Source organism: Onychostoma macrolepis, chromosome 19 (assembly GCF_012432095.1).
Source record: "Onychostoma macrolepis isolate SWU-2019 chromosome 19, ASM1243209v1, whole genome shotgun sequence".
Taxonomy (NCBI): Eukaryota; Metazoa; Chordata; class Actinopteri; order Cypriniformes; family Cyprinidae; genus Onychostoma; species Onychostoma macrolepis.
Window position 1 is genome coordinate 3,945,218 of NC_081173.1, and position 72,089 is coordinate 4,017,306.

The window sequence follows — 72,089 nt, forward strand, 5'->3', positions numbered from 1 at the left end:
GGCTAAGGGAGTTGACCCTGGGACGGTTCGACGGCTGTCAGTGACATTATCCCCTTTGGCCAAAAAACCTGAGCTGCATACCCCAGAACTTACCTGTTAGGGGCCGAGCCTCCTGGACCCAGGGTAGAGCTCAAAGGCTTGGAATTAGAAGCAGAGATTCCTTTAAGGGGATACGACCAAGCGCCTAGGATAGTAACTAGGTCTTGGCCTGTCACCCAGGGGCTACTGCTTGCTCTGCATGAGTTCGCTGAAGGAATTGCCTCAACAGATCCTTGGTAGCAACACCCTGTTCAAGTCAGTATCACTGGGGATACATAGGTAGAGTGGGGCCCAAGTTGAAAACCGGGACCTGACCGACTCAAAGAAAGGGCACGAAGCCGCAGCACGTAATCCATACCATACAGGATTTTAGAAAGATCGCAAAACACTTGGTGTGCGATCTTACCACAACTCTCAGCATGAGAGGGACTCAGACGCTCAGAAGGGAGCGGCATGCTCATAGGTGACCCTCTATGGTGAGGGGAGCAATGCTAGCTCGACCAACAAACATAGCTCTGGAGAGCGGAGAACCCAACTCTCAGCATGAGAGGGAACTCAGACGCTCAGAAGGGAGCGGCATGCTCATAGGTGACCCTCATGGTGAGGGGAGCAACACCAGCTCGACCAACAAGGAGAGCATAGGGTCACAGAGCCCTGAGGGAGCGGAGAACCCAACTCTCAGCATGAGAGGGAACTCAGATGCTCAGAAGGGAGCTGCATGCTCATAGGTGACCCTCTATGATGAGGGGAGCAATGCTAACTCTACCAACAAGGAGAGCAACCCAACAGGGAGGCATAGAGAGGCCTAACAACCTGAGGTTGCTGATGGCAGAGCTCTGGAGAGCGGAGAACTCAACTCTCAGCATGTGAGGGATCTCAGATGCTCAGATGGGAGCGGCATGCTCAAAGGTGACCCTCAATGGTGAGGGGAGCGATGCTATCTCAACCAACAAACATAGCTCTGGAGAGCGGAGAACCCAACTCTCAGCATGAGAGGGAACTCAGACGCTCAGAAGGGAGCAGCATGCTCATAGATTACCCTCTATGACGAGGGGAGCAATGCTAGCTCGACCAACAAACATAGCTCTGGAGAGCGGAGAACCCAACTCTCAGTATGAGAGGGAACTCAGATGCTCGGAAGGGAGCAGCATGCTCATAGATTACCCTCTATGACGAGGGGAGCAATGCTAGCTCGACCAACAAACATAGCTCTGGAGAGCGGAGAACCCAACTCTCAGTATGAGAGGGAACTCAGATGCTCGGAAGGGAGCAGCATGCTCATAGGTGACCCTCTATGGTGAGTGGAGCAATGCTAGATCGACCACTGACTCACAGAACTCTGGGAAGCGGAGAGCTCAACTCTCAGAAAAAGAGGGAACTCAGACGCTCAGAAGGGAGCGGCATGCTCAAAGGTGACCCTCTAAGGTGAGGGGAGCAAAGCTAGCTCGACCACTGGCCTAAAAAAATCGGTAAGCCCTCCAGAGAAGCTGCCACAAACTTTTGGGCTATTTACTTAAACCCTAGCAGGGGAGACACACACTCTAGGCAAGGGCTCAGGGAGATTGCTACTTAAAAACCCTCGGAAGGGAAGCAGTCCCTAAGCTAGCACATAGATATCCTCAGATAGCCATGCACCTTCTCAAACCAAGAAACTGAAGTGTTGCAAGAGTGGAACACATAAATACCAGTGAACCGTAGAACTGGATCGTACTCACCCATCCATGGTTCCTGCGCATGACATCAGTCCCAGAGGCGAAATCCGAAGAGTCGGGTCCAGACCATCAGTAAGGTAGTTTCTATGAAACATAGAACTTAACCAAAACATAATGAGTCCAGCATAGAGACTGCAATGATTTTAAAGCACAGGTTTCTATCTTGGTCCCCACCCAACCTCGGTCAGGTGGAATAAAACGGTGGTTGCAGGGGAATTAGTTGCAGGGTGGTTGAGGAGAGATCCCCCCCCCACATGATTGTAAAGCGCTTTGGGTGTATTGCAATACACATGAAAGCGCTATATAAATGCCTCATTCATTCATTCATTCAATTAGAGAGGGGAAGATAAGGGCATATGACAGGCCCACCGAGGAAAGGGAGTAGATGTTCAATTCTTACTCTGGTCCGGACGAGAGCGTTGAGAATGCCTAGTCTGGATCACCTCCCTCAGATCTTGCCTACCTCTCTTTAACCCGCACCTCCCTCTAGCCCTACCCGCAGGGGAGGGGCACGAGTCGTGACACTAGCCTTCTGTGCCCATCTCTGATCCCCAGATGGAGATGGGCTAGGACCCCTGCGTTGTTCAGGCTCAGACCTGGACCTTCTTGGAATGAAGGTTTTGAAGGCCGCTGAGCGTGCCTTCGCCTCCCTAAATTTCTCGACCACCGTCTCGACGGAGGTACCGAAAAGCTCGGAAGGTGATACTGGAGCATCGAGAAGAAAGCCCTTCTCTTTCTTCCCAACATCTGCCAGATTCACCCACAAATGTCTCTCCGCGGCCGACGAGTGCGAGAAGGAAAGCTCCCTCTCTAACTCATGAGCCAGCTCCGCCTGCGAGCCCCACAAGCTCATTCTCCTCCGTGCCTCAGCAGCAGTGGGTCTTGAGCTGCGGGAAGCAGACGGCTGTCCCTCCTTCCTCGAAAAGAGAGACAGATGAGAGCGGAGATTTCTCATAGAAAAAAGCTCACAGTGCACGCAGATTGCCCCCTCGAGGACATCGCGTGCGTTCTCCTCGCCCAAACAAAAGACGCAAAGATCGTGTGTGTCATCAGGTGTCAAATAACGAGGACACGGATGCACACATCTCTTAAATGCCTTGTTAGTGCTCGCCATAGCAGAAAATCGTTTCTTACCAGTAGAATGCACGCTTCAAACAAAACATTCACTGAAGACGAAGAAGAGAATGACGTATTTTCCCGGCACCCCTTTATACTGTGGTCGTGCTGGTAGTGACGTCATAGGCTGTCGCCGGCCAACATGTGGTGTTTTTGTATACATGCTTCAGACACGGGTCACGCTGACGGCGTTCCCCATAGCGACCCCTAGAGGACGCAGTTCGGAGTTCCCTCGAAAGGGAATTTTTTTTTTTTTCAAGAGTTAATGATTGGATTTACATAAATCTGAACACAAATCTCATTTTACTGTTTGCATATAACACCTGATATTTAAGAAATATATAAGAACAATGTGTTTATACATTTACACAATGAATATTAAAAGTTTTAGATTTTTGGACAGTTTGATTTCTTGTTAAACTCATGCCTACATTGTGGGTGGAAAAGGAGATTTGGCATTTATACTGTAATGGCCTCTGGCTTGCTCAGTTGGGAACACTTAATTTCTAGCGATTATCGTCGATTTGGTTGCACAGATACTATTTAAACTAAACTGAGCTAGACAATGCCATCTCTGAATTCAATAATGAAATGCCTTTAACTGAAAATTGAGAAAATTGAGTGTTTAATCTTATCATTATACATTACTGACACTATCCTCCAATTTGATACTGTTAAGTGCTTTGACACAATCTGTATTGTTAAAAGCGCTATATAAATAAAGATGACTTGACTTGACTGTAACAGCTTTATGCACAACAGACATATATATAAATACAAATACATGGATATATATCACAATATACAGTATTTTTCTCATAATTGAGTACATATATTGTACATACATGTTCCCATATAAATATGAATATATATGGTACACACACAGTATTATATTTCATCACATGTACATCTATATATCATGAAGCATATTACTGAATATAAAATTACATGCATTACGATAAGTAAATTGTCACATATTTTTCAATATATGAAAAGCGGCAATTCCTTATGTATTATTCAATATATTGGAATATATTAGCTATATTTTTGGTATATTTTCAATATACAATAAATTCATATGTTTTTTGTATAAGGGTTCTGAAGTGAAGCAATGACTTTGCTTGATAAACAGAGCCAAATGTAAGTGCTTATTCCCTTTCAGCTCAAATCATTCAAATCAAATAAGGTAGCATTTCAGTTTCATCGAACGTGAGTGTGTGTGTGTCAGGTAACTTTATAAAATGTGCTGTGAGTTTCTGTTCCACTCAGTTGCACAGCATCCAGCTGCTTTCTAACATAGGAGCGTGTGCTGTGTGAATTACTCATCTCATTACTCATTCATTCTCTGCTGCAGTGTGGTTAGCGAGCTTTGGAGCTGTGTTGACTTTGAGCTCGCCAAAACATGAAAGGTGGCATTTCAAGCTTGAATTGCTCATAGGGAAATTCCTTGTTACAGAATTTACTTAATGATGTGTAGGCACGAATAACAGTGTTTTTATTTTATGAATTAATCTAAATAAATATACATTATGAATATGTATAAAATGTCTTATACTACAGTCTAGTGTACATGGGAAGGAGTTCTTCAGGGAATTTGACAGCACAAGCACATAAACATGACTATCCATCAGTTATAGCAGGTGCTCTCTGATGAGAACACTAATTTTTCATGAATATGAACCTGTCTTTCTCCTGAGAAATAAGTTCGCGTTGAGCCAAACTACCAGTTGGATGTCTTTGAGGATGCATACCTTCTTGCTGTCTTTCAAATTTGGTCTGATATGCATGTGTATGCGCCAGTTGTGGAGTGTGACATGTTTTGTTTTGGTCTCCTTATCACAGCTCAACATTTCTTGTCTTTCATTCTCTCTTTCTCCCTTGTGTCTTCTATAGCTACGTAACCCTCATGAATGATGCATCCTGCTGCCTTCTGATAATGGACCTGTTGTGAAATGCAGAAATGTTAATTCATGCGTTTATGACCTCAAGGTTAGACTATTGTAATGCTTTATTGGGTGGTTGTTCTGCACGCTTGATCAACAAACTACAGTTGGTCCAAAATGCAGCAGCTAGAGTCCTTACTAGAACCAGGAAATATGACCATATTAGCCCGGTTCTGTCAACACTGCACTGGCTCCCTATCAAATATCGGATAGATTTTAAAATCTTGTTAATTACTTATAAAGCCCTGAATGGTTTAGCTCCTCAGTACTTGAAAGAGCTCTTATCGCATTATAGTCCTCCACGTCCAATGCGTTCTCAAAACTCTGGCCGTTTGATAATACATAGAATATCAAAATCGACGGCGGGTGGCAGATCCTATTCCTATTTAGCACCCAAACTCTGGAACAATCTACCTAACACTGTTCGGGAGGCAGACACACTCTGTCAGTTTAAATCTAGATTAAAGACCCATCTCTTTAGCCTGGCTTACACATAACACACTAATACGCTTCTATTATTCAAATCCGTTAAAGGATTGTTAGGCTGCATTAATTAGATCAACCGGAACCGGGAACACTCCCCATAACACACGATGTACTCGTTACATCATAAGTAGAATGGCATCTACGCTAATATTTGTCTGTTTCTTTCCTATTCTGTTTCTCAGTCTGTATCCGGTCAGATGGTGGATCAGCACCAAGAGATGATGTCTACAGCCCTGATCGTCAGCGGAGACCAGGACACCCAGATGAGCCCCAGAGACATATCCCCAGTGAAGACCTCGATTGAATACAATAAAACTAAAAAAAATATATAACAAAATAACTAAAATATAATAAAATACCTAACTACATAATACTACTATTGTTAGAAATTGCAACAAAATTAAAATAGAAATATAAACTTTTGAACTGCGGGTTTCGTCTGGTCAGAGGAGAACTGGCCTCCCGACTGAGCCTGGTTTCTTCCAAGGTTTTTTTTTTTTTCTCTCCATTCTGTCACAGAGGGAGTTTTGGTTCCTTGCCTCTGTCGCCTCTGGCTTGCTCAGTTGGGCACACTTAATTTCTAGCGATTATCGCCGATTTGATTGCACAGATAATATTTAAACTAAACTGAGCTAGACAATGACATCTCTGAATTCCATAATGAAATGCCTTTAACTGAAAATTGAAAATTGAGTGTTTAATCTTATCATTATACATTACTGACACTCTATCCTCTAATTTGATACTGTTAAGTGCTTTGACACAATCTGTATTGTTAAAAGCACTATATAAATAAAGGTGACTTGACTTGACTTGTGGATCCAGCAGTGTGAACATGTTAAAGTTAAAGCACCTGGTCATCAGGAGGAACTGCTTTCATGTTTCTTGTTTCCATTTGGATCTATTAAATGTTTTCTCTTCAGTGTTGGGGGATGAAATATTAATGCACACGGTTATTAACTAGGCTTATAGTTATAGGCCTATACAAAATCAATGGCAGTGTATTTGGAAAGTTAATGATTGATTGCACGGTTGATTGGTATTGTTATGAAATACCCTTTAAACTAATAAAAAATATATTATGTTTGTAATCAATTTAAGGTAATATTTCTATAAAAAGGTACAATACCAATCAAAAGTTTTTGAACAATAAGATTTTAAATGTTTTTTTAAATAATTATCTTTTGCTCACCAAGCCTGAATTTATTTGATCCAAAATACAGCAAAAGCAGTAATATTGTGAAATATTTTTACTTTAAAATAACTGCTTTCTCTTTGTATATATTTTAAAATGTAATTTATTTCTGTGATGTAAAGATGAATATTCAGTCATCAGTGTCACATCATTACTCCAGTCATCAGTGTCACATGATCCTTCAGAAATAATTTTAATATTCTGATTTTCCTGTTCAAGAAACATTATTATTATTATTATTATTATTATCATCATCATTATTTAAAACAGTTGAGTGCATTTTTTCAGGATTCTTTGATGAATACACACCTGAACAAAATCTTAACAACGGGGGAACATTACAAGCAATCACATTTCATTGGTGGATCTTAACCAGGTTGTAAGTACTGCTTCAAAATGCCAACAGAAGAAACAAGAGCAAGAGACAAAAAATAGAGAGTAGACAATTTATTGAAAACTGCATTTAAACTCAAACAGGCTGTTCATCAGCTGATCAAAAGTTTAAGACCATATCCTTAAAAAGTTCAAATCTGTGCAAAAATAAGGCTTTCATGTCATTGTCCTTCAGGCAGTCACTCTGTCATGACCTCCTGATGGCAAAGGCAAAAAGGCTTGCTGCCTTTGAACGAGGCAGGATTGTTGAGCTGCACAAGTAAGGGCTCTCACAATGCACCATCACTGCCGAGGTTGGACGCAGTAAGACAGTCATTTAAAATTTCTTAAAAGATCCTGAGAGTTATTGGACAAAAAAGTCAAGTGGTAGACCCAAAAATATTTCCCCTATACTGAGCCAGAGGATACGACGGGCAGTCCGTGAAGACACAGGCCGATCCTTGACCCAAATTAAGGTCCTTACTGATGTTGACTGCAGCCCAATAACCATAAGACGGCATCTGAGAAAGAAGGGCTTAAAGAACAAAAAAATGTCTTCAAAGCCGACATCTCCTCCCCACTTGCCTGTTTGGAATTTGCAAGGGAGCACCAAACATGGGACACTGAAAGTTGGAAGAAAGTTTTATTCTCTGACAAAAAAAAAATTAACCTGGACAACTCTGATGGCTTCCAACATTACTGGCATGACAAGGAGATCCCACTGGAGATGTTTTCTACGTGGCACAGTGGAGGAGGCTCCGTCATGATCTGGGGTGCTTTTTCCTTCAATGGGAAAATGGAGCTTCAGGTTGTGCTGGGGCGTCTAATGGCAGCTGGCTATGTGGACATCCCTCTTGACTGAGGGCCCTCGTCTGTGGTGTAATGACTGGGTCTTTCAGCAGGACAACGCTGCAGTTCACAATGCCCGTCTGACTAAGGACTTCTTTCAGGAGAGTAACATTACTCTTTTGGACTATCCTGTGGATGGGGTGACGTAGCGACCAGGAAGCTATAAAAGCACATTCGGTGGAAACAGCGACAGCTTCTGGTAGAATGAGAAGCGCTTGCAGGTATGCCGGAAGTATGGCAGGAGACGCAACGTCTCATTCCCTCGGGGAACTAGGGTTACATACGTAACCTTGAGGCGCTCCACTTCAGGAACTCGAGCTGCGTCGTAACGCTTTGGGGATGAGAATGCCCACGCGGCCAGACTTTCAAGTACCTGCATAGTGTGTATGTACGTAGCACAACTACGACAAGAGAATGGAGGAACCAAGAGCAGTATGAACATTGAGGTCATAGAACCTGACAAAAGTGAGCGGCGTAGACCAACCCGCAGTGATACAAATATCCTGCATAGCCACACCCGACACACTTTGGGTGGAGTGAGCCTTGAGCCCCAAGTGCGAGGGGAGACCAGAGGACTCATAGGACATGGAGATGGCATCAACGATCCACCGACTGAGGGTCTGCTTAGTAGCAGGCAGACTCCTCTTGGAAGGACCATAGCAAACAAATAATTGGTCAGACTTTCTCGGACTGGACACATACAATCAAGCTTCTGCTGGTCTGGATCCCGGAAGGGAGGAGGAAAGAAGGCCTGTTGTACGACGGGCCATGGCACAGAGGAGGGCACTTTTGAGACATACCCAAGCACATACCCAGGCCTGGGGTACAGAAAAGCTTTGGCCAAACCAGGCGTAAAGTCTAGGAAGGAGGGAGCCACTGACAGGGCCTGCAACTCTCCGACTCTCTTCAGTGATGAGAGGGCTAATAGGAAGACAAGTGTCAGAACTCGATCTGAAACCTCCTCCAGTGGTTCAAATGGAGGTTTGCAGAGAGCCTCCAAGACCACGACCAGGTCCCACGGGGGGACACAAGAGCATACTGGGGGCCTCTGCCTCAGCGCACCGCAGAGGAAATGTGTAACCAGGGGTGTTTTCCCACAGACTGACCACCAAGAGGGGCGTGGTAAGCCCACACCCAGATAAGTGATCCTCTGTAATGGAGAAAGCACACTTTTCTTGGCATTCAGTCTCAACCCCAACTCTCTCATGTGGGTGAGAACGACATCTCGATGCCGAACCACCGTCTGCTCCGTTTGAGCTAAAATCAACCAATCGTCAATATAATTGAGTATGCGGATGCCCTGGAGTCACAGTGGAGCCAGAAGAGCATCCACACACTTTGTGAAAGTGCGGGGTGAGAGTGCAAGGCTGAATGGAAGAACCTGATATTGGTAAGCTTCGCCCCCGAAAGCAAACCTCAGGAACTCCCTGTGTTGGGGAAGGATGGAGACATGAATGCATCTTGTATGCATGTATGCATCTTTTTAGATTGATTGTGACAAACCAGTCCTTGGCCCTGATCTGAGACACCACTTATTTGAGAGTGAGCATCTTGATCTTCAGTTGCATGACTTAGCGGTTCAACTGACACAGATTTAAAATGGCACGCAACCCTCCATCCTTTTTCAGAACAATAAATTATCGGCTGTAGAACCCAGACTCTCTGTCGAGAGGAGGGACCACATCGATGGCCTCCATCCTCAAGAGAGTGTTTACTTCTTCTTCTAATACCGGACCCTACTCGGGACCCACCAGGGTGGGAACGATCCCGTTGAAACGAGGCAGAGGAGAACCGAACTTAATTCTGTAACCTCTTTCTACAGTTTGCAGGACCCAACATGAGATATTTGGCTGAAGTTTCCATGCTTCCAGAAAATCTACTAAGGGAATCAGTCTCTCGAGACTAACCTTCGGTGTAATAGGAGCGGCCCAGTCAGTGCCCTGAAATGGAGGACTGGAGGAATATAATGGAGGAATATACGTATAATGGAGGAATATACGGCCCTCAGACAGAACAGGCAGATTGTCGATGAGTGAGAGAGCAGAATAAGGATGGAGCAACGTGTGAATGTGCTGTCCTTGAAGAACGTTCAACTCGTTTTGTTTATATTTTGCTTAGCCTATAATTTTAAATGACAGATGTCGTATTTATTTATTTTTTTCTCTACGACACTTTTCCTGCTGTGTTAACAGCAAAATTTTAAACTAATTTAGTATTTTGTCAAGATTAATAAAATAGCTAATAGGCTATTTTTGTACAACCTACATTTTTTTTCTCTGCAACAGTTTTTCCTATTGTGTTGTAAATGTTAAACGAATTGTATCCTGACAAGACGAATAACAAATAAGAAATAAAATTTTTGTACAACATTTTTATTTTCTCTGTGACACATTTGTTCCTACTGTGTTGGCAGCAAAATGTTAAATTAATTTTGTGACTTAAGACACAATTCATTTAACAATTTGCTGTCAATAAATTCAAGACTCTTGACAAGACGAATAAAATAACAAATAGCCTACAATTTTGTGCAGACTACACATTTATGTGTTAGCCTATCTCTGTTTCTTTTAGTAGCAGAAATTGAATGTGAGATTAAATGTGAGATTCTGAAAACGAGATCTAGCCTACATTTAGCGGGAACAGTTGGGTCGGGAAGAAAATTATTCTAAAATTATTCTATAATGTTACAAAAGATTTCAATTTCAGATAAATGCTGTTAAATGTTGTTTTTTGAGCAGCAAATCATAATATTATAATTATTTCTGAAGGATCATGTGACTGGAGTAATTCAGGTTTAAAATCACAGGAATAAATTACATTTAAAAATATATTAAAATAGAAAACAGTTATTTTAAATCGTAAAAATGTCAAAATTGTACTGTTTTTGCTGTACTGGTGAGCAGAAGAGACATTTAAAAAACATTAAAAATCTTACTGTTCAAAATCTTTTGACTGGTAGTGTGTATGTATATATGTGTGTATAACTTATGCTCCACTTTGTGTCGTTAAAATATCAAAGCACCTAAGCGTATTGGTTTGGAATGACAAGAGGGTCAGAAAATGACAGAATATTTATTCTTGGATAAAGTATTACTAACGATTTTTAAGACTTTTCTATTTTTCTATTATTATTATAAAACACGTCCTTTGTTTTTTGATTGACTCACAACAGACTTTTAGTTGACCCATATTAAAACATCTCTCATATTATGCAAGCTGCTATACGAGTCATTCAGGATTTTTGCCCTTGGACTGTAATATTAACTTTATATAACATTAACTAACTAACTATATATATACACACACACACACACACACACACATATATATATATATATATATATATATATATATATATATATTAGGGGTGTACGGTACACAGATGTCACTGTTCGATGCATTACCTGGCTTGGGGTCACGGTTCGATACGATTTCGGTACAACAGGGGAAAAAAAAAATCTACTATGCTCAGTTTCTTTTCATTTATTTTTAACAGACAGTAGTGCAAATTAAAATGTTTTCCATCTAGATGTGAAAATACTAAATATTATTACATGTTATATATATAAAATCTGTTTTAATCAGAGTATAGCATCAAGTCAATTAAACTCCTGGGATATTGATCTGGACTGCATCCGAAGCCTTCTTAACATTAAATTGTTCTTAAGTTGTACCTTAACCTGTACCTTATCGTTAATATGTGTTTCCCGAAAAGTTCTTAGTTAAGTATACCTTCTGTAAGTCAGACTTTCGTAAGATTGGTCCAGATCACTTTTAGCTATACCTTTTCACTTTTGACAGTTCACAGTTCTTTACATCTCATTCTATACGAATATAATAGTTGTGTAAAATCAAAGGTGGCGCCATCTGCGGAGCAATATATTGTGTATGTGCACTAAACTTTAGGGAAAAAAATCGCCAGCACGGCAGCAAATTAAGCAGCTTTTAGATCTTGTTGGAACTATTTTTTTGAGATAAATTCAGCTGCTGGCGGCTCTCCTCTTTCTCTCTTTTTCTCCGCAATAGTAGCTGTTGATTATATGTTTCTCCTGTTGCGTTTTTATTGAGTAGGTCATCCAATAACTAGGACCAAGGTGTTTTTTTTCTCTCTTTTCTGTTAAAAGCTGTTAAATTATTAAGCAGTGTCTCATGTAGATTTTTTCACCTTGTATTTTATGTGGTGACCACCGGGAGGTGCTCTGGGCATATATTTTTCTTTCTTGGTTTTCTTCCCTGACGTGATGAATGTTGAAAAGAGAAAGTAAAAGTTTCACTCAAGTTCATTGCGTTCAGGAAAGAGTTCCGTGTCTTTATTTAAAATCAACACTTCTTTTATAAAGAACACCACCTTCTCACATAATGCAGTGAAGCAGCCCGTGCATAGAATGAATAATCAATTCTCGAGCCATTGATATCATCCAATTAAGCACCACCGCCATGGACAGCACCTGGTAACATCGCAAGTAAGAAGGTATATTTTAAGCAGCCTCCTAAGGTATAGCTCGGGGAACACGCCTATAAATTGTACCCTACAGAGGTTGCACAGGCAGTCCAACTTCTCCAGGATGGCACATCAATACGTGCCATTGCCAGAAGGTTTGCTGTGTCTCCAAGCACAGTCTCAAGAGCATGGAGGAGATTCCAGGAGACAGGCAGTTACTCTAGAAGAGCTGGACAGTGCTGTAGAAGGTCCTTAACCCATTAGCAGGACTGGTATATGCTCCTTTGTGCAAGGAGGAACAGGAGGAACACTGCCAGAGCCCTACAAAATGACCTCCAGCAGGCCACTGGTGTGAATGTCTCTGACCAAACAATCAGAAACAGACTTCATGAGGGTGGTCTGAGGGCCCGACGTCCTCTAGTGGGCCCTGTGCTCACTGCCCAGCACTGTGGAGCTCAATTGGCATTTGCCATTGAACACCAGAATTGGCAGGTCCACCACTGGCGCCCTATGCTTTTCACAGATGAGAGCAGGTTCACCCTGAGCACATGTAACAGACGTGAAAGGGTCTGGAGAAACTGTGGAGAAAGTTATGTTGCCTGTAACATCGTTTAGCATGACCGGTTTGGTGGTGGGTCAGTTGGTCTGGGGAGGCATATCCATGGAGGGATGCACAGACCTCTACAGGCTAAACAATGGCACCCTGACTGCCATTGGGTATCGGGATGAAATCCTTGGACCCATTGTCAGACCCTACGCTGGTGCAGTGTGTCCTGGGTTTCTCCTGCTGCACGAAAATGCCCGTTCTCATGTGGTGAGAGTATGCAGCAGTTCCTGGAGGATGAAGGAATTGATACCATTGAATGGCCCCCATGCTCGCCTGACCTAAATCCAATAGCACACATCCAATAGAATATATATAGTAATATTCCTAGTAATATAGTAGTAGTAATATTAATATTCTATTCCTATTCAGGTTTGGTAGTAATTAATTAGTACCACTTTAACCCAAATATCCTGAAGTCCAATGAAGTCATAACTAAGGTTCTTGCCTCAGTCATGAACATGCGCACTGACACACACACACACACACACACACACACACACGCATACGCACACAGGTGGGTTAAGGTGTAAGGGATGGGTCAACAGTGTAATTATAAATGTAATTACAGAAATTAATTACAGATGTAACTACATATAGGTATTTTTTAAATATAAGTACAATGTAAAAACATGTATGTACACAATAAGTGCATTGTATCAAATTATTAATGTAAATGTAAGTACATAGTAGTTAAGGCCACCTAATATAAAGTGGGACCCAACATTTTAATACACTCATGTTACACTCTTTTTCTTACGGTGCACAGGTCTTCCTCAGGACTCTTTGGTTACCATGGTGAAGCCTGGTCTTCCTAGCACTGCAGACCTGTGTGTTGTTCCTCAAGAGGGCACACCAGTGTAGAGGAGTGTGTCTGTGGATTACATAGAGAACTAACAGACTAATATGTGTCATGTGTCCAGGGATGAAGAAGCCACTCGAATGAGGAGCAATACATTCTCTTACAACGGAACATCAGTCCAGTAATTGAATTGTTTATATTCTATGATATAATATGTGAAAGGATGCGGTATATAAGTTAAAATGCCCTCTTGTTAGAGCCTTTAGGGCCTTCTAAAATATACATGCTTACATCGTAACACCAAAATATACTGTACAATGTTTGTGTATATCAATATGCAATCAAAATAATTATTCTGCATTTTAGCTCCAGCGCATCCTACAACATAGGTGCAATATACACTAGTTCCTACATGCAATATTATATGCTTACTGCAAAAGCTCTTAGAGCAAAAATGATTTTACACACACAATGGCAAATCAGCTATTCGATGTTTGTGTACTGAAGCTCTGAATATAGCGGTCCTAATGCTGTCACGTAATAGGCTGGCAGGTATTGTGTGGACCTTGGGAGCAAAAACACTTAATGGAGCATGAAGCATTACTAAAAAGGACTTGAGGGTCGAGGGAATGAACTGAGTCATTTTGTTGTTCAGGGGCCATATGTATAAAGCCACTCAGAGTAAAATTTTAGTCTTAAGTGAGTCAAAATTCTAAGAATGACATAATTTTACTCTTATTCCTAGACTTAAGAATGAGAGTGATTCATAAAGGTTCCTTTGTGTTGACTAGGTCTCAGCTCCTAAATTATTTAAGAGAGCTAAAAAGGTCTCCTAACCTAGTTGGGCATAACAAGATGGCTGCAAAGATGAGGAGGCAAACACTTTCCAACGAAGATATGACATATTGGAGTTATATGATGATATGTGACCCTGGACCACAAAACCAGTCATAAGGGTCAATTTTTCAAAATTGAGAAGTATCCATCATCTGAAAGCTGAATAAATAAGCTTTCCATTGATGTATGGTTTGAAAATATGGAATCTGAGGTTGCAAAAAAAATCTAAATATTGATAAAATTGCCTTTAAAGTTGTCCAAATGAAGTTCTTAGCAATGCATAGTACTAATCAAAAAATATCTTTTGATATACATATGGTAAGAAATTTACAGAATATATTCATAGAACATGATCTTTACTTAATATCCTAATGATTTTTGGCATAAAAGAAAAAACAATAATTTTGACCCATGCAATGTATTTTTGGCTATTGCTACAAATATACCCCAGCGACTTAAGACTGGTTTTGTGGTCCAGGGTCACATATAATAATTTATTGATACTTGTTTAAATTAATATAATTAATATTTTTGACTCATCCATTTTCTTCAAAAATGGTTTAAAGGCTGAAATGTGAAGTGTATAATTTTATAAAACTTTTTGTTTCGTGAAAACTTCTATCTGAACTGTAAATCATGCTTTTTACATTCATAATAGCAACACTATGAATGCAAACTGATTGATTTTACTTAATTAGCCTTTATAGGTTTTAATGAAAGTGAAGATGTTTATCTAGGATATGGAATTAATCATAAAGAATAACCCCTTTAATTACAATACCCATGAGATTTAAACATAATGACACTAGTTATAACATTCCATATTTAACATAATACAATGTCATAGATGACTATTTTCCAGAGACACCAGAATTTGTTCGATTAACCTCAAAACTATTTCGACTGACTAAATCTCACAAATGTTTACATTCAGATGAAATGACAAAATTTCACTTTACAAGTGAATGCTCTAACTGCAGAAATGATAGTAATTACATTCTTTGGCTGGAAAATTGTAAAAATGGAGCAATGTACCGGTGATGATACAGCAAGCAGGGTCTTACATATTGTTGCACTAACCCCACCAAACACAACAGTGGCCAAAAGTGATGTTTATTTTTATTTTTTTATGACCCCACATTTCACTTAAACCATCAAAAACAAACAAACAAACAAAAAAAAAAAAAACACTGACCAGTGTTGCCAACTGCTTTCTATTGAAAGTAGCTAAAACTGGTCACTGAATGTTGCTAGATGACCTCATAAAGATGAGTTCACTGATCTATATTTATATTTATACAGATCAGTGAACTCACCATTATGACGTCATGGGAGAGTCTCGGAATGTAGATAAGGTTTGTCCAAGAAATTGATTTTGTTGCTAGGCTTTAAAAAAAAAAAAAAGTCTCTAAAGGGGTGAGGAAGTCACTAAATCTAGTGGCAAAGTCACAAAATTGGCAACATTGGCACACTGACTACAATATAAGTTATTAATATTTCATTGGTCCTCTTGTTTTTGCATGTATTCATCATTTCTTTGTATGACAGCATGGCCAAACATAATGACAGTACAATTTGGCATGTTTCATTGCATTACTATCACAAATAAAACAACTGACTCTTAAGCAACTATGCAATATACTTACAAAATCTTGCACATTTTTTATTATTTTTTTTAAATTAAGGGGGAATATGTCAAATTTCCTAGGCCGGACATCACTTTTGGCCACTACTATATGGCAGTTTATTGACTTACCAACTAAACCATACTGCAAAAACAAGCCCCTTTTATGAGGATTGTGGGATTTCCTGGAGTTGTTGGAGCCATACGGGCCCAGGTTTGTCTTGGTGGATGCCTGGGTTGTGTATTTTGTGAAATCTATCTATCATCTATCTATCTATCTATCTATCTATCTATCTATCTATCTATCTATCTATCTATCTATCAATCGAGTAGAGTAGAATCCAGTAACAGTTTTCATATTCTGTGTATATTTTATTTGCAAGTTCAGTGTTTTTTTTTTGGATCATCAATCATCAAAGCTCAGTAAACACAGCAGATGTCATGATAATCACAGACACAGATTTACCTTTAATTTCAGCAAGCTGAGCACTCATTTAAATTCCTCATTCAACGATATTTAAAGTTTGATTGGACATGACAGAAAATGGTGAGTTGTTTACATACTTAGTAATTAGTTTGGGCATTAATTTGATTAATTCAGGCCAATTTGTGGATGCGTCATGCTCACAAACATAATAGATATGATTTATTGTGCAAACAACTTAATAGTCAATCATAGTGCGATAGGGCCATTGCTAGAGATGTGCTTCGTCCAGAATCACATAATGTCTGGATAGGTACTACATTTGGGCAAAAAACTTACATTGTGACTCTTAAAAAAAAAAAACATATTCTTTATAGTATGCATGAATGTAGTATGAATGAAATACAGATGTACTACATCGCCATGTTGGCTTTGTCACATGCCATTATAAATACAGTGCAAGGAAGCAAGTAAATGACTGATTTGCTATATAATATATATTTGCTGTGATATTGAGGATTATGAAATCTGTGAGGTTTTGGTTTTAATATAACATTGTGGTGCAGTGGCAAAATTGCTTTTAGGTGATGGTCACAATTAAATTCCACATTTAGATTTTGGTCAAATCACAGGCTCCTAAACAGCGAAGGTATTTGAAAGTCATACTGTAATACATTTATCTTTAGTCACCCAGCCCAGTGTGCAAGCCACAGCCAATTATGGCAAGGGATGAAAAACTCCATTTGATGATAATGGAGAAAGACAATATTAAACACTTCACTGTTTGCTGCCCAGGCTCAATGGACAAATGTGCCTCTGGTGAAATTTCTGCAAAATAATATTATGTTGCTTTTTGCATGTTTCATGACACTTTCAAAGTGAAATGTCGAGTAAGTGGTCATTCAGTTTTATTTGAGAAAGAGGAACCAAAAAGCCACACCAGAGGGGGGCCAAGCCTCTTCAGATGTTCGTTTTTATCCATACCATATTGTTTTCTACTATCATGACAAGCGGAATGATTGGGTAATATTGGAAAACATGGAGTTCTGCAATAATTTGCAGAACCTTCATCTTTAACTAACAATCATGCAGAGGCTAGAGCTGCTGGTGAAAATGAGACACTGATGCTGAGAAACGCATGTGGCATTCAGGTCCAATTGAAAAATATATCTGCTTAGAGTAAGGTAAATTGTACCTACCTGCAAATAGATGCACCTTCAGTTTCCTGAATTACAGATAGCATTTCTAATAGGTAGAAGTGTGAAAGACACTAGGGCTGTGTGACAGACGTCAGACTTAGGCTTATAACACCAGCACAACACTAGCTCATGCCACCTGTGGAGGTTCTTCACTGATTACTGTTCATTATAGGCTGCATGCTGATGTTTTCTTTTTCTTTTTCTTTTTTTTTTCTTGTGTGGATGCATTTCATTGTAAATATTGGGAGGAACTAATAAATGTAGATACAATGCTTTATTTCATTCTTTGTCCATTGCTAATTTTTATTGCATGTTTCATTGGAAGTCTCATTTCAGATTGTCCAGTTGCATTGTTGAACAGTTTACTATTTGTTACCTAGACGCAATGGAAAAATGTGCCTGTGGCAACATTTCTGCAAAATTATATTACATTACGGCTTGCATGGTTCGAGTCACTTCCAAATTGAAATGTCCAAAAACAGATGAACCTGAATGTAGTAATGTTTTATTATATTGGTCGTTATACATATCATGGCAGTTCAGAAATGAAATGTTCCGTGAGTGATGTCAAAACAGTAAATGCTCTATTTATCGCCTTTGAAAATAATTCAACACTAACACATACAGTAATAGTGTTGACAAAAGCACATGTGAGATAAAAACACATTTGGCAACTATGCCATTTTAGCTTTCTTTTACAAGCCTTTGATCTTTTTATTGTTAAACAGGACTTCACATCACAAGTGCAATGCTTTACCTACCAAGCAAGCTTACTATGTCAGAAAAGTCATACATATTGGATAAATCTCAATCTGATACATCAGTCAATCCATCTTCTAAATTACTGAATAAATTTAATCACTGAGCTCAACTTAATCGATCTTTGGAGAAATCAGAATACTAAATATAAGGACTTCACTTTTTTTCTAATAGACATAAGACTTTCTCTGGATAGACTACATATTTCTCAGCCCATTTTTAATTTCGTCTAATTCCTCCATCTCTATATTACCAATTTTATAATCTGATCATTCTGCTGTGTTATGCAATATTCCTCTTTCCGATATTAAAGCCAAATCCCTTAGATGACGCTTTAACATATTTTATTAAGTAATCAGACCTTCATTACTTCTCTAAAATAATTTATAAAGGAATTTCTTGAAATTAATATGCCCTCTGATGTGGATCCTCAAACACTGTGGGAAACTATATAAGTGTACTATACAAGAATTCTGTATATCTTTCTCTTCTACTCTTGCCAAAGCAAAAATTCACCAGTTTCCACAATTAGAAAATAAAATCCAATCATTACAAAACCTACAAAAACAACATTTTACTGAGAAACAGGCTACACAGCTGTCCTCTTTAAAAGAAGAATATGATTTACTTTCACACTCAAAGGCGGAATTTATCTTACATAGGACTAGGCAAAAATATTATTTTGAATCAGAGAGACCTAGTCACCTATTGGCCCATAGGCTGAAAGAATGTGAGTCTAAGGCATATATTAGCGCAATAAAATCATTGGATGGTCAGGTCACCACGAACCCTTCGGTGATTAACAACATATTTAAAGGTTTTTACACAAATCTGTATGAAGCCAAACATGTTTTGATGAACCAATTTTTAAGCAGTATTTAGATAAATTGGAATTGCCTCAGATCTCACAGGTTGATAAAGAATCTTTGGAGGCCCCATTAAGTTGGAGGAGCTCCACGTCTCTCTAAAAAGCCTTCAAAAGGGCAAATCGCATTATATTTGGAAATTTGGGATTTGGTAGGGACACTTATGCTTAATTCATTTCATTTTGCAATTGAACATGGTGTATTTCATAGAGATGAAAAAAAAACATCATTGATATCATTACTTCTTAAAAAAGGGAAAGATCCATTAGATTGTTCCAGCGACAGACCGATATCACTTATCCCACGTGATCTAAAAATCTATGCTAAAGTTTTTGTTTCTCAAATGGAGAAGGTAATTCATAGTTTGATCAAGGAGGACCAAACTGGTTTTATCAAGTCAAGTCAAGTCACCTTTATTTATATAGCGCTTTTACAATACAGATTGTGTCAAAGCACTTAACAGTATCAAATTGGAGGATAGAGTGTCAGTAATGTATAATGATAAGATTAAACACTCAATTTTCAGTTAAAGGCATTTCATTATTGAATTCAGAGATGTCATTGTCTAGCTCAGTTTAGTTTAAATAGTATCTGTGCAATCAAATCGGCGATAATCGCTAGAAATTAAGTGTCCCCAACTGAGCAAGCCAGAGGCGACAGCGGCAAGGAACCAAAACTCCCTCTGTGACAGAATGGAGAAAAAAAAACCTTGGGAGAAACCAGGCTCAGTCGGGGGGCCAGTTCTCCTCTGACCAGATGAAACTTTTGAAAAAGTTCAAAAGTTTATATTTCTATTTAATTTTGTTGCAATTTCTAACAATAGTAGTATTATGTAGTTAGGCAATGCATCTGACAATATGCTTCGACTCTTTCATATTCTTGACTTTGCAGACTCTCATCCGAGTCCTTGTGCGTTTTTTTCACTTGATGCAGAAAAAGCCTTTGACAGGCTAGAATGGAATTATATGTGGGCAGTTCTGCAATGTTTCGGCTTCGGTGAACATTTCATTTCTATGATTAAGACATTATACCACTTACCTGCAGCATCAGTCTTGATTGGTAATACAGCGAGGAACGAAGCAGGGATGTCCACATTCCCCCTTATTGTTTTGCTTGTCTCTTGAACCCTTAGCTCAAGCCATCAGGAAATCTGAAGTATCGATTAAGATTCATGAGCATAATCATAGTATTTCATTGTACGCTGATGATATTATTCTATATTTAGACCACTTTGATGTTTTAGTAGCTCATCAGGATACAAAATAAATTGGAGCAAATCTGCTTTAATGCCAATTAACAATGTTAAGGTTAAGTATTATATTCCTCATTTATCCCTATTAAGGAATCTTTCATCTAGTTCGAAATTACCATATATAAAAACATCCATAAGATTGCCAGAGACAATTTTAATAGTATTCTAGTTAAGGTCAAAAATTACATTCAAAGATGGAAGAACTTAAAGTCTCTCTTCAAGGAAGCATCTCCACAGTTAAGATGAATTTGTTACCTCAGTTTAACTTTCTTTTCTCTATGCTACTACTTTCTCCCCTCCAGGTTACTTTAAGGAGATCAACTCCATACTTTCTCAATTTATCTGGAATGATAAATGCCCCAGAATCAAACTTACCACATTACAACATCCTAATCGCGCAGGAGGACTGGCTGAACCAAATTTTGAATTTTATTATTGGTCGTTCCAACTTAAGGCTCTTTACAATTGGGTTGATCCTCAATCGAAAGTTTCATGGAGAGTGATTGAAGCTGACAAGGTTAAACCAAATAGACTCCAAGATATTTTATTTACTGGCACAGAAAAAAAAAAAAAAGTGATAATTATCAATTTGGTCCTGTTGTGGCTAATTCTATTAAAATCTGGAAAATGGTTGAACGTCTGATAGGAGGAACCTTCATATTTTGTAACAGTTCACCTTTATGGCAAAACACTTGCGGTGATATATATGATAACCAGGGCCTCTGTTCATTTCAGATATTAAGAACTAAATTTTGTTTATCAGCATCCACATATTTTGTCTTTCTTCAATTACGTTCTGCTCTCAAAGCGTATGGAGTTCCTTGGGCATCTCCCATTTCCTCTCATCCTATGCGGGATTGGATTGCACCATCTTCTGGTCGGCCATCTGTTTCCTTATTATATAATAAAATTATTGATTGCATTACAAAACCTCTTTCTATTAAATCTACTTGGAATCGGGAATTATCTGACCTTAATTTATCTGTCGACTGGGAGAGAGTGTGGTCTAACCTCAGCTTAACATCTAAAAACTTGTCTCATCGTCTTATTCACTTCAAAGTCATTCATAGAGCATACATAACTCCTTACAAAAGATTTAAAATGAAACTACAACCAAATTTTAACTGCTATATATGTAATACTGCATCATCAGGTACTTTTCTTCATATGTTTTGGGAGTGTCCTATCGTCATTAATCTATGGACACATGTAAACCTGGTTTTATCATCCTTACTTCAAATTGATAGCTTTTCTAACCCAAGTTTGTGTCTTCTTAATGATGATTCTGGTCTCTGTATAAGCTTAATGCAAAAGAGAATGTTGTTTGCTGGTTTTACGGCTGCGAAGAAGACAATAATACAGAACTGGTTTACACCACACATGTGTGGAAAAACATATTGGATCCATAGCCTCCTGAAAATAGTGACTTGTGAATGTACAACAGCGCAAATTGATGGGGCCAAGCCTTCTACTATTGATGCTTGGCAGGGTTTTTTCTTTAATATACTCGATATATATATTTATATATGCATATATATATATATATATATATATATATATATATATAAACCCACCAATTCACTATATCAACAAATTAGAATACTTCATAAGACCAATAAAAAAAACATTTTTAGTGAATTGTTGGCCTTCTGGAAAGTATGTTAATTTACTGTATATGTACTCAATACTTGGTAGGGGCTCCTTTTGCTTTAATTACTGCCTCAATTCGGCGTGGCATGGAGGTGATCAGTTTGTGGCACTGCTGAGGTGGTATGGAAGCCCAGGTTTCTTTGACAGTGGCCTTCAGCTCATCTGCATTTTTTGGTCTCTTGTTTCTCATTTTCCTCTTGACAATGGTTCAGGTCTGGTGAGTTTGCTGGCCAGTTAAGCTCCCAAAACTTACTGCCAGATTCTGGAAGATAAATTCTTCAAACAGTGGTACAAGGGGATGTGATGCTGGTCCTTCAAGAGTCACTCACAACTTATCTGTCCATAAATTCTGTACAAAATCAGTCTTCATGTATTTCACAACACTTCAGCATGTTATTCTTATTAAGTGAGGGCCATTATAAAGAATTTTTTACCCAAGCAAAGTCTCTGAGAACCTGACACCTTGTAAATCTGGAGACTCCAGGAAGGTTGCAGTTCTGGAAAATGATGGTGCTGGAGACTAAATGGTTCCAGATGGTTTCTCACCTAATTCTTCACCTTAATTCTTAATTATTTTGCAGTTAACATGTGTCTTTTCCTCTCCACCTGTTTTTTCTGACCTTGCTGACCCAATGAGCATTTCGCTGCCCAATGGTCATGCCTTAACTTTGCTAATTCTATTATTGCATTAGTATTGCATCCTTCTCATGGGCATTTAATATTTTTTTTAACTTTTATTCTTGAGTTCAGTCTCTTTTTTGGCTCATTTTATCTGTAAAGGAAAACCTGCCTAATAATTCTGCACACCTGAAATAAGAAGTTTCTGACTATCAGCCTTCATGGACAATTATATATCACTTATAAATTATTAAATACAAAATAAATAGTAGTTATTAAGATTGATGTGGTTTGGAATTGGTCAAATGTTCTTGGAAAAAAAATATGACCAGAATATCAACTTGCCTAATAATTCTGCACACAGTGTACATCCAGACAGTCATTATCACAAAATAAACATGATGAGGTGATGAGGACCTCAATGCAAAGCAAGGGCGGGGTCTTGAATTATTATTTTGTGATAGTGACTGGCTGACTACATCACTTTAAGTCACTTTTCATCACTTTTAAGCTTGTAGCACTATACAGGATATATTTTCAAAGTAGCTTCCCTGACATAACTCTGAAGGATACTGAACAGGACATTTGCAGGTAGAGAAATAGTTCAATGCAGCATCAATAGACTTTTTAACAAAAGAGTGCTTATTGAACGTTGCATCAGTGCTTGACACTATGGTGGTGTACTCATTTCTGAGGAGATCAGTTACATTGCACTTTACAGTTGGGTAACAATGGCTTACTGAAAGGATTTAAACAGTGGCGTAGTGAATATATTTTGGACACAAGAGAATAAGCATAAATATATTATTAAGACTGGCTTGTCATGTATATTCCCTTTTTCTCTTTTGTCTTTGTCCAGCCATCCCTGCTTCATTCCATCCTTCTCAGCCTCAAGCTTTCTTCTTTTCTTTTGTTCATGGACCCTTAAGAATATCTATATTATCTATATGTCATCATAAGGATCTCATTTATAAGGTGGCTGAGAAAGCTCAACAAAAAAACACCTGCAAAATTAAGAAAACAACTTCATCAGTTTTACAACACACAAGCTGCAAATGCTCACAACACAACCAAATAAAGAAACACACTGCAAATATGCACTGCATTTCTTTATTTGTTTGTGTTGTGAGCATTTGCAGTACCTGCTGTCAAATTGATGAAGATATTTTCTTGATTTTCTGGTGCTTTTTCTATTTGCATGTTTTCTGAAGTTGCAGCGTGTTGAGCTCTCCAGGCCACCGTACATTTACATTCTTTTAATGATCTGTCCTCACTTGGATCAATGAGACGTGTTTTGTGTTACTGGATTATGAACATAGCAGCATGTTGCTAATGCTCTTCATTAGGTGGCATGTTGAGCTCATTTATCTTCACTGGGATTTCTACTGCTTGTCATTCAATAGAATGAGGAAATATATGCCTACTCTCAGAATGCATTACCTTCTACACATCACTGTGGAGTGCACATTGCTTACTCTTTCCAAAACATGCCCCATTTATTTGGATGATGCTGATGCCGTTGTAGCTGTGGTTGTTTTATCAAGAGACTTGTTGCTTAAAGAGAATGTTCTAGTGTTTCTTGAGTCCATTCAGCTAAATCCTCTGTGTAAAAGAGCCTAATTTCCATTAGGTTGTCCTCAACCAAATGGTGGAAAGGCCTAATTAATTAGCTTGCAGCAATTTAAAAGTGATACAAGAAAGTGGCCCTCTTAATTAAAAAAATGAAGCACTTCACCAAGTGTCAGGAAACAGTTGTGTGCTTCATTATGGTCTCATCACACAAAGACCATCATGTTCTATGCTTTTGCGGTTTGATTTGCTCATACAACAAAACCAAATGACACCATACAATGAATGCAACCCACTAAAGTACAAGAAGTAATAAGATCAACTAGGGGGTATTCCAGAATTCAGGTCTAAAGACGTATCTATTACTTAGAGTAAATGGAAAACCCAAAATTGAGGGTGAGTATTCATAGCAACTTACTAAGACAGGAGCAAGTAAGCAATGTTTAATCAACTGGGAGTTCATATATTTTTGTAGTCAACACTCACACAAAAAGCCTTGTTGCCAATTATCAATTATTAGTCAAAAGATACAATAACATATGCTTTTATTTATTTTTTTCAAGAATTTATACAATATAAGCAACTCTTGTGCAAGCTAATGAGAAATTCTACAATTATGGCCTGTGGACTGATGCAGTTATACACTGAGCATTGCAGCATGACCGGTCTAGAGATATGCAAACAACATAAATTTAACAACCAGCAAAGATATCAGGAATCAGACTCTTTTGATCAATAATAAATAATGAAAACAAACAAACAAAAAAAAAAAAAAGTCAAAATAACTTTTGCACGTCACTCCACAAAAATGTAGAAGCTGCTCATTAAAAAATTAACAAATCCAGAAATTAGACTGAATATTCTGCTAACTGGCAGGTACCATGATTTCAAATACAGCATCAATTCAGAACTCTTTCAATACAGAATATGCAGTCCTTATGGGTTTTATGGTGAGTGTATAGAGCTGTTCAGTTTGTAGTCCAAAAGAAGAGATTTAGCATTTAATTTTTATACATACATATGAACTTGTGTTTTTAAAGGGATAGTTCACCCAAAAATATAAATTCTGTCATAATTCACTCACCCTCATATTGTTCCAAACATGTATGAGTCTCTTTCTTCTGTTGAACACAACAAGATATGTTGAAGAATATTTTTAAACAAACAGTTGACTTCTATATAATATGGGGTGAATGTTTGGCAACCAACATTCTTCAAAATATGTGTTCAACAACATGAGGGTAAGTAAATGATGGCAGAATGTTTCATTTTGGGTAATTTTTTTTAAAGTTTTGGTTATTCACAAAGGTATATGTCATCATACCTCTACATCAAACTTTTATGCACTACTGACTTTTCGTCTGTGTGTGCAGGGTGTTCCAAATGAATGCATTGTGTCAAGTGAACATGCTCAGGGAATATAGAGCATTGGGACCCAGCTCAGTTCATGGAGCATGACATTTGGAATTGAGGACCTCTGTTTTAAGATATATGACTATGAAAATTGTATATTGTAGAACAAAAAGTGTATGTCTGTTCTGCTAACCATGGACCCACAAACTGATGCCTAAACAAGCCCATATATAATTTGACCATGTACAAATCAGATTATATTTCTGCAGATATTTACTGTCTTGCAGTTTCTTATAAACACATTTTTATATCTTTCTTAAAAATGCAACACAAACACAATTTCACTAAAATCACATATCATCAACAAAATTACAGCTCAGTACATTTGTTAGCATCATAACAATAAAACAATTGACTCAGTGAGCTAGTACAACTAGAAAATATTACAGAGGCCAGGCATCAAAAACACTTACTCTTGAGTTGTGACTCATATAGTAGGCCTATGCTATTTTTGGTTAAACCGAAATCAATCCAGTTAATTGACTCAAATGATATACTGCAATTAACATTCACCAAGCACTGATGAGGAATGTTCAATCCACCTCTTAAATGACAAAATCATCTCTTGAGATTTTAAATGGAATTTAACAAAATGGAGCTGCCAACCACAATGAAATAATAAAACGTACATATCTACGGACATTCCTCTTTTGCTACACTTCTGACTTGACTGTAAAGCACATTGATATATATATATATATATATATATATATATATATACAGTATATATATATATATATATATATATATATATATATATATATGATCAAATTGCATTCATTACAGGTCAAAATCAAGACATTCAGAAATGATTTTAGGGTCGAAGAACTGCAATGTCACGGTCAACTAACACATAAAGTCAGTATATATAATAGTTATCTCAATATATATATATATATATATATATATATATATATATCAGGAACTCCAGAGAAAAGCTTCTTGTGAATTTTGACCTTGCTTCTGGACACAATCAATATTTCTTGTAAAGGCAGAGCTAAGCCACTTTAATGCAATTTGATGTGACATTTAATGTATCATTATTCCAACACTCTTAAATGGTAATTTATTGTGTTTCTTCAGTAGGGTTTACTTTCCTCTTTAAGTAAACCTTATTGGGAATGTCCTGAAATGGTGGATTTCAGATGTCTGTCTGTACACCTCTTCACTGTAATTGAACAAAGAACGGCAACATTAGAAAATAAGTTTGTCCAGGGGCTATAGTTATGGAGTAAGTTGGAGAGGAGGCCACAGTTGATACAGAGTTTGATATCATGAGCTGGTCTTCAGCAATAATGGCTAATAATCCATCAATATTTATTTTTCCACAAGGCTCGGGTTCAAACCACATACTCTCTGGTCTGTATGTCATACCGTACTACCTTCCTTCACTTTTCTCCAACCTGACAGCAGTCTGTTCTGGGGCAAAACATATTTTCCCATCATTCCCCCGGAGTTTCCATCACTAGGGTTTACCACATTTGAGGAGATTTTTACATCTATTTCCCATGTTTGTTTGAGTTTTTTCTATTTCCCCAAGGCTTGTCCGCTTTCAGTCCAATATCTGAGAGATAGAGGAAATTAAATGTATAATCAACTACTGAAAATATTTTTCAGTTTCCTCTAAATGGAACCCATCTTCACTATTTGCTTTTGTAGCCTGTCTAGGATTTCATTTTTGATTGTAACAGCAGCTATTTTCACTCACAGAGAATTGAATCATCCATTCTTTGCAGACTTTAGGTGAATGGTCCTTCATCCATATTTTTGGGTTATGTCCACAAAACCAGTAATATTTCAGACCCTGAAAAATCCACCGGACCCCGAAAGTCTGTTTTGGTCATTGGTCTCAGAAGAGGCTCATCATTGTGTTAGCATTTCTTCCGAAGAAATGCTGGGGCCAATCCACAATACATAAAAAGAAAAAAATGGTGCAGGAGAGGAGCTGCTTAACTCAATCTCTCTGGTTATCTTCTGAATATGCAAAACTTGAGATAGTATTGAGTACTGTGGAGCTGTATGCTTTCCAAGATGTAGGAAGTGGCTCTTCCATTCTGTTCCTAGAATTCAGTAGTGGAGATTTGAGTGACCTCAGATTGAAGGTCCTGCTGAACTCTTCTGGACTGGGACCCCCGTGGGACCCTCTCCAGGCCTAGTCATACTGGCTTCTTTCCTGTCTCTGAAGGTGCACAAATTGACACAGGCTCCCTTGTGGCATTCCTTGCTCGGTTAAGGCTATTCTGGTCAGCTCTGGTTCGGAAGGGTGGGCAGAAGTCTCGAAAGCATCTCTTGAAATTCTCATCCAAGAAAGCGTAGAGGACAGGATTGAGGCTGCTGTTGGTATAGCCGAGTGCGATACACAGGTGCCAGCTGGCAATCACAAAGGGGTTCTTCTGGTTGACGTCTACAAGTGTTTTGACAATGATGAAGATGTGGATGGGTGTCCAGCAGATAATGAAGGCAGCCACCACTACCAAGACCATTCGAGTGATTCTACGCATGTTTCTGTCCTTCTCCTTTGAGCCTGAGAGAATACGGACACTTCTCAAACGTAGGATCATCAGACCATAGCAGATTGTGATGACTAGCACTGGTACCACAAATGCAAAGATAAACACACAAATCTTCGTCACTGTGTCCCAGTACCAGTCTGGATCAGGGAACTTCAGCATGCAGACAGTTGCACCTGTTATGGAATAAATTTAATTATAGTTATAGAATCAGAATTCTAATTAGATTTTAAAGAAGGTTCACTTTTGATTGATTGGTTTTATCAAGACACATCTTCCAACAAATAGACTTGCTTTCTAAAAAATCTTGCTTTTAAATACGTACTTACCTTGGTTTGTCACTCTGGTAACTGCCATTATCATGATTGGCACTCCAACAGCAGAGGAGAGAATCCAGATGCACACATTGATGATTTTGGCCTTGATGGGGGTACGAAATTCCAGCGCTCTCACAGGGTGGCACACGGCAATATAACGGTCCACGCTCATCATAGTGAGGGTGAAGATACTGGTAAACATGTTATAGTAGTCAATAGCTATGACAATTTTACATAGAATCTCACCAAAAGGCCAGGTGTTCATTAGATACTTGGCACTCTGGAATGGAAGTGTACTAGTGGCCAGAGCATCTGCCAGTGCCAAATTGAAGATGTAGATATTGGTGGCGGTTTTCAGTTTTGTGTATCTGCAGACACAAAAACAACAGAGCAGTTTGTTAGGACACATGTATGGGTTGGCTAATGTGGTCTTATACTTTGTAGTTTATAAAACTGGCGTGGCACGGTGGCTCAGTGGGTAGAATTGTCGCCTCACAGCAAGAAATTTATTGGTTCAGGTACCAGCTGAGCTAGGAAAACTTTCTGTGTGGAGTTGCATGTTCTCCCTTTGTCTGTGAGGAGAACATGCAAATATGTCTAAAATCACCAGGTGCTCTGGTTTCCCTCACAATCCCTACCTGTGGGAATAGGCTGATAGGCCTGCAGAGAACAGAAGCAGCTAAACGTGGTAGTACTAGTTTTCACCAGAAAAACATTTAATAGTCAAAAGTTTGGTTAGAAGTTGGGTAAATTCAGTGCCATCCAAGTGACCTGTCTCCAGTTTATTCTTATTTTGTAAGACCTGCTGCCTTTGAAACACCAGACCCTTATGTACACTGTCTATAAACTCGATGTAACAGGAACCACACGTTTAAGTAGGTTTTAGGTTAGGTCCAACTTATTTTAGAGAAGAGGAGATCACATCAGCAAACCATCGGGTACCTCAAGGATCAGTGCATGGCTCTTTCTGTTCTCACTATTCAGAGAGTCACTGGGTAGAATCATTCAGGACACTAATGCCATTCATATCTGGCAGGAACCAAATGTTAGTGAGCTGAATGGTTTTTTTTGGGGTTCAGCTGATTTTGAGCTGGCATTTGATTAGTTTTCTGTGTACCACCTTTACTATCTATTTTAATTCTTGTGACTCAATACCTGGAAACATCAACCAGGTTAAAGAGTTGAATATGGTCTGTTTGATTAGGAAGAGTTCAAAAAGTGTACTGTTGGTGTGCCTTCAAAATCAAAATAAATAAATGCTTCCTTCAAAATTTCGAGTCTCAGGTCTGGCAGGAATTATCGGTGGGAGGAGTGAATAACCAGTGCTCTCTCCACCCTCAATACCACGACTGACTTGAGCAAGGCACTGGACCCCCAACTGCTCCCCGGGCGCCACAGCATTGGCTGCCCACTGCTCCGGGTGTGTGTCCACGGTGTGCATGTGTGCACTTGGATGGGTTAAATGCAGAGCACAAATTCTGAGTATGGGTCACCATACTTGGCCACACATCACTTCACTGTTCTCTATCATTATACTGGGTAAAGAGCTCGGAAAACTTTTGGTACTTCGGTCCAATTGTTTTCACATTGCACATCATGATATTGTTACCCACAACTGAGGCATCTAACCTCCAATTGCTCCCTAGGCATGGTAGCAAAAATGCTTGCCAATTGCATTGAGTGTTCACTACTCAATGCTGTGTGTGCACTTTGATGGGTTAAATGCAGAGGACTTTATTGTTGAGTTCATGCATGTCTAGTCAAGTCTTGAGTCATTGAGCGAACATCATTGAGCCAGTAAGTGGCACCAAGTGACTGTATTTATGTCAGCAGACTATTCAACCAATTCACTCAACAACACTTATTCATTCAGTTATGAAACTTCGGGAACCAAACAGCAGGAACCAAACTGTTGCTTCACTTCATTGAGAACAAGGATGAAAAAATATATATTATTTGTGCACTGGCCAGTGCTGATGCCAATCATGTGAAATCACCTTAGTCATTGAAAGGATACTATGACAAATATATTGCTCTCCTCAGTGAACATGGCAAAGAATGAAAGCTCTATCAATCCCAGGTAAACATGCATGCTCAGTAGATCCTTCCCAATCTCTATTTTACATAATACTCTATAACTGTAAATACTGAAGCGCAGCCAAAGTCATCGTTGGTAATTATAAAGTGGCATTTTAGAATTAGTAATATAGGCTTGCACCTGTTTAAATATTCATGTTTTGAATTGCGCTCGCAGGGATGCTGGAAGTATGGCCTTGAGACGCAGCGTCTCGTTCCCTTCGAGGAACCATGGATACATGCGTAACCTGTAGTGAAAAAGGTGGTTTCAGTTTTTTTAAGACTCTCTTTGGTTTGTTTGTCCTTATTTATTTACTTGTACATACTTGTTCCATCATACAGTTATATAAAAGCAATATCAAACACACTGTGTGATTGCACTCCTGCTCATGTAGGACATATGTGAACAGTGTATTGTACAGTTTATTGTGTTGCATATTGTCTATTAAACATTTTCTACATTTTCTATCCACTCATCCATCAAAGCACTTCAAAGCACATCTCCTTGTGGTGATTATTATTATTATTATTATTATTATTAGTAGTAGTAGTATTTTGTATTCCTCCAATCTTAACATTAATTTTAAATAATTAAAAGGATCTGCTAAAAGGGCAAATTTATGTGTCCAAAAATGCATTTTACATGGTTATAGATACTAAGACCTGACAAATATATTGCTCTCCTCAGTGAACATGGCAAAGAATGAAAGCTCTATCAGTTATGGATACTAAGACCACCCCCCTTACCCTCCCCCATCTCTTCATTATCAACCATTTTACTGTCATCATGTACTTGTAAAGTGAAAAATGAGTTTACCCTGAGGCAACATCATGGAAGACACACATAATGTTATGCAGTAAGTGAAAACTGTTTTTGTTCCAAATATTTATTCAAGGTAGCACAATAATTTAGCCTTAATAAATCAGATTAATTAGAATGCTTTGCTAAGAGCATAACAATAAATATAATTTGTTCATGCTTTTTGGACTAATGTCAAAGCTCTCAAAGCACTCTTATCACCATTTCCGTGTTGTGTATATATCAGATGGAATGAATAAACAAAATAAGCAAAACCGTGCAATGAAAAAGAAAGCACTAAATATGTAGGTATATTGTTTTTGAAATGCAATTTATAGTATACAATTTACATATGACTCAAAACACAGAAAATAAATGTTTCATCTTATGCTAAAACGTCTCAGGTTACACATGTAACCATGGTTCCCCGAAGGGAACGAGACGCTGCGTCGAGACGCTTTGGGAACGCCTTCAGCGTGACCGTGCTCTGAACCACGTGTGTAATCTCTCCAATGGATGGGCAAGACTTCACGGGCGAGTGACGTAATCAACCAGGAAGCTTAAAAGCATGAGCGGTGGAACTGGCGTCACCTTCCACGAGTGAAGCAAGCGCTCGCAGGGATGCTGGAAGTATGGCCTCGAGATGCAGCATCTCGTTCCCTTCGAGGAACCATGGTTACATGCGTAACCTGAGACGTTCCCCTTCAGGAACTCGAGCTGCATCGAGACGCTTTGATGCCCACACCGCCAGACTTACAAAATCCCTGCCTAGTGTGGATGGAGCACAGCTAGGCAGAGAGAACAGAAGAGCCAGGGGTGGCTCACATATCTAGGCCATAGAACCCGACAAAGGTTAGGGGCGTGGACCATCACGCAGCGTTGCAGATGTCCTGCATAGAGGCACCTGCCAAAAAGGCCTTGGAGGCCGCCATACTTCGGGTTGAGTGAGCCATGACCTACAGAGGCGAGGGGAGATCAGAGGAGACCTCGTAGGCAATGCAAATGGCATCCGCAATCCACCGACTGAAGGTCTGTTTAGAAGCAGGCAGACCTCTCTTAGGGGGACCATAGCATACTAGCAGTTGGTCCGCCCTTCTCCACAGGGCAGCTCTGTGGACGTATGTGTCCAGTGCTCGCACCGGACACATACAATTAAGCTTCTGCTGGTCAGGCTCCCTGAAGGGAGGAGGACAGAAGGCCTGGAGTCTGACAGGCCGTGGTGTAGAGGAAGGGACCTTAGGGACATACTCTACATACTCTCGAGGGTAGAGAAATGCTTTGGCCAGACCGGGCACAAAGTCGAGAAAGGAAGGGGCCACTGAGAGGGCCTGCAGATCCCCAACTCTCTTAAGAGAAGATATCGCCAGAGGAAATGGGTTAACGCTGCAGAGAAACGGGGCCGGCAAGGACTCCAGAACTGTACAAATCGGGTAGTTGACTAGGTCGATCTGGCGGTCTCCGCACCATGAAGTGAAAAGTTTCCACTTCAGGGCGTACCGTTTCCTCGTAACGCAATCGTAACGTAATCCAGAGGGAGCTCTGGATTGGAGGATGGTCTCAACAACCTCGGTTGAGAGACGGGAAGCTATGAGCTGTGCCCCCTCAGAGGCCACACCCACAGCTTCCACAGCTCTGGGCGAGGGTGGACGATAGCGCCCCCCGCCTGAGAGAGGAGATCCCTCCTGACGGGAATCTCCCATGGAGAGCTGTTGAGGAGAGAAATCAGGTCTAAGAACCATACTCGGCCCGGCCAGAACGGGGCTACTAGAAGCAGACAGACCCCATCCCGGCGCAATCTCGCCAGACCTCCCTGGAGCAGAGCAATCGGGGGAAAGGTGTACAGATGAAGCCTCTGCCAAGTCTGTACCATAGCATCCAGCCCCAGTGGAGCTGGAGGAGTCAGAGAGTAACAGAGGGGACATTGCGATGTCTCCCGAGTCGCAAAGAGGTCCACCCGAGCCTGGCCAAACACTCTCCATATCTGCTTCACCACCTCGGGGTGAAGCATCCATTCCCCGGCCTCGGCCCCTGCCTCGAAAGGTAGAGATACCCAGGAATGTAGACGGCTCTCAGCGAGAGGAGTCTGTCCTGGGACCACACGCAGACCTCCCTAGTGGTTGATGTAAGAGACCACCGCTGTGTTGTTGTTGCGCACCAACACATGGCAATCTCTTAGTTCCGGGAGGAAGTGTTTCATTACTCAAAACATGGCCAGCATCTCCAGGCAGTTGATGTGCCACGTCAGATGGCGGACTCTCCACAGGGTGGCCACTCATGACCGCACCCCAAACCGGTGAGGGACGCATCCGTCGCTAGCTATGAGTTAGTGCATTCACAGTGGTCTCTTCCGGGTCCTGTCTGCCGTGCTGCTGAGAGGTTTACGAATGTAGTTCCATGTAGCTTCACTTTTCTGTTGAATCTCTACCTTACTTTCACTCTTTGTTGTTTAAAGTGATAAGATATAACTTAATTCCCACCATATTTCTGATATTATCTATCAAACTAATCTAACTAATTTAATCGTTTGCTTTTAATTTAAAACCGTGAGTGCAGCGTGCGTGCAGGGCATTAGCATTCGTTAGCCGGTTAGCTTGTCATTCGGTTCCATTCGTGTTTCTATTCGTGCCTATTATTGTTTTCTTTTTTCTTGCTCCGTTTCATTTCTCTCTCACCCTGTTTTTCACGAGTTCATCAAACAGTGGTAAGTGAATCATTCATCAAACACGGTGAGTAATGGCTCCTTCTCCTGCTATTGTTATTTGCACCGCTTGCCACATGTATAGTTTATCTCTCTCTCTCTGTCGGCGACGAGGGATTCACATGTGTTAAATGCAGGCAGGGAAATATTTAGGCTGACAGAGAAGATTTTGGAACTAGAGACACGCATCCAAACTGTAGTTGAGGATAGTAAGAATGTGAGGGCTGTTGATACTGCTTTGGATGCGACTAGCTCAGCGAGTCCTGTACATTGTTCATTTCTGGTTAATAGGTTCTGGTAAGCCTCCGCAGCAGGGCAACTGGGTGACTGTGAGGCGGCATAGTCGCGGGTCAAAACACCAATCTTCCATTCCGATATTCCGATATACCCTTGGGAAATATCATCAGGAAACATGATGTTAGCTTTCACTGTTATGCTGATGATACTCAGCTCTATATGTCTTCGTGGCCTAGTGAAACACACCAAATTGAGAAACTAACGGAATGCATAGTCGAAATAAAAAACTGGATGACGAGTCATTTCTTTACTGCTAACTTGTAAACCCCCACATGTAATAACTTAGAACACTTGATGGCTGCTCTATAAATTCTTCGTCATCAGTCATCAGAACCTTGGTGTGCTATTTGATAGCAATCTTTCCTTTGACAGCCACATTTCTAGCATTTGTAAAACCGCATTTTTTCATCTTAAAAATATATATAAATTGAGACCTATGCTCTCAAAGTCAAATGCAGAAATGTTAATTCATGCATTTACAACCTCAAGGTTAGATTATTGTAATGCTTTATTGGGCGGTTGTTCTGCACGCTTAAAAAACAAACACCATATAGTCCAAAATGCAGTCAAGTTCAAGTCAAGTCAAGTTGAGCTTTATTGTCATTCCGCTACATGCGGGGCACACAGTGGAACGAAATGTCGTGCCTCACAGGACCACGGTGCTACATAAATACAGGCATACAACAATGGAGTAAGACAATATAAACCTATACACAACTATCCTACTGATAGATTTTGACTATAAATATACTATCTATAAAAAGTACCTATACAAACTAAAAAATACAAACTATACAAACTATACGAATGCTTCAGATAAATACTGTACATGTGCAAGGGGAAACATTGAGTTCAAGCAGCTGGCTGGGGAACAGTGCAGGATGATTTGTCGTGCATGAGCATGTAAACATGCATATATTACTGAGTTCTTTTTGTGGGATTTGTGTACACACAGCAGTGTGTGTGAAAAGTGACTAGTGCGCATAGAGGAGGAGAGTGTGCTACTACAGGTGGTTTGTACAGGCCCACTCACCTGTGTGTAGCACACTTCGAATTGCACATTACATGTTACAGGAGGTAGGGGGTTTGTATGGGGGTTCAGAGAGTGGCTGGGTGATTTGAGTTCAGGGCTCTCACAGCCTGGGGGAAAAAGCTGTTGAGCAGTCTGGCAGAGCGGGCTCTGATGCTCCGGTACCATCTTCCTGATGGTAGGAGCTGGAAGAGACTGTGGGAGGGGTGTGTGGAGTCCTTCATGATACTATTTGCTTTGCTGGAGCATCGTGTGAGGAAAATATCCAGGATGGAGGGGAGAGGGGCACCGATGATCCTTGCAGCGGTGTTCACTGTCCGCTGGAGGGTCTTGCGGTCTGCTGCAGTACAGTTCCCGTACCAGACAGTGATGCAGCTGGTCAGCACACTCTCAATGGTGCCCCTGTAGAAAGTGGTGAGGATGGGTGGAGGGAGACTTGCTCTTTTCAGCCGGCGGAGGAAGTGTAGGCGCTGTTGTGCCTTCTTGGAGAGTGACATGGTGTTGGTGGACCAGGTGAGATCCTCTGTGATGTGCACCCCCAGGAATTTAGTGCTGCTGACTCTCTCCACAGTCACATCAACGGAGTTTCTCCTGAAGTCCATCACAACCTCCTTTGTCTTACTCACATTGAGGGACAGGTTGTTAGTGCCACACCATTCAGCCAGCTGTGCCACTTCCTCTCTGTAGTGCGTTTCATCGTTGTTGCTGATGAGACCTACCACTGTTGTGTCGTCAGCAAACTTGATGATGTGGTTGGAGCTGGACTTGGCAGTGCAGTCGTGGGTCAGCAGCGTGAAGAGCAGCGGGCTGAGCACACAGCCTTGTGGGGCACCTGTGTTCAGTGTGGTAGTGCTCGAGGTGTTGTGGCCGACACGGACTGACTGAGGTCTTCGGTTAGAAAGTCCAGGATCCAATTGCAGAGGGAATTGTTAAGGCCCAGCAGGTTGAGTTTATTTATGAGCTGTTGTGGGATTATTGTGTTGAATGCTGAGCTGAAGTCAATGAACAGCATTCTAACGTAGGAGTCTTTATTTTCTAGGTGGGTAAGAGCCAGGTGGAGAGTGGAGGAAATTGCATCGTCCGTAGAGCGGTTCGGACGGAATGCAAACTGGAGCGGATCGAGTGTGTTGGGGAGGCTGGTTTTGATGTTGTGCATGACTAACCTCTCAAAGCACTTCATTATACTCATCTTACTCAAGATGGCGGCGCGAGTACATCGCGAGGCTCTGGGTCTCTCCAGATTTTGCAATTTTGCTGTATTTTTCTTACTCATCTCGGGCCTGTTCATGCAGAACAGTTGTGCCTTTACATCGTACACCCGTTGTGAGCTTTTGGATATCGGTTTGCGAATTTCCGACATTTTTATGGACAATCTTCGACTCCTTCCTGAGATCGCTAGAACACCCGAGGCTATGTACCCTACCCGGCCGGGCGGAAGTGCTCGCAGGCGGCGTCGAGATCGTAAACAAAGGCGGGGGAAGCGCGGAGGACTAAGAGCTAAGCTAAGGCTAACACCACACCGGCTCTCTTTACCCAGCATTTTCCTTGCCAATGTACGGTCGCTAGTGAACAAAATGGAGGAGATTCGACTCAGCATCACACACAGCAAGAAACGTTTGAACTGTAACGTCCTAATCTTCACGGAAACCTGGTTAAACAGCGGAATACCGGACACCGCTATTGAGCTAGCGGGACGCCACACACTCCGGGCGGATAGAACATTAGATGGCTCCGGTAAGACCAGAGGTGGTGGACTGTGCATTTACATTAACAAAGCTTGGTGCACAAACTCTGCTATTGTTGGGAGTCATTGTTCAACTAACCTTGAGTTTCTCATGGTTAAATGTAGACCGTTTTATCTACCGCGGGAGTTCACTTCCACCATTATAACTGCAGCCTATATTCCCCGGATGCTGATGCCAAGCTTGCTATGAAAGAACTTCACGCAGCCATCAGTAAACAACAGACTGATCACCGGGCGGCTTTTATTGTTGCAGGTGACTTTAATCACTCAAACTTAAAGTCAGTGCTACCCAAGTTTCACCAGCATGTTTCCTGTCACACCAGAGGAAACAAAACCTTAGACCATGTTTACACAAACATGGCTGGAGCTACGTTGCGACACCCCTCCCCACCTGGGACAGTCAGATCACCTTTCTTTGTTCCTCACCCCAAATATGCACCCCTCATCAACCGTGTGAAGCCATCAGTGAAGACCATCAAGGTGTGGCCTGCGGGGGCAGATTCCACACTCCAGGAAAGGTTTCTACACACAGACTGGAGTATGTTTGCTTCTCAAGCCACCAGTGGCGCTCACACAGACATTGACTCTTACACCTCTGTATTGGATCATATCAATATCACCATTGACAGTGTTACAACCCAGAAACAGATCACCACATATCCAAATCAGAAGCCTTGGATGAACAAGGAAGTGCGACTCCTGTTGTCACGCAACACTGCCTTCAGATCAGGAGATGCACAAGCCTACAGCACATCCAGAGCAAACCTGAAGAGGGGCATCAAAAAGGCCAAGCACTGCTACAAGCTAAAGATAGAGGGACACTTTTCCAACTCTGACCCTCGACGCATGTGGCAGGGCATTCAGGCCATCAGTAACTACAAACCCACCCACTCCACCCCCGCAGCCACTGATGTCAACTTCCTGAACGAGCTAAATTACTTTTATGCTCGCTTTGAAAGAGACAACAGAGAAACTGCCACCAAGCTCAATCCCTCAGCTGACCACCCACCAATCATACTCTCCTCCACAGATGTCTGCAAGGAACTGAGCCGGATCAGCGCGCACAAGGCTGCTGGACCAGACAACATCCCTGGTCGTGTTCTCAGGGCATGTGCGGAGCAGCTCGCTGAGGTTTTTACAGACATTTTCAATCTGTCTCTTGCCCAAGCAGCCGTACCAACATAATTTAAATGCACTTCCATTGTGCCAGTGCCAAAACACTCTAGTCCGAGGTGCCCTAATGACTACCGCCCTGTAGCACTCACACCCATCGTCATGAAGTGCTTTGAGTGGCTGGTCCTGGAACACCTAAAAGACTCTCTACCATCCACATTGGACTCACACCAGTTTGCCTACCGTAGCAATAGGAGCACAGAGGATGCAGTTTCCATGGCACTGCACTCTGTGCTCACTCACCTGGACAATAAGAACACTTATGCACGTATGCTGTTTGTTGACTTCAGCTCAGCATTCAACACTGTCATCCCAACCAAGTTAATAGCCAAACTTGGAGACCTGGGCATCAATACCTCAATGTGCAACTGGATTTTGGACTTCCTGACCAACAGACCCCAGAATGTTCGATCAGGATTCACCTGCTCCACATCCATCACACTTAACACTGGTGTACCACAGGGCTGTGTGCTAAGCCCGTTTCTCTACTCCCTCTTCACCTCCGACTGCAAGCCTGTGTATGGATCTAATTCCATCATCAAGTTTGCAGACGACACCACGGTGATTGGCCTCATCAGTAACAACGATGAGACTGCCTATAGGGAGGAGATCCAGCACCTGGCCACATGGTGCACTGAAAATAACCTGCTCCTCAACACCACCAAAACAAAGGAGCTCATCGTGGACTTCAGGAAGGAGTCAAGAGGCACACACGACACCATCCACATCAATGGAATGGCTGTTGAGCGTGTCTCCAGTTTCAAGTTCCTGGGGATCCACATCTCGGCGGACATGTTGTGGAAAACCAACACCTCCAGCCTGGTCAAGAAGGCTCACCAGCACCTCTTCTTTCTGAGGACACTGAGGAAGAATCAGCTCTCCTCAGCTATCCTGGTGAACTTCTATCGCTGCGCAATAGAAAGCATCCTGACCAACTGTGGCACTGCAGCGGGTGGTGAAAACTGCCCAGCGCATCACAGGGACTCCACTACCTGCCATCGAACACATCCAGAGGAAACGCTGTCTGCATCGAGCTCACAGCATCCTTAAGGACTCCTCTCACCCAGCCCACAGACTGTTTTCTCTCCTGCCCTCCGGCAGGCGTTTCAGGTGCCTCCGGACCAGGACCAGCAGATTAAAGAACAGTTTCTTCCCCAGAGCTGTCTCTTTACTGAACTCTAACCCCCGTTGATCCACTTCCTCATATATTATTAACTCTTCTCTCCTACCTCACATCGGCCTTATTTGCACTACTGAATGTAAATTTTTATTACAGTAACAACTGTTTACTTTTGTATCTTGCACTACCATACCTAAATTGGATTATGCTCATTTGCACTGCTGACTGTTGTTTACATTATCAATGTTTACATTAACATTTTGCACCGTATGTCTAATTGTAATATGCAATCACTTCCACTGCACTTTTACACCTTGTTTATAGTAATAGCCATCTGTATATATATTATATTGATAGTACATATCACCTGTAAATTCTGTTTATAGTAATAGCCATCTGTATATTTATTCACTATACATATTAACCTGTAAATTCTGTTTATATTAATAACCATCTTTCTATATATATTTATACATATATTCAGTACATATCCTTGTCCTGCACTTATTCAACCATTGTATATCCTGCACTTGCTGCTATTGCACTTCTGGTTAGACCTAAACTGCATTTCGTTGCCCTGTACCTGTACTTGTGTAATGACAATAAAGTTGAATCTAATCTAATCTAATCTAATCTAATCTAATTATGATTGGAGTCTATGCTATGGGACGGTAGTCATTTAGACAGGACACAGGTGATTTCTTTGGTACCGGTATGATTGTTGTGAATTTGAGACATGTGGGGACGACTGCCTGGCTCAGCGAGGTGTTGAAGATATCTGTTAGGACATCTGTCAGCTGTGCAGCACAGTCTTTCAGTACACGGCCAGGTATGTTGTCGGGACCCGCAGCCTTGCGTGGGTTGATCCTAGATAGGGACTTCCTTACGTCGGCTGGAGACAGACAGAGCGCCTGGTCGTTGGGAGGTGTGGGCAGTTTTTGTGCAGGTGTGTCATTCTGCATTTCAAACCGTGAGTAAAAGTGGTTGAGTGCATCTGGGAGGGATGTGTCATCACAGGCCTGTGGCGGGGGCTTGTAGTCTGTGATGGTCTGAATAGCTTGCCACAGGCTCCGTGTGTCACTGCTGTCTGTGAAGTGATTTTTTGAGCATATGACCGTTTTGCATTTTTGATGCTGCGGGACAGATTGGCTCTTGCTGTTTTGAGGGCTGCTTTATCTCCTGATCTGAATGCTTCATCTCTGGTCTTTAGCAGCCCACGAACCTCTGCTGTCATCCATGGCTTCTGGTTGGCGCGTGTGGTGATGGTCTTGGTGACTGTCACATCATCAGTGCACTTTTGGATGTAAGCAGTCACTGTTTCAGTGTACTCCTGCAGGTCTGTGTGGTTGTTGTAGGTGGCCGCCTCTTTGAACATGTTCCAGTCTGTGTCCTGGAAGCAGTCCTGCAGTGCTGAGGTGGCATTGTTTGGCCATACCTTGATCTGTTTGTGAACCGGTTTGGCCAGTTTCAGAAGTGGTCTGTATGCTGGGATTAGCATAACAGAGATGTGGTCCGAGTACCCGAGGTGGGGGCGGGGTTCAGCTTTGTATGCGCTCTTAACTGTTGTGTAAACAAAGTCCAGTGTGTTATTTCCCCTTGTTGCAAAGTTCACATGTTGGTAGAACTTTGGCAAAACTGTCTTTAAGTTTGCGTGGTTGAAGTCACCGGCTATGATGAAAAAGCCGTCGGGGTTATTTGTTTGTTGTTCGCTGATGGCGCTGTACAGCTCATGACGCGTCCTTTGCATTTGCGCATCGGTGGGATGTATACCGTGACAATAACAATGGCCGTGAACTCCCGCGGCAGATAGAACGGTCGACACTTCACAAACATAAACTCCACCAGCGATGAACAGTGTTTTGTCACTACCCCAGCATTGTTACACCATTCTTTGTTGGCGTACACACACAAGCCACCGCCGCGAGTCTTACCAGACAGTGATGAATCTCTGTCCGCGGTAGCAAGTTAGTCCGTGCAGCTGAATGGCGGAGTCCGGGATGTTGTCGTTCAGCCATGTTTCAGTGAAAACAAACACACAACAATCCCTTGTCTCATGCTGTGTAGATCGACTGAGTTAAATTAAGTCCAGTTTGTTTTCCAGAGAGCGAACGTTTGAGAGCATGAGTGTTGGAAGAGCCGGTCTTGTGGGGTATTCCCTCAGCCTAGCTCGTATACCTCCGCGCTTACCGCGCTTCCGTCCTCTCTCACACCGCTTGCGACGCCACCTTGTGCGGGTAGCGACAGTAGGCGAGGCCGCGGTCTCGAGGTCCGGCTTCAGCAGTAAACAGAGGCCTCGTAGCTTCTCAGTAGCTGCCGGCGAGAGTTGGTCTTTGTATGCGTTGCCGATATCCAAAAGTCTTTGGCGAACATATATGAGTTTAGGAGTGATTTCCTTATGAACTAGCGGTAAATTTACACTATTTGGAGACGAACAGACGACATTAAAAGACAAAAAAGCACCGTCTTTGGGACCTGGAGCAGCCGCTGCGTCTGATCGCGCCGCCATCTTGGATTGAGGGCTAGAGGGCTTGGATTGCAGCAGCTAGAGTCCTTACTAGAACCAGGAAATATGACCACATTAGCCCGGTTCTGTCAACACTGCACTGGCTCCCTATTAAACATCATATAGATTTTAAAAACATGTTAATTACTTATAAATCCCTGAATGGTTTAGCTCCTCAGTACTTGAGCGAGCTCTTATCGCATCCTCCACATACTGCGTTCTCAAAACTCTGGCCATTTGATAATACCTAGAATATCAAAATCAGCTGCGGGCGGCAGATCCTTTTCCTATTTAGCGCCCAAACTCACCGTAGCCACCCGATCCAGTCCGTATCCAGATCAGATGGTGGATCAGCACCTAGAGATGACCTCTAAAGCCCTGAATGTCAGCGGAGATCAGGACACCTAGATCAGCCCCAGAGACAGATCCCCAGTGAGGACCTCGTCACCTAGACGGCCATCGGGACAAGACCTCGGGAACCAGATGAGTCCTTTACACAGTCTGACATGGCTGCGGTTGGAATTGAACTGCTGGTTCGTCTGGTCAGAGGAGAACTGGCCCCCCCAACTGAGCCTGGTTTCTCCCAAGGTTTTTTTCTCCCTTCTGTCACCGTTGGAGTTTTGGTTCCTTGCCGCTGTCGCCTCTGGCTTGCTTAGTTGGGGACACTTAATTTCCAGTGATATCGTCTTGATTGCACAGATACTATTTAAACTGAACTGAGCTGGACGATGACATCACTGAATTCAATAATGAAATGCCTTTAACTGAAAATTGAGTGATTAATCTTGTCATTTTACATTATTGACACACTATTTTCCTATTTTGATATTGGAAAGTTGCTTTGACATAATCTGTATTGTTAAAAGCGCTATATAAATAAAGGTAACTTGACTTGACTCTCTTGACTGACATGAGGATCGACTCGATCCGAGCAGGGGACATACAGTATGTGCCTGCATCGTGGTCGAATCCCACACCACGCCCAGATACGTGGTCAAAACAAAATTATAAACGCAATACTTTTGTTTTTGACCCCATTTTTCACAAATCTGTCTAAATCTGTATTAGTGAGCACTTCTCCTTTGCCGAGATAATCCATCCACCTCACAGGTGTGGCATATCAAGATGCTGATTAGACAGCATGATTATTGCACAGGTGTGCCTTAGGCTGGCCACAATAAAAGGTCACTCTAAAATGTGCAGTTTTATCACACAGCACAATGCCACAGTTTTGAGGGAGCGAGCAATTGGCATGCTGACTGCAGGAATGTCCACCAGAGCTGTTGCCCGTGAATTGAATGTTCATTTCTCTACCATAAGCCGTCTCCAAAGGTGTTTCAGAGAATTTTTCAGTACATCAAACTGGCCTCACAACCGCAGACCACGTGTAACCACACCAGCCCGGGACCTCCACATCCAGCATCTTCACCTCCAAGATCGCCTGAGACCAGCCACCCGGACAGCTGCTGCAACAATCGGTTTGCATAACCAAAGAATTTCTGCACAAACTGTCAGAAACCGTCTCAGGGAAGCTCATCATCATGCTCGTCATCCTCATCAGGGTCTCGACCTGACTGCAGTTCGTCGTCGTAACCGACTTGAGTGGGCAAATGCTCACATTCGATGGCGTCTGACACTTTGGAGAGTGGTTCTCTTCACAGATGAATCCCGGTTTTCGCGGTTTGCTGATGTCAACGTTGTGGATCGAGACTGACTGATTTTCGGACTCCCCCCTGTCTAATCAGACCAGGTTGTAAATTATATATTGGGTAACAACATTGAATACTCACACCCCAACATATATGCAATAATGGCAATGTTGTTACCCAATATATAATTTACAACCTGGTCTCACAGAATTCCGTGTAATGGTATCACTTCTGTGAGCCCATCACAGAATTTTTGGCGATTCCGTGATGCCACCACAGATTCGGAGTTAAGGGTCCGTGGTCATTACACTGAATTCTGTGAGACCAGGTTGGCCGAGAAAGGTCTAGCCCACGATCTCGACACCTCGGTGTAGAGATCGGAGAAGAACAGCAGGCTCCGGTGTGGAGGTGGCGGCTTAGTTCGCAGAAAGCGTTCGTCCAGCTTGCTTTTCTGTGGTTCAGCCTTTTTCTCGACGGGCCAATTGATGTTCAACTTGGCCACAGCGCGAGTAACCACATCCAGCAACTCCTCATATTGGGGTGATTGAGGGTGCAAATCCTCATCAACGCTCACCACATCAACCTCCTCGGGGGAAGACAGGTGGAGCGTCGAGCCACGTCCCTGGGGGGAAGAAACTACAGAGCAGGCTTCTGATCCCAGAGAGCGGATCCCATGAGATCCAATTGCGAAGCCCATGAGTGCGGCCGTTGCTCTGCCTCGGCGGCAGCCGGACTAACACCGCAAGGAACGCTGGTGAAGACTCCCTCGGCAAAGAGAGCCTTCCGGGAGCGAAGTGCACGCAGCGGGAGAAGCACGCGATGGAGAAGCTCTCCATCGAGAGCCGACTCTGCGTGACTCGCTCCCAAGCAGACCACACACAGACTGTGTGTATCCCCAGCAGTGATGTAGCATTTGCAGGAGGAACACACAGCCTGTGTGATCTGCTCTCACCCAATTGTTTTGTCTTAGAAGAACTCTTAGACATTATGGAGCTTATTAATTGTGTGGGACAAACAACACCAAATAAGACTCACAACAAATAATGACAGACACATACAGAGTGCTTGCTGAATGACAAAAAGCAGACGCCGGTTTTAAGCTTCCTGGTCGTTTACGTCACCTGCCCGTGACGTCTTGCTCATCTATTGGACAGATTACATACGTGGTTCAGAGCATGGTCATGCTGAAGGCGTTCCCAAAGCGTCTCGACGCAGCTTGAGTTCCTGAAGAGGAACTTCATCTAGGCCTGGTGCAGGTCAATGAGACGTAACATAACAGCTATTAACACGAACACAGCTGGTATTATATAATAGTTATGCAAGTGCAGATCTCATATCTTGCTGATCATACGCTGAATTGTGCAACAGACCACAGGTTGTGGGTGGAGGTGTTTTTGTGAAATGCTGGAGAGATGTGATTTCCCAAAGGAGGGGAGCGTTTTCACGGACTACACTTATTACAGCTCCATTTATTAATCCCAGTTGTATGTCAGGTTGGCATGAAGCTCAACCTCAAAACTGCTGGAGATTAAGACCCCCAGGAAAGTCTTTTAATCATACATGGTATTTGAGGATGTATTTGCAGGGTTTAATGTTAATTAGACAGGCCACACAGGTATGGTATCAACACTGAATTAAATTCTTCCTTTTGCCCAAGAAAAAAATAATACTTTAAAATGTGATTCAGAAAAATAGAAAAATTCATTTAAAATAAATTTTAGTCATCCCCAAGGCAGACAATTTGATCTCTGTTTTTCCCAAGTAATTGGCAGTTATGTAAATGTCTGTGAATCACATTCAGTCCGTAGAGAGAGCTCTAGAGAAAAACCATCTCATCTCATGCCTATTCCCAGAGCAATTGTCCAGAACAATTGGCAGTGCAATATAGGCTCTTGCATTCTCCACTTTTTTATCTTCATCTGTAGCTATCAACACAGCATGAGAAAAAGGCATGAGCTGGATTTGGTTGAAAAAGAAAAATATCACTTAATTTGCGTTGATGGCGACGTTTAGTTTATTGTGTATTTTTATTCCTAATGTGTGTAGAAATAAGCTGCTAAAATGACAAAAAAATCCAAACCCCTTTCTTTGGTGAATTTCAAAGTTCAGCTCAAAAGCATGAAAAGCAAATGTACTGTAATGCCAGTGTCTGAGATGTTCCAATTACATGCATTGTAGGAATCACTATGTTACAATCATATTTTCTACATGTCCTTGTAGTGACTTAGAATTTACTTCAACTATTTGTATATGTATTATTTAAAAATTAAAATGCAGACAGTCCTTTAGAGATATGGATAGAAATGTAACTTGCCGCTTTCAGCTTAGTGGAGCTTAAATGTGAAAGATGTTAAAAAATATAGAAGATGATAATGATTAAGCTGAGGAGATAGTTTGGCATACCTGCAAGTAAGTAATTACATCTGTAATAAGGCCAAAAAAGGTTAATTTAAGCCTGCTGGTTATGCCATTGTTCTACAACATTTTAGTTTAGAAGTTAATTAGAAGGGGTAAACAAGACCATTCAATTATGACTAAATTGTGCATATTCTTTATTATTAAAATTCTTCAAATAGTGTACTATTCTTTCCCACATTCATTAAGACTCTTTTTACTTGAAACATCACATCAGATATCATCTTGCATAAATAATGTTTTTTTTTTCCTTTCTTTTTTTTTTATTAATGCAAAGGTATTTGCTGCAATATTTTCTAAAACATAGCCCTTTATCTTTTCAAAGTCAATAAAGCTGAACAGCATGTGCTCTATTGTGTTTTCTCTTGTTAACCGTCAATTTGAATCACCAACAACAGCTGAAATCGTCCTTACTCTGTGCCAACCCTGCAGTCAAGTGTGTTAAGCCACTGTCAAGAAAGCATTCATCTTTAGACGTCTCAAACATTCAGCTGAGATTCAGTTGAGTAGTTCCTCTAAACACCCGTGAGATGAGATTTGGATGAACCGTGGTCTGAGGGCTCAGGCTGGGTGGATTCACAGAAAAACTGCTGAACTTTGTGTGATCGTGCAGTGCTTTAGCACAAAAACAAAACAAAAAAAAAAAAAGTGATGTGCACTCACATTTAATGTTGTTCTTCTAATTTTCATGGGCAAAATCAAGTTATTTCAATAAAAACCCATGGAATATTATATGAGGATGAAATACTCCCTTAAAATTTGGCAACACTTTATTTTGATAGTCCACTTTAGGCAACTAATTTTGCAACTACTAAATTGATTTGCCACATTGAAAGCAGCTTGGACTTCTTCCGCTATTTTTCCTGGCAAGATGTTGCACTATTTCTGCCTGTGGAAAGCATGTGGTAAATGCAATGTTAGCTGAAAGAAATGTTTGTGTACATTTTGTATTATGTCAGTAATTTTAGGTAGTTTTGTGTACTACTGTTAAGTGAGCGTCACAAATATGCCACTGTCCTAACTACAGCAGATCGTTGTACACGTGCATTTGTTGCTGCCGTAAAGAAATGTGTCCTTTTTGTGTAATTTCATAGCAGCTCACCAAATTTCTATACTCCCAGAACAGATGTTTGGGAGTGTGGGACTGGAACAAAGCCAATCACCTTATTACAAATCCGCAGTGTTGGGCACGTTACTTTAAAAGAGTAATTAGTTATAGTTACTAGTTACTTCTCACAAATAGTAACTGAGTTAGTAACTGAGTTACATCATTATAAAAGTAACTAATTACCAGGGAAAGTAACTATTGCGTTACTTTTAAAAAAAAATGTTCAAATGTCAAATAACTTTGGATGCCCCCAATATTAAAAATGTTAAATTAATGAAATGGACACTAAAAATAATAAATTATTATTATAAAACATTGTACATTAATCTACACTATTTATCTACTGACACTTAGTATCAGTCAGTCAAGCATTATAATATAATATTATGATCATTTAATATTATATGATGATAGAAATTTAGTAATTAGAATAACCAAGTATGAATGCATATTTGTCATCAATATAAAACGCATAAAGATTAATGAGCTGCTGGGTTCATGAATATTAATCACGTTGTCTGCGTTCGCTCGAATTGATTTGCTGAAATCAAAACAGGGACGATAATAGGTGAGCGCCAGCCAATGAGATTGTCGTTTGCGCATTAGTTCCGCCCACTACCAGAGAAACCAGCAGTTCTTAAAAGCTGAAGAATTCCAAAGGAACTCCGTTATTTTGACAGGAAAATACAACAAAGAATATCGTTTACATGTAGCGCGTCAATTCTGCATGTTATGAAAGACTCTCTTGCTCTGTATCTTTCTTTGCGTGCGGGTATGTGAGAGAAAGCGACGGCGAGTCGTGTGACTTCACACTAGAGTTTATGGTACGTCAAATACAGCTACACTGCGCATCCATTCAGATGAACTGAAAAATTTAATTAAAAAAATATAATATAGTAACGCCACATTTTATTGTCAGTAACGGTAACGGCGTTGTAACGGGGGAAACAGTAATTCGTTTGATTACTCGTTACTGAAAAAAATAACGCCGTTAGTAACGCCGTTATTCCCATCACTGCAAATCAGTGAACCATCTGAATTATTTTGAAGCTGATATTTCAAGGTAAAAGAAAACTAACATGGAGTTACTTTAAGAAACGCTGTTCAGTAAAGTATGTCAAGTCATTTGCTACGTCTTCCATAACCTGCCATTCTGTACAAGTTTGCAATATGGAGAACTGCGCATGCAAATTAACAACGTGATCAGAGAGCGCAATTGATTCTCTGTGAATTCCCCATCTGTTTCCAAGATTTCCATGATTTCTTGTATTGTTTGCATGTTTAATCTAAACTTGAGAGCTCAAATAAACTGCCTTACAAGTGTTTTGTGTATGAAAATGAACAAAAATGCAGATTAAAAATCATGGGCTTCCAAGTTTTTGGATTAGCATCCCTTAGCAAACAATTTCATCTTGTATTTTAGCCCCGTCAGCGCAGCGTCAGATGGAAATGCCTCCTGATGTCTGTGATCATGCTGAGTGTGGGAAGATGAATTATAAAAAGTGGTTTTGTTCAGAATTAGCTCAACGTGAGGTTTGTTCGGCTTGACTCTCCCGTGAACATATCCGTCAGCATATAGAGTTAATTACCACACTGTCTTGTTATCACAGAGGACCAGAACAAAACCTGACACCATGGGAAACATTTGTGCTTATGATACATCATAAAAGTATGATGTATTTTAACTTAACCTGTAAAGGTTAAATGCATTTCTTAATGAAATGTCAAATGGTTTAAAGGTAGCACTGTTTGACTCCTGACTGAGTCAGATGACCTTTCTAATGGATAGAACTTTTTTCTTTTTTTTAATCCTCAGTCTGAAAGACTAAATTGTGGATTTTTTTTTGTTATTTTATTTTTATTTTTTTTAACAATGAGCACATCTTTCAAAAGTTTCTCTGTGTGCTCTGTGTTTACACACTATTTTACTTTATGTTTTGGTTACACTTTATTTTGATGGTCCCTTTAACACATTCTGTTGTCTATAAGTAACGCTGCACCTACATATCTACTAGCTCTCAATAGAGTTTTGGTAGAGTATTAGCAGACCGGTAGGGTTAGGGTTAAAATAAGTTGAGGTGCATGCAAAGTTACTGATAGTCAGTAGAATGTCTGTTGGGCCACCATCTCAAAAAAAAAAATTAATAAAATAAAATAAATTTTTTTTTAGCAGCTTTAGCAGATATTAATAAGACAGTCTACTAATACTCTAATGAGAGTTAGCTGACATGTAGATGCAGCGTTACTTATTTTCAACAGAATGTTCAAAAGCGACCATCAAAATAAAGTGTTACCCATTTTTCTGAACTACATTAATCTTAATTTTTTTTTAAAGTCAGTTTCATCTACTCAAAAGAGGCTGTCTTTGTGATGTCAAGTAAACATGCCTGACAGGGATGAAACACACATGCCAAGAAATTCCTACCCAGGTGTTTCACCAGAGGGCACAAACAACGACCAAAACATCACTTCTGTAACAAATGTCTAGTTTTAACTTTAAAATGTTAAAAAGAATGGAAATTCTGTCATCACTTAATCAGCACTTAGATTATTTGTTGTTTACCGTGGGACAGTAAAGGAGTTTTCTGAATATCAGGGCAGCTCAAAAATGACAAAAGTACCATAAAATCCAAGTCATCCATTTGTGCACTTCATTCCAAGTCTTCAGGAGCCGTATGACAGCTCAAAAGACTGCAATTTAATCTTCATGCACTAATAATCATCACCATCTACCATCACTCTCAAACTTTATTATTTACACTTATGTAAGCATTCAGAAATTGCAGTCTCTTTTTATTAAATTTTTCTTCCCTCTGGTTATCTTAAATGTCATTTATCCACACCATTTCAATCAAAGACAATACACGCATTGTCATATTGTTTTATGTAGACAGTGTTTTATTGCACAACAGAGGAAACCATAATAGAGGTCGACCGATTCATCGGTTTTGCCGATTGCCACAACTATCGGTTATCGGCAAAAATCCATGCCGATAGTTTTCCGGTTTGCTACCGTTGCTGGAGTGGCTGAGAAGGGTCCTCTGGCATTATACAGTACGAGAGCGGCCTCTAGAGGCGGAAATCACTGACAACACGTGTTTTTTATTTTGACACGTGACACCGCGCGCTGCACAGAGAGGGAAACTCCAGACTCACATTTAAATACAGACGACAGAACAGTTTTTCTATTAAATTACATTATATTTGTCCCAAATTGTTGTGAATGTACATAATGACTTCACCCTAGGCTATAAATTATGTATTGTGCATTTTTTCAGCAAAACGTTTGTCTTTCTGTGTCTCTAATATTTTGAGATACTGATTTTTGACTTTCATGAGCTGTAAGCTCTAATCATCAAAATTTGAAATATATCAGTCTGTGTGTAATGAATGAATATAATATACAAGTTTCACTTTTTGAATGGAATTAGTGAAATAAATCAACTTTTTGATGATATTCTAATTATATGACCAGCACCTGTACAATGATGGACACTGAAGATAAATTTAAACATTTAAACTACTAACCCTTGATATGTTCAATGCTATTTAAATGATAGTTTTAGTATTTATAATATTGATAAAAGTGTAACGTTTCTCCTAAAATAAAACTGAAGACATCTTAAGACAAAGCTGATATCTCAATGAAACATAAGACAATATTTTTCATGTCTCATTTGTGTCTATTTCTATTTCTCCTAGGAGAAACATCTGAAATGCTGTTGATACTAAAATGAGAGATATATGAGAATCTCATCTAAATCTCCTGAACTTAGGAAGAGCAACCACTGAGCAATACATTTTTCCTATGGGTAATGACACATCGCCATATGCTGATCTCTCTAAATCTGCTCAGAAACACTCAAGCATGATTATGATGCTTTATAGTCCACTAACAATTGGTTTAATCATATATACACTATATATTCACTTTGGTTCATTTTTTCTAATAGAGTGAGCAACAGAGAACAATATCTCTGGCAAATATGCTGTTATTGTGGATGATTTTGACGTCATGAGCAGGATGTTAAGTTTGGACCGTCTGCCTGGTTGGCTGATCTGCAACTCACACACACAGACACAAACTGCGCTAAGAGGGAAGCATGCTGCGAGATGCTGCGGTGAGTCAGACTGAAGCACGCACGCACAAATACATATAATGAAGACATTATGCATATCTCAGCTGCATATAAACACAAATATCCTGCATCTACAATCTCTGTCTTTGTCTCATACGTAGGATTATTTCCACAACATTTCCAACCAAGAAAAACAAAACATCCAAAAACATACACTTTGTTCTTACAGAGGTACAATAATTTGACTGATTTTTGAAGAACGTAAAAGGAGAAATTTAGAAGAATGTTCTTGCTCCTCCTTTTTCCACTGCCAACAAGCTCCAATTAATGAAAAACAAAAATTAAGTACCATTAAAATAATTAATATCACTCATGCGCTGTATTTAAGGTACTGTTCTCCGAAGCCATATTCCGAAGGTCACTGAAAATCTGTTCAATGAAAATCTTATCTCTCAAGTCTTATTTGTGATTCTGCGTGTGCTGTGTTTGGTTACAGTACACTAGAACCGAGAACTAGTCTTCAGTGATATGAAACCAGGAACAACACATCTAAAGGGCCATATCTGAAGTGACTTTGTGCGCTCCAGTGGAGTGTAAGATTATAGTAAAGAGGATTGTACACTCTTCAAAAATTCCCCCTTTGTGTTCCACTGAAAAAAATAAATAAAAAATACAAGCATACAGGTTTGGACAACATTGGAAAAACATGCTTCTATACCTACATGCAAAATTCCAAAAATATATAATACATACCTATATATAAAATTCACTTTGCAGTTGAAATGAACACTAGTGGTAGCAAAGCACCAAAAGCATTCATTCTTTTTTCAAACTAATCATGACTGTACAGGTAGATTATCAATTAATAAATACTTATTTTTTCAAAATTACTTGAGATCTATAATATGACCTTGAAACATTTTTTTTTTTTCTACCAGTGCATGAACTGTAAACTAATACATTTTGCATCACATAATTCCATAGCTCCATATATAGCTTTTCTGTCATAGTAAACTTGCTAATTCGCTCACCTGGTACAGCACTGCATCTGCAATATAAAGCGTTTGGCTATGAGTCCTGTGAAACATGAGCCACAATAAAAATAAAAAAAAATTCAAAGCTCTTCAAATGTTTTGTTTTATTTTTATTTTTTATCTCATGTTTGCTTTTGTTAACACTTTCTGGGTTTAGGGTCAGGTTTTGTGTGGGTGGTATGTTATTTTCAAACACAATAGAGCATTAACCTTTAAGCAGACATTTCATTTCCAAACTGCCGCAACCAGCGTCATAAAAAACTGCCACATTCACCTTCATCTGTTTTTGATAAAATTGAACATGCTTTTTATGCCACTCACTGGACTTTTCACTTTGAAAGTACAATGTGCAATAAGGAAAATAATATCACTTTACAGAAAAGTTGCCACAGGCATATTTTTCCAACAAGTCTGGGTTGGGTTTGGAACAACATGAGAGAGATTAAATAACAACAGAATTATTCCTTCAAAAAATATCACCCATTATTAGGTTTCCAGCAAAATTCCACAGCATTAATATGTGACCCTGCACCACAAAACCAGTCATAAATCTGGAATCTCAGGGTACAAGAAAATCAAAATATTGAGAAAATTGCCTTTAAATTTGTCCAAATTAAGTTCTTAGCAATGAATATTACTAATCAAAAATTAACTTTTGATATATTAACAGTAGGACATTTACAAAATATCTTCATGGAACACGATCTTCACTTAATATCCTAATGATTTTTGGCATAAAAGAAAAATCAATAATTTTGACCCATACAATGTATTTTTGGCTATTGCTACAAATTTACCCCAGCGACTTAAGACTGGTTTTGTGGTCCAGGGTCACATATTTTTTTTGGACATAGATTTAGTACATCTGCCTGTGGGTTTGTCTATACTTAATGGCCACCAGTAGAACAACAAGACAAGGCAGTTACAGACATACATAAAATGAACACCAATTACAGTCAAAACATAAAGTATTCCTCTCCACCCGTTCCACCTGCTACCTATAACTGTGTAGTGATGCTGTAGTTGTACCAGACGGACTCATTTGCTGGACAGAATAACAAGGTTGTTGTTTTAAAGATTGTACAGGCTTTCTAGTGCAGCCTTAATAATCAGACGCAGGTCTCCTCATTTGCAGAGCTCTCAGTGATGGGTGATGAAAAGACTCTCAGACAGACGACTGACAAGTGCCTTGAGCTTCAACTCAATTGTGTGATCCGCCATCATTATCAGCCTTATAGCACTGACACCCACCGTCTTCTGATGTCCGGCTGCTTGAGGGTATAACCTGGTTGTACTCCAATGTATTTTTCTTTGCCTTCATTCCAAAAGGAACTCATTTTGTTTATTTCTCGCTTCTTTCTCAATCTATCATCTCCTGTGTTCAGGCTTGCTCATAAAATAATGCTAAGAAGATTGAATTTTTACTGCTGCAATTTCAGCACATTTGGTCCGCTCTGAGTTGCTGGTGACCACTGCTGCTAAATGACTGTATATTTCTTCTTATTTGCAATGAGGCACTTCTTGCGTTAGAGAAGAACTTTAAAACCTTGAGAATATTTTGAAGCAGGGTTGAGTATAATATAAGGCTCTTGTAAACTGAATTTTTAACAACACCACAAATTATGTTGAATTGGAATTTGAATTGAGATGGCAGAAAGAGGAATTTACAGAATTGCAATTAAAAAAAAAAAATCAATGTGGTCTCACTAAAGAGAAATTTCATTAGTCCAATAAAGCAGATTGAGCAAGAACATATTGATTTATAATTCTGTTTCTGGTTTCCATCTTGTAAGCTGCTCCATTTTAAACAGTTTAGGGTAAATTAGAGCGTTTGGAAGATACAGTGTTTTTACATCATTTTGAACACTTTGGGGTAAATTAAAAGATTTTTGGGAAATAAAGTGTTTTATCAGATTCCCATGTGTAGGTTCAGTAATTTCACTTTAATGGCAATGGATAGGTTCTTTTAATTGCCATCAAAGTCAAATAATTGAACATAAACATAGGAGCCCGATAAAAAAATGCTAATTTTAGAAGAAAATTGCAGATGGCATTTAGAGGCTTTTGCATCTGAACTCTTCATTTGTTAATGTTTTTGAAGTAAGTATCTTATTCTCACCAAGGCTGTATTTATTTGATCAAAAATACAGTAAAAAATAATATTAACATTAAAAAACAATATAAACATTATATAAAATTGAAAAGAACTTTTAAATTGTACCAGTTCTTTTAAATTGTAATAATGTACATACATTCTGTTTTAATTCTATATTCTATTTCCTTAAATTCATATATATATATATATATAGTCACATTCTAAATAAAGGTTTGTGTTTTCATAATATATGTGTGTGTATATATATATATATATATATATATATATATACACACACATACTTTTATGTATGAATGTAATAATTCTTAAATATGTGCATACATATTTACAGTTAATCATTTGGCAGATGCTTTTATTCAAAGCGACTTATACATGAGGACAATAGAAGCAATCAAAACCAACAAAAGAGCAATAATATGCAAATAATATGCAATATATAAATACATACAGTAAACACATATATTATGTAAACACAAACTTTTATTTTGCTTTTATTTTGATGCTTATTCATTTATTTACTTACTTATTTAAATTGAATCATTTTTATTTTAGTTTAGTTTTTAACAATCATTTGTCTTTGCTAGAAAAACATGATTCTCCAAGTCGTAATATCTTTAACCTTAATATGAACAATTCAGAGTAGTTCACAGAGTTAATTTTGATAAGCTACAAACCATAATATTTGTTGCTTATGTTTCCACTGCACTTTTAATATATTTTCATCAGTGTGCAACTTATAATTTTCTAATTATTCAAAGTGAAAGCACCTCGTGTTAAAGCTAAGCTCTGCACTACTCTGAGGCAGAGAAGAATTAGCGCTCAATTAGTATGTTGATTAAAGCTGTCTGTGTAGAAGCACCTCGGTTCCAGGAGAATAGAACAATTACTGCCATTGTGACAACCCACAGCTGCTGCGGCTCCTTTTTACACAATGTCATTTCCCAGACATCCCAGAGACTTGAAGAGTCTCGCTGTGGCTGTCAACTACAAGCTGATAAATTACAAATATACTCCGCTTTGTAAAGAATAAAAGGCTATTAAAACGGTCAGTCAAGGCCCACAGTGGTGTTTGATAGATCCTTAGTTCAAAAGGGTGAGGTTAGAAATGACATTTTTTAGCACCTCCTCTTCGCCTCCACTCACCGAGAGCATATATTACCTCACAGAGAGATATTTATCACATCTGAATGCCACACTCTGGAATGAAATGGATCAGAGTGCATAAAAAATGAGTTGAGCCATCTCTTGAGATAGCTATGGTTGTGCCTATAAAGCTATTTCCATCAAATGATCTCAAAATGAGGTCATTTCCTGTCCTAGCTCTCCTTACTGATGGTTTCAGCAGGAGCACAGCAGTGAGCATCTCTCAAGACTCGACACCTGATAAATAAGCAGACCTCTAGCACAGCCACCCGTCAGCAGCCCAATTAACATGGGGGAAGATGCACATCTATTACAATCAGGGATGGCACCACCAATCAATACCTGATAACATATCTTTTTGTTCATCCACCCCGCTCATTGCAATCTGAAAAGAAAAAAGCCTATGGCAATCATCTACGATTGCTGATCTAAGGCATGAAACTAATTACAGAAGTACAGTAATGCATGACCTTTATGCATTCATTTTTCACAATGTGCATTTGCTCCTTTAAGCCGGATATCTGATTCACACATTAATTTAACACACCAAACCAACACAGAAAGAGAAGCAGGAGAGACCAGGGGCAAGTTGTCACAACAGTAACTATAATGTTTACGGTGCAAAGACAAATTGCACAAATGCTTATTTTCTCTAGCAGTGGTTTTGGTAACACTTTATTTTACGGTGTCCTTGTTACACGTTACATGTACTTACTATTATAATAACAATAAATTATGCATAATTACATGCAAGTAACCTAAAACAAACCCTAATCCTAACCATATAGTAAGTATATGTAATTAATTACTATTACCCAGTACTTAAATGTATAATTACACTGTAACAAGGATACCTTAAAATAAAGTGTAACCATGGTTTTTATATGTTGTAATCAGGCACCTACCTACTTTGACTATGTTATTTTATTTCATAATTCATCATATTTTTATAACAGCTGTTATGTAAACAAGTAAACATAGTAAACCCAAACTGGCAGACACGAGTGGACTATATAATAATAATTTAACAGAAAGGCTGAACTGTTCTCAAGATGAGTATTTTTTCTAAATGTCAGGTCGAGGCAGGTCGGCACATGGTTTTTATGTTGTAATGTGATACAGCTTATTATTTCTCATGACTATAACAATGTGGTGATATATATATATATATATATTTGTGTTTACATTTTGATTAAAAGCTTATAGTAGGCTACTTAATGGCAGGTTTCCATTGTGACAACTTACCCCATATAGTGTGACAACGTGCATCACTAAAATGTCATAAAAGGTCAGTGTGTATTTAATAAACTGTAGTATATGTTATTGTTGTTGTTGTTGTTTCAAGGCAATAACTGTGGAAAATGGTTCAGTTGAAACTAAACTGACTATAGACTCATAATTAGGATAGATAGATAGATAGATAGATAGATAGATAGATAGATGGATGGATTTCAAACGCGTTTGTCTCGCTTACCTGACCACTCCATACATCACTAGGATGTTTCCCAAGAGTCCCACCACACAGATAACGGAGTACAGAGCAGTGATGGAAATGGCGATGATGATTCCCGCGGGGCTCTTTACCGGGTTAGGCTCGGTGTAGTTCCTCCCGTCGGGAACGAAGCCCATCACCTCGTCAGGGAAAGTGACATTAAACGGGTTAATGGAGTAGAGGTCGGACATGTCGGCTTCGGGGATAACGGATGGCTCCATCGCTTCAGTGTCGCTGCCCGAAGTTGCGCTTCACGCTTTAAACTCGATCTGAAAACGGGAAAATATAGAAGTAGCTATAATATGAGCTCGGTTTGTGCAGGAATCGGAAGCGGTTAGTATAAACTCAGGTCCAGCCGGGGTGAGCGACAGTAAGCATGAAAGTTTCCCTCTGTTCAGCTGCCGTCTACAGGTGTGAGATGCGCTCTGCTCTCTGAACGGATCTGATCCTAGCCTCAAACTTGCGCTTTCTTATGTGAGGGAGGTGAGTCGAGGGAGAGCTTCACTACGTCAACCTGCTTAATTCGGATTCCCGACATATAATGCAACTCCCCATAGGATTCATGACCGAGAAGGCAGATATTTGACAGCAGCCACAAAAAAAGCTGAGAACTAAAGGGTGAAACTGCTCACAGTAAAACACGTTTAGACTACTAATAGCAGTCTACAAAACAGGTGCAGTTGTGTCTCTTTATTTTACCTATGTCTGTAAATGGGTCATTCTACAGAAATGTCCACTTTTGGTATGGCAAGATGTCTTAAAATGTATTTATTTTTCTAACATTTAAACGTATACCATTATTAGATTACTTTTTGACTTTATGAATACTACATATAAATGACAGCTTATTTATTTATTTTTTAGCTTTTTTGTGCAATTATTTCAAGACCACATGCACTATATTTTGTCATTGGTGTTACCTTCTTTAGCAATATTAAAAGTTTTTATGAAATAGTATTTATCGATTTTTTTTTCAGCACATGTAGTCAGTTACAGAAAAATAATGAAAATGCATGAAATAAGGAGATTATGTTTTATTTATTTAATGTGACAGAAAAAAAGAGAGAGAAAAAAACAGCACAGTAACACCAGTGACACAGTGAATCACCAGAGACATACATAAGACCTGATATACTGATCTTGTGTTATCCATAAGGAAGGTAACACCAGTGACAATTTTCATGAAAAATGCATTTTACAAAATGTCTGCTGCAAGATATCAAACCACATGTTGTCAATCATGGTATACTCACTAAATTAAGTAGTTTAATCCATTTGTATTATAGTTTTTTTTTTTTCTTTCTTAACAATTCCCTAACAATAAATAGGTCATACCAGTGATGTCAACTAAAAGCTTGATATGAAATCATGAGATAAATGAGACAATTTCTCATAACTGAAAAGAAACAGTGGACTTATCATGGGCCTTTTTTCATAGATGTTTAGAAAATAGGAAGGAGGAAGTCAAGTGATGTCATCAGTGTGATTTTTATTTAAAAATAACAGATGTTTGTTAAACAGTAACACCAGTGACACGACTCCAGGGGACCACTATTTGCATTATATATTTTATAATATTTATTCATCATTTCGTTTTATTATGCCATTTATATTATATATTTGATTGTTATGAATACATTATTGTATTCTCAAAATAAAGCACTTTTCCTCCGAACAAGGCTGTGGGGGACGAGCAGTTTTGTGGTGCTTGGAATTCTTTATAATTAATTAAAAAACAAATATTGCCACATCGATGGCTCAAGAAGGTGTAATTGTTCAAATAACATGTTGCTTCATTTTAAAATAATATATTATTTAAAATAATATCAAGTGTAATATTTCTGTAAAGGCTATGGACAGAAAAATGGACATTTCCACAGAATGACCCAAATATGTAAAACCTGTAACATTACTAAGTAGTTTATGCATGCTTTTTATTGCTCAGTGTTGCTTGGGAGACTTTGCAATTCTCACATCTCTCATTTTATTATCAACAGTAGCCTATTTCATATGTTTGATTTATGTATGATTCATAAGCTTGTTTTCTTATGTGGTCCAAAAAATGTCCCCGCAAGGTCAGAGTTTACTGGTAATAATGTGGGGACCATCAATCAAATCATATAATTATCACACAAAATGCACTGCCACAATGTAGGCTTGGGATGTTGTGGGTATTTTCGAGTGGGTTGCAATGTAGTTGCAGAGACTTTCTGAGTGTGTTGTTGTGTGGTTGCTAGGATGTTCTGGATGATTGCTATTGCATTGCTAGGTGGTTATTGGGGTGGGTGTTTACTGTATAGTTGCCAATCTAAAGTCAAAACAGTCGTCTGGTTATGCTGTTATGCTATTCTGGTCTCATATGGCTCAGATCCTCCTTCGCTGTAAGTATTTTTTTATTCACCTTTTTTATCCAAAATTATTTTAATAAAATGTCTCCATAGCACTTAGATTGCCAATGTGTCTGAAAGGCTTTCTGACTAAAAAAAAAAAAAAAAAGATTTTAAGACCCCATAAAAGAAGATACGCGACAGCAAATAAATGAAGATTGTACCTCCTTTACTGGCTTAAGAATTAATGCAAACCAGTACAAACAGGACATAGTACAAAATCTAACTGCACCCCATTATTCACTGTCAAGTGATTTGTCCTCCTTGATTTTTGCCTTTTATTCAAGACTGTGTTCAAGGTTTGAGTCTTGAATTTAATTTCTCTGTTAACAACACTGTTACTATCATAATCATTGCAGTCAGATGATAAATGTCATATCCTTTATCGTTATTGGCTTGAATGAGCAGTAACAACATCATTGTCATTTCAGCCATGACAGTGATTAGTTCAGCCGATCTGGGAGATTAGACTAGCATTTCCATGTAATGTTCAGCGATTTATTTCTCCAGTCTGAGACAGTCCATGTTGTAGCATTCTATATATATTATATAATCCAGGTGTGCCTCACTAAATAATCAATTTACACTTCTTTTTTTTTTTTCCAAACATGTGTTCCATCACTTTAGATAGTAGTTATCATGCTGATCTATGTTTTAGTGTTCATTTTTCTAACAAATTAGCTTTTCTTTAGTTATTTGATGCTATTTTGGTGTCATGACTGTGAGCTTGCTCCAAATGAATCACTACTGCGCAGACTCAGGCTCAAAATGAATCATTACTGTGCAGACTTGGGCTCCAAATGAATCACTACTGTGCAAACTCAGGCTCCAGATGAATCATTACTGTGCAGACTTGGGCTCAAAATGAATCACTGCTGCACAGACTCGGGCTCAAAATGAATAATTACTGCGCAGATTCGGGCTCCAAATGAATCATTACTGTGCAGACTCTGGCTTCGAATTAATCACTACTGCACAGACTCGGACTCAAAATGAATCATTACTGCTCAGACTCGGGCTCCAGATGAATCATTACTGCACAGACTCGAGCTCAAAATGAATCATTACTGCACAGACTCGGCTCAAAATGAATCATTACTGCACAGACTCGGGCTCAAAATGAATCATCACTGCGTAGACTCAGGCTCCAGATGAATCATTATTGTGCAGACTCAGGCTCCAGATGAATCATTACTGCGCAGACTCAGGCTCAAAATGAATCATTACTGCAGACTCGGGCTCCAGATGAATCATTACTGCGCAGACTCGGGCTCAAAATTAATCATTACTGAGCAGACTCACCCTCAAATGAATCATCACTGCGTAGACTCAGGCTCCAGATGAATCATTATTGCGCAGACTCGGGCTCAAAATGAATCATTACTGCGCAGACTCAGGCTCCAGATGAATCATTACTGCGCAGACTCAGGCTCAAAATTAATCATTACCGCGCAGACTCGGGCTCCAGATGAATCATTACTGCGCATTACAGATTCATCACTGCGTATCATTACTGCGCAGAGTCAGGCTCCAGATGAATCATTACTGCGCAGACTCAGGCTCCAGATGAATCATTACTGCACAGACCCAGGCTCAAAATGAATCATTACTGCGCAGACTCACGCTCAAAATGAATCATCACTGCGTAGACTCAGGCTCCAGATGAATCATTATTGCGCAGACGCGGGCTCCAGATGAATCATTACTACGCAGACTCAGGCTCCAGATGAATCATTACGGCGCAGACTCAGGCTCCAAATGAATCACTACTGCGCAGACTCAGGCTCAAAATGAATCATTACTGTGCAGACTTGGGCTCCAAATGAATCACTACTGTGCAAACTCAGGCTCCAGATGAATCATTACTGTGCAGACTTGGGCTCAAAATGAATCACTGCTGCACAGACTCGGGCTCAAAATGAATAATTACTGCGCAGATTCGGGCTCCAAATGAATCATTACTGTGCAGACTCTGGCTTCAATTAATCACTACTGCACAGACTCGGACTCAAAATGAATCATTACTGCTCAGACTCGGGCTCCAGATGAATCATTACTGCACAGACTCGAGCTCAAAATGAATCATTACTGCACAGACTCGGCTCAAAATGAATCATTACTGCACAGACTCGGGCTCAAAATGAATCATCACTGCGTAGACTCAGGCTCCAGATGAATCATTATTGTGCAGACTCAGGCTCCAGATGAATCATTACTGCGCAGACTCAGGCTCAAAATGAATCATTACTGCGCAGACTCGGGCTCCAGATGAATCATTACTGCGCAGACTCGGGCTCAAAATTAATCATTACTGAGCAGACTCACCCTCAAAATGAATCATCACTGCGTAGACTCAGGCTCCAGATGAATCATTATTGCGCAGACTCGGGCTCAAAATGAATCATTACTGCGCAGACTCAGGCTCCAGATGAATCATTACTGCGCAGACTCAGGCTCAAAATTAATCATTACTGCGCAGACTCGGGCTCCAGATGAATCATTACTGCGCATTACAGATTCATCACTGCGTATCATTACTGCGCAGAGTCAGGCTCCAGATGAATCATTACTGCGCAGACTCAGGCTCCAGATGAATCATTACTGCACAGACCCAGGCTCAAAATGAATCATTACTGCGCAGACTCACGCTCAAAATGAATCATCACTGCGTAGACTCAGGCTCCAGATGAATCATTATTGCGCAGACGCGGGCTCCAGATGAATCATTACTACGCAGACTCAGGCTCCAGATGAATCATTACGGCGCAGACTCAGGCTCCAGATGAATCATTACGGCGCAGACTCAGGCTCAAAATGAATCATTACTGCGCAGACTCAGGCTCAAAATGAATCATTACTGCGCAGACTCAGGCTCCAGATGAATCATTACGGCGCAGACTCAGGCTCAAAATGAATCATTACTGCGCAGACTCGGGCTCCAGATGAATCATTACTGCGCAGACTCAGGCTCCAGATGAATTATTACTGCGCAGACTCGGGCTCCAGATGAATCATTACTACGCAGACTCAGGCTCCAGATGAATCATTACTGCGCAGACTCAGGCTCCAGATGAATCATTACTGCGCAGACTCAGGCTCCAGATGAATCATTACTACGCAGACTCAGGCTCCAGATGAATTATTACTGCGCAGACTCAGGCTCAAAATGAATCATTACTGTGCAGACTCAGGCTCAAAATGAATCATTACTGCGCAGACTCAGGCTCAAAATGAATCATTACTGCGCAGACTCAGGCTCCAGATGAATCATTACGGCGCAGACTCAGGCTCAAAATGAATCATTACTGTGCAGACTCGGGCTCCAGATGACATCATTGGAGCAAGATGACAGCATACATACTCTGGATATTTTGGCAATTTTTCTACAGTGGAAGGAAGTGGAAATGCGTCATCCACTGTTTTTTTTTTTTTTTTTTTTACACTCTGTAATATAAACACACATATACAGAAGGCTTCGGGCCACTAAAGTACCAGGGCTGTAACCACTATAAACATAGGAGGACCACCATTGTAAGACACATGCCTTAATATTCAGATTAGTTGTTTTCAATGGATGATTCTCAGTCAGTAATATGTGGTTAGATCCTTATAAACTAATAGCTACTCATCATTAACTTTAAGCTTTATACCATTACGAGGCACCCAAACAAATGTGACTGAACCTCATAATCTTTTCAAACCTTTCAAACGCCATCCAGTGGGGGTGATTCTGAATTCTTAGGTTGCTACGGTTACAGAGCAGAGTTCTGGGTTATAATGGCTGAATTAAAGTGAAATAGTGTTACTTCCTTCGCCTCAAATTGTGAGATGAAAAGGACATGTGCTGCTCTACTGGTTATGATAAATGTTTTTGTTAAGTTCAACAATTACTAAATTGTTTCAGAATCAAAAAGCTTCTTAGGTTACCGTGGCAACAAAAATGACTTTTGAGACGTGGATGAAAAAAAGGAAAAATGAATGAAAATCATTGCCAATAAATGAAAGAGATAACAGACTCAATAAGTGAACATATGTTCACAATTACGCGGCGTTCTTGTGAGATAAGCTTGCTTGTTAATGCTTGGATCCTCAGGTAGTGATTTAAACAAAGCCCTAAAACTATGAAACATCAGCATGTGCTATACTGTGCATCAGTACATGAATGACACTTCAGATTGTGCATTTGGGTGAGGAGAGATGAGCTATTTTAGAAGCAATCAGACTTTTCATTATAAAGTGATAGAAAAAAATCCTTACACAGAAGCAGGGACTTCAGACATACAGAATATCATGATGAATTGGGGATGGATTTCCTTGACTTGAACCATTAAGCAACCATCCAGAAAACCCCTAGCAACCACTCACACCTTAGCAACATACAGTAGCAATGCTTTATGAGCACCTCTCACATTTCACGTATTCTTTTGCTAATCTACAAATCCTGTCTTATTTTTATAGATATCTATGTATTGACTGCAAAGTGCCTGCAGTCTCTGTCCCGAATCAAGGTTGTCTCTAATGTTGCAGGCTTATTCTTAATTATTATGCACTTTGGTTTGTTTTTACCCAGAAAGCAATGGTCTCGGCAGCGAGCTTTGGTCTTGAGATTTCTCAGAATTAATCAATAAATGTATTCTGGAGAGCAGTATATGTGAGTGCTAATGACTACAAACTAAGGCAAGATAAATAAACCCATAATAAGATTTGCTTTTAAATGGCACTTAGTCGATGTTGGCCATTTACGGATTATTTCATGTTTAAAATGCATGCATACAAAAAGTCACTTAATTTTCAGACTTTCTCAGAGCACTACAGAAAATCTTTCTTTCAGATAATTTTTCTTTAAACATTTTCACCATGACTAACTCAATAATTGCTTATGCTACATAGATATGATTTTAGGCTTTTAAAAATATATCTGCCTGTCTGTCTATCGATCTGTCTGTCTGTCCGTCCGTCCGTCCATCCATCCATCCATCCATCTATCGATCCATTTTTTTTTTTTTCAATTCAAAATTGTTTTATTGGCATGGCTGTAAAAATACAATATTGCCAAAGCTTGACATATATGTGGATAAATATAATAACAATAAAAAGATCAAAATAATAGAAGGAAAAAATATATAACAATTTAAACTTAAATAAACAGTGTAACAAATAAGAACATGTGTGAACATTTCATACCACAGTGTTTAACATATAAACACACAGGCTGAGGGTCACTGTGGTAGACAGTAGGGAAACACACTGAGGTAAGACATAATACACATATTACACACATTATACACGTTCACCTGCTGTCTCTCAGACTGTGGCACATTCAGACGTATCTCGCAGCCAGTGCTGCTGTCTGTCCCTCTCCAAGTATTATCTTTATTTGTTCCTCTTCAGTCATGGCTGTAAAGTTCTTTATAATGTTTGTGAAATTGTTGATGTGTAGGTCTCTTATTGATTTAAATTGGTAACAGTGAAGGAGAAAGTGCACCTCTATCTCGATCTCTCCTGTCTCACAGTGAGCACACACTCTTTGCTAAGCAGCTCTTTTTGTGTCTGCCGGTCTCGATGGCTAGACTGTGCTCACTGAGCCTGTACTTGGTCATGATCTGTCTCTGCTTTGTGTCTCTAACACTCCGGAGATATTCTTCTAATTCATATTTTGATTTTATAGGTCGATAGAGTTGTAATTTACTTTGTGTTTTAGTTTCTTGATCAAAATGTTCCAGATATATTTTTCTATCTAAACAATGAAGTATAAGATCAGGCATTTATCTAGTTATGTTTCTTATGTCATTCCAGACAGACTGGATGATGATCAGATCAAATCTCTTTGTGGAGTACTGGCTGTTGTCAGACTCCTTGTGCAAACAAAAATCTCACTGGATTATTATAATTAACGGCAAAATTAATGTTTGGAAATGTAAACTGATATTTCCTACTGACATACTACAGCAAAATATAGAAATAACTGACTTAAAACCATTTTGTTTAGCTGGGGAAAATACTAGTGTTCTAATAATATTGTCCACCACTGTATCTATCTATCTATCTATCTATCTATATATATATATATATATATATATATATATATATATATATCTGTCTACATATAATATACATAATTAACATATATTAACACACACATATTATTAACAAATAAGAATATAGAGGTTACATTAATGTGTTTCGATGAGCCTCAGCCACATAAACACTTTTGCACAAACACACACACACACACACACACACACACTGACCTGCTGTGTTATCTGCGGCCAGAATGTGTGAGAAGTCAAGAGTGTAGCAAATCTGTTTTGACGTCTTGCTCATCTTAGATCCATCTGTTTTTCTGTGTACTATGTGTGTCTGCTGGCGCAATGGACAGACCTGGAAAGCTCACATTTTCTCTCTCTCTCACACACAAGGTTTTGTAATACATCATCCAGATCCAATAAGGCACATGACTGGATATGTAGACATCACCCAAACCCAAAATGCATTTTTTGATTCATTTTATTTCACATCACATTTTTTATTTAAGACTTTTCTCTATCCTTTTTTAAGCAAAATGCTCTTTCTCATGCAACATCTCCTTATTAATCTTTCTCCAGCTCCCCAGCTACATGCTCTCTTCTCCTCTCCATGTTGCGTTCTGGATTGTCTTTCTGTGGTCTCCAGATGGTGGCCCACTCAAGAGGTGTATATTTGCATGAAACTGGCAATAAAGCCTGGCAGAGGTGCAGGACACCATCAGTAGGATTATCTCTCATCTGTGACAGAGCTACTTGCCCAGTGCTTTAACACGACATGAAGTGTGGTGGCTGAATGATGGCTGGCTTTTTTCAGGATGGTGAAAAATTTCTAGAAATTTAAATATATTGTCTCTTTCCCATACTTCACTAATTCGTATTTAAAGATGTTTCCAAGATTGTTGCCCAATTGGGTGAGCTGGTTTTGATTGAATTTTGTGGGGGAATATGTGCTAAGGGCAGGTCAAAAGAAACCTATAATGAAGAAATCCCATTGCTTAATCATGTCATTGCTCTTTAAAAACAAAAAACAACCACAACAACAACAAAAATCCTCTCCTGTCTTAAACAATTCATTAAATCAGTCAGAATACTGACAGACTAATAGATGATTAAATGTGTTCCCTTCAGTTCAGAGCAAGTACAAATTGCCACCAATTTTCAATCTATCTATCTATCTATCTATATATATATATACTGTATATATCTTTTTTTTTTTTCCTGAGAGTATACCCTGTCACCATGGACATGGAACAACATGAGAGTGTGCTAAATTATATTAAGCTCTCTGCCAAAATATCTCTGTGAGTTTGCCTGTCTGTGTTTCCTCTCTTTATTGCTATTCGCTTAATCAAGGTTATTGAGGTATAGGTCCACGAGAATAACAGGATGCATCTGGAAAGAATTTATTCTTCTCCCAGAACTTTATGCTAATATTTAATTCTATATGACATGATTTGGTCTTGTGTACCACACATATGAGGTGAATAATTTTCATTGGATACACCATCCCTTACGATGTGACTATATAATCTAAGGATGTAATAATAAACTTGGAAGGAGTTAGTGGACAGAGACTCAACGTTGTTCCCTATCTGTCGGTCACTACGAGTTATGTCGTGACGACATAGGGGATTTACTTGGGAGCCCCAATAATCTCTGACTTAAGAGAAAACGCCAATGAATATTGGCTAGTGGATTTTGCATACCTGCGCCACTCCCCGTGCACACGGGTATAAATAGGCGGCAGCTGCATCCACTCATTAGATTTTTGCTTCGGAGCCGAGTGGATGAACGTGTTGATCTCCACAAAGAGCCATTCATCATCTGTCTGGAATCTGTCTGCCACGAGCAGAGAACCATCGGCTAGTACTCTGGGCGATCTGAGGGCTACAGTGAGAGCTTTTCCGCCGGGCCAGTCCCCACGGACCTCTCACTCCTCCCGCAGCAACTGTTCTGTGCGGCTCCCCGGTGATTCTGCTGTGCCGTCTCACGGCGTGCCCAGCGTTTCATTCCGTGCGCCGATAGAGGATCAGATGTCGATCGCAGCATCGGGGGATGGGCAATCGTCCCCTGAGGATGAAGATTCGGTGGGGCTGCCTCCCGGACCCAGAGTTGACGGCCATGCTTTCCCGGGCCGAGATGATTGGTTCCTCGGCACGGGCCGTGGCTCGCGACCACATCCTTTCTTCCCGGAAGTGCATGAGGAGCTGACGAAGTCGTGGATGGCCCCTTTTTACGGCCAGAAGCGGCTCGTCTGCCTCCCCCATCCTCGCTACCCTCGATGGCGGGGCAGCTAGGGGGTACGTTGACATTTCCCAGGTGGAGAGTGCGTTTGCGGTGCACTTGTGCCCGCAAAACGCCACCACTTGGAGGAATCGTCTCGTCTCCCGTCCAAAACCTGTAGGCTGACGGCCGCTCGCGTAGTACCAACCCGAGGTTGATGCAGGAACTGCGCTCGGTAACTGACTGTGCCCTATGGGCGATTGAAGTCACAGCGCAGTCCCTCGGGAAGACGATGTCCACACTTGGGGTCCAAGAGGGCCATCTATGGCTCAGCCTTGTTGAGAAGAGCGATGTCGACAGTGCGCTGTTTGCCGCTCTCGTCTCCCAGGCTGGACTGTTCGGCGACACTGTCGAGGACTGTGCCCAGCAGTTCTCGGCAGTACAGAAGCAGACCGAGGCCAATTGGGTAACAGGTAAGTAGCACATCTTGCCCCGGCGTGATGCACCGCTCCGCCTGCTTGTCGCCGTGGGCGCCCTCCCGCATCCTCCAGAGCTGCTCCGCCCCGTGCTGAATCGTCCCATATGCCGGTGCGTCGAGCCTCTCGCAGGAGTGCGGCGCCCCCTGTGTCCCAGTCGGCCCCTAATCGCCCAGATAGGCGACAAAGCGGCCCTGACACGGGCAACCCAGAGATGTGGGAAGCTGCTCTTTCTCAGGAGACGGCAGGGACAGCGCCGCTCCTTCCCCCGGAGGAGGGCCGGGTGGAAAATCTCTGGTTCTGTTCCCCACATTGTCAAAAGAAAGAGCAATTTCCTTTTCCTCTGGGTTTTCAGGTCCACGGGCCGACAGTGTGCAGGGTCCCCTTCGGGCTGTCCCTGTCCCTCCCGTGTCTTCGCGAAGGCACGGAGGGTGCCCTTGCCCCGCTACGGGAAGTGGGCATCAGGATCCTCAACTATCTCGAGCATGGCCCGTGTGCGAGAACAGTTGTGTGATCACAGGGACCCAGTGCTTCAGCACTCAGCCAGTTGGGGCTTCAGGTCAACTGGGAAAAGAGCAAGATCTCCCTCGTGCAGAGAAACTCTTTTTCAGTATGGAGTTAGACTCGGTGAGTGTGGTGGCGCGTCTCACCAACGAGCGTGCCCAGTCCGTGCTGAACTGCCTGAGTTCCTTCAGAGGCAGGACGGTGGTACCACTGAAACCCTTTTCAGAGGCTCCTGGGGCATATGGCATCTGCAGCCGCAGTCACGCCGCTCGGGTTGCTTGATATGAGACCACTTCAGCACTGGTTGCACTCCCGAGTCACGAGGTGGGCATGGCGTCGCGGTACACCGTGTGAACATCTCACAGGAGTGTCGCCATTCCTTCAGCCCCTGGAGGGACCTTGCCTTTCACGGGCCGGAGTGCCCCTAGAACAAGTGTCCCGGCATGTCATTGTCACGACAGATGCCTCCAGTACGGGTTGGGCGCTACATGCAATGGGCAGGCAGCCTCGGGGCCCTGGACAGGGCCTCGACTGCTTTGGCACATCAACTCTAAGCAGTTGATGTGCCAAAGCAGTCGAGGCCCTATCCAGGGCCCCGAGGCTGCCTGCCCATTGCATGTAGCGCCCCAACCCATACTGGGCATGCGGGACACTTGTTCTGGGGCACCCGGCCCGTGAAAGGCAAGGTCCGCCCAGGGGCTGAAGGAACAGCGACACTATTGTGTGATGTTCACGAAGTGTACCATGACGCCGTGCCCACCTCGTGACTCTGGAGTGCAACCAGTGCTGAAGTGGTCTCATATGAAGCAACCCGAGCAGCGTGACTGCGGCTGCGGATGCCATATTCCCCAGGAGCCTCTGAAAAGGGTTTCAGTGGTACCACTGTCCTGCCTCGGAGAATGGCGACTCCATCCACGGACTGGGCACACTCGTTGGTGAGACGCGCCACCACACTCACCGAGTCTAACTCCATACTGAGAAAAGAGTTTCTCTGCACGAGGGAGAGATTGTTATTTTCCCAGTTGACCCGAAGCCCCAACTGGCTGAGTGCTGAAGCACTGGGTCCCTGTGATTACACAACTGTTCTTGCACGCGGGCCATGCTCAAGATAGTTGAGGATCCTGATGCCCACTTCCCGTAGCGGGACAGCCCGAAGGGGAGGACCCTGTACTGCCATGCCCGACCCTCGAACGCAAACCGTAGGAACGGTCTGTCGCATGGAAGGATCGAAACATGAAAGTAAGCATCCTTCAGGTCGATCGCTGCAAACCAATCCTGGGGCTGGATGCATTTGATATGCGCCTGTTCGTCAGCATCTTGAATGGGAGCCTGCATGGCCCGGTTCAAGACTCGCTGGTCCAGGATTGTTCGAAGACCACCGCCTTTCCTGGGTACGATGAAGTAAGGGCTGTAAAACCCTTGCCTCATCTCGGCTGGAGGGACCGGCTCGATTGCATCCTTTGGCGCAAGACAGGAGCGTTCCGAGCTACCACTGAAGTCTCGAGAACGCCGCTGAACTTGTGAGGTCGCCTGGCGAACTGAATTGCGTAGCCGAGTCGAATCATGCGCGTGAGCCAACGAGACGGGCTGGGCAGCGTGAGCCACGCCTCCAGACGCCGTGCAAGTGGCTCCAACGGCACAATCGACGTACCTGCGGTGGTGCAGCGAAAGGGAGTAGAGCTGGATGGTACAGAAGGCTGTGCATTCTGAGGCATCCTCGCAAAACTCCCTGGGTCCCAGAGGGGACTGGCTAGAGGTGCGTGGGGAGGCACTGCGTCCCCTGAACCGCACTCTCTTGGCCGCTGGCAAGATGGGTCGTGGGCGAGAGTGAGGAGGCAACGCATCGCACACTGTCGGCCTGTGGACCTGAAAACCCGGAGGAAAGGGAAATTGCTCTTTCTTTTGACAAAGTGGGCTCAAGGCCCAGCGGCAGAACAGAACCAGAGATTTTCCACCCGGCCCTCCTCCAGGGGAAGGAGCGGCGCTGTCCCTGCCGTCTCCTGAGAAAGAGCAGCTTCCCATATCACTGGGTTGCCCGTGTCAGGGCCGCTTTGTCGCCTATCTGGGCGATTAGGGGCCGACTGGGACACGGGGGGCACCACACTCCTGCGAGAGGCTCGATGCACCGGCATATGGGACGATTCAGCACGGGGCGGAGCAGCTCTGGAGGACACGGGAGGGCGCCCACGGCGACAAGCAGACTGGGGCTTGCCCTGCGGCGGAGCGATGCAAATAAAGCTATTTACCTGTTACCCAATTGGCCTCGGTCTGTTTCTGTACTGCCGAGAACTGCTGGGCACAGTCCTCGACAGTGTCGCCAAACAGTCCAGCCTGGGAGACGAGAGTGACGAACAGCGCACTGTCGACATCGCTCTTCTCAACAAGGCTGAACCATAGATGGCCCTCTTGGACCCCAAGTGTGGACATCGCCTTCCGGAGGGACTGCGCTGTGACTTCCATCGCCCGTAGGGCACAGTCAGTCACCGAGCACAGTTCCTGCATCAACCTCTGGTTGGTACTACCCTCGTGCATTTTAATGCCTTGGCTGGTGTACTCGCAGGATAGCCATGGCATGCAGGGCAGAGGCAGCTTGGCCCGCAGCACTGTAAGCTTTGGCCGCGGGCGGCCATCAGCCTACAGGCTTTGAACGGGAGACAAGACGATTCCTCCAAGTGGTGGCGCTTTGCGAGCACAAGTGCACCGCAAACACACTCTCCACCTGGGAAATGTCAACGTACCCCCTAGCTGCCCCGCCATCGAGGGTAGCGAGGATGGGGGAGGCAGACGAGCCGCTTCTGGCCATAAAAAGGGTCCGTCCACGACTTCGTCAGCTCCCCATGCACTTCCGGGAAGAAAGGAACTGGGGCAGGGCGTGGTCGTGAGCCACGGCCCGTGCCGAGGAACCAATCATCTCGCCGCGAGGGCTCAGGACTAGGAGGTGTGCACGCCTCCAGCCCGATACTCGCGGTGGCCCGGGAAAGCACGGCCGTCAACTCTGGGTCCGATTCGGCGGAGGCCGCACCTCCCGAGGGAGGCAGCCCCGCCGAATCTTCATCCTCAGAGGACGATTGCCCATCCCCCGATGCTGCGATCGACATCTGATCCTCTATCGGCGCACTGGGCACGCCGTGAGACGGCACAGCAGAATCACCGGGTAGCCGCACAGAACAGCTGCAGCGGGAGGATTGAGAGGTCCGTGGGGACTGGCCTGGCGAAAAGGCTCTCACTGTAACCCTCAGACCGCCCAGAGCACTAGTCGATGGTTCTCTGCTCGTGGCAGAGAAGTCAGCGCGGGTAGTGACAGAGGGAGCCCCTCCCATCCCCGTGAGGAGAGAGAGGCGCGATCGCAGCGCTGCCATGGTTACACACTCAGAGCGAACGCATAAACCATCCACGAACG

General features: G+C 41.1%; 1 protein-coding gene and 1 long non-coding RNA gene across 2 annotated transcripts; one reads left to right on the forward strand and one right to left on the reverse strand.

The window, feature by feature from the left end:
* Positions 1–26,731: 26,731 nt before the first annotated feature.
* Positions 26,732–57,527, reverse strand: oprd1a (opioid receptor, delta 1a). The gene is made up of 3 exons (XM_058754211.1): positions 57,056–57,527; positions 28,610–28,965; positions 26,732–28,456 (listed from the first exon to the last, which is right to left on the reverse strand). Exons 1-3 carry the CDS (start codon positions 57,292–57,294, stop codon positions 27,927–27,929), a joined length of 1,125 nt encoding a protein of 374 aa, XP_058610194.1. The 5' UTR covers positions 57,295–57,527; the 3' UTR covers positions 26,732–27,926.
* Positions 47,740–54,368, forward strand: LOC131526102 (uncharacterized). The gene is made up of 4 exons (XR_009267379.1): positions 47,740–48,033; positions 50,912–51,021; positions 51,163–51,330; positions 53,458–54,368. It is a non-coding gene; the product is annotated as an uncharacterized LOC131526102 (long non-coding RNA).
* Positions 57,528–72,089: the final 14,562 nt, after the last annotated feature.

What these genes read in the sequence shown, in the direction of transcription:
- oprd1a (XM_058754211.1), bottom strand. Translation starts at nt 57,294, where the DNA reads ATGGAGCCATCCGTTATCCCCGAAGCCGACATGTCCGACCTCTACTCC. An exon ending in GTGATGTATGGAGTGGTCAG is followed by an intron (nt 28,966 to 57,055) that starts GTAAGCGAGACA and finishes TTGTGTCTGCAG; the next exon opens with ATACACAAAACTGAAAACCG. An exon ending in TACCAGAGTGACAAACCAAG is followed by an intron (nt 28,457 to 28,609) that starts GTAAGTACGTAT and finishes ATTCCATAACAG; the next exon opens with GTGCAACTGTCTGCATGCTG.